The sequence below is a fragment of the Thalassophryne amazonica genome, chromosome 9, assembly GCF_902500255.1.
Source record: "Thalassophryne amazonica chromosome 9, fThaAma1.1, whole genome shotgun sequence".
NCBI lineage: Eukaryota > Metazoa > Chordata > Actinopteri > Batrachoidiformes > Batrachoididae > Thalassophryne > Thalassophryne amazonica.
This window is the reverse complement of record NC_047111.1, coordinates 42,844,384-42,916,472: the sequence shown is the minus strand read 5'-3', so window position 1 is coordinate 42,916,472 and position 72,089 is coordinate 42,844,384. Positions and strand designations below refer to the sequence as shown.

Genomic DNA, 72,089 nt, shown 5'->3' with positions numbered 1-72,089 from the left:
GAGCAAAACCAAAAGTGTTGCATTTATATTTTTGTTGAGTGTATATCATTCCAGTAGTACAACATCGTATTGATCCTAACACACCTGATCTATGTGTTAAATGTGGCACACATAAGGGACTCTATTTCATTGTCTTTGAGAGTGTTCCATTATCCAAGAATTTTGGAAGGAGATAATTATGACTTTGTCTAAGATTACTGATACACATGTTCCACTATGCCCTAAGCTCTGTATACTGGGACTTTTCCCAGAAAATTGTACACTCAGTAAATTTGAGAAAGCAATGGTCATATATTGTATACTTGAAGCAAAACATAAAATTGCTCTGTCATGGAGATCTATATGTATAGGCCAAGTAAGCAAATGTGGGCTGAAGGACTCTCACACTGTATAGCCATGGAGAAATTGACATACTTGATCAAGGGGAAATATAACAAATTTGTTAAGATCTGGAATTCGTTTATGCAGTTTTTGGAGGGAAGGGGTTTGTCTGAAATTTGTTTGTTTTGCTCATGGTATTTTTTATTTTCTTCACTAATGTTAATTTCCAGATTTTATATTTACTTACTGTTGTCCCTGAAGACTATGTTTGTTAACGTGCCTTCTTTTGTTCTTGTTGTTTAGTTTTTGTATGTGCTTGTTAATTAAAAGGAAAAAATCAATAAAGATATTTGTCAAAATTAAAGTAGGATGTTTAGAAATGAACAAGACCCCAAGACACCCAAACTCCTCCACTTGAAGCGACTGGCTCCTTCACGTCGAAAGGAGCCAGCTGAGGTGGCTCGGGCATCTTTTCTGGATGTCCCCTGGACGCCTCGCTGGAGAGGTGTTCCGGGCACATCCCATCGGGAGGAGGCCCCAGGGAAGACCCAGGACACGCTGGAGGGACTACGTCTCTCGGCTGGCTTGGGAACGCCTCAGGGTTCCTCCGGAGGAGCCGGGGGAGGTGTGTGTGGATCGGGAGGTCTCGGTGGCTTTACTTGAGCTGCTGCCCCCGTGACCCGACTCCGGATAAAGCGGAAGAAAATGGATGGATGGATGTTTAGAAATGCTGTGTTGAAAATTCCTTGCTCTATTAAAAAAAAACACTTGGGGATTTTATTTTGTTTGTTTTTTTTTTTAAGAAAATGTTAAATTTCATAGGGGGGCTAACAACCTTCACTTTCAGTTTATGTGGTTATCATAGCAAAAACACAGAAAAAATAGATTACTAAAGCAGTCCATGTAGGAAGACGCTGGAAGCTTGGTCATAAAGTGAAGTGATGGGTAATAACACAGTGTGTTTGAAATACAAGAGATGAACGCAAGAAAGCCAGCATAATACAAGATGATCTGGCATTGGTGTTAAGGAATAGTGACAGATAAATAGTGCTTGAAGCAATTAACGAGGAAGCCATAGTGTGTGTGGTGTGTGTGTGTGTGTGTGTGTGTGTGTGTGTGTGTGTGTGTGTGTGTGTGTTGTGTGTGTGTGTGTGTGTGTGTGTGTGTGTGTGTGTGTGTGTGTGTGTGTGTGTGTGTGTGTGTGTGTGTGTGTGAACCTGGCATCCCAAAGGACAGGATGTAAAGATGCTGAAAATACACACAGAACAGTTAAAGTAAAGGCATGAGGAATAACTAGCACAAAGGAAAAATTTCACTACAGAGTAATAAAACATCACTGGAATTGTAATACTTGGGAGATAACATTCGTGACACAAACTAACAGAAACATGAACCATTTGTAAACAATGCTTCAAGTCTCAGGTTTATTGTTTCAGGTTCTGCTCTGAGCACAGTGAGTGACATCTTTGTGAGGAAGACTTTTTATTCTCAGCTTTACAGACTGATTGATGGATACCCACGAGTTGCCAGTGTACAAATCATAGGTTATTTCAATATGCCCAATGGCATTGATAGGGATTTCCAGGAGGACTGCACCAATCCTAATGGATCTGGTTTTTAAAAAAAATAATAATGTAAAAATGGCTTCATGTGCTTTGACTTTGCAAAATATTGGGGTTACAAGCTGCTTGATTCTGGTTTTCTTGTCTGGGGTGACACCAATATACATCATACTACAGCAACATGGTGAACATGGTGTTGCTGAAGATACTGATCATGTTCTTTTGGAAAAACACTGGTGACATCTGCAGAACTGTAAGCTGTACTGAGGTGTTGAAGTTATGAATTGTGACCACAGACTTGTTGTAGCTTGGATCCTTAAGAATTCATTTGAAATGACACATGCTGCTGTCTTAATTCTTATTATCCAAGCTTATATCTTACCAGACTTGAAGATCAGGCTGTTCTGGGGGAGTTTGTGCACCATCTGGCAGAAGGACTTGCAGGTAAGAAATACAGGAGTTCTTCTGTGACCAGAACCTAAAGGCTTTTGGTGATTGTATTGGGGTATCTGTGGTCTAGTGAACCTTTGGCCTTCTTTTCAAAGGCCAAAAGACATGACTGGCAGATGCACACACAACAAAAGTAACTGTAAATCTGAGGATTATTGTTAATATTTGATTGACAATCATTTGCAGTCAATGACTGGCTGAAATCTTCAACTTGTGGACATCGCCAAATTCTGAGTTTCCTCTCTTGAGATGTTTTGCTTGCCCTTTATTTGCAGCCTTCTTCTGTTGCCACATGTTTGTGGGCATTTTTACCTTCAGTTTTGTCTTCATTGGACTGAGGTCACAAGACTGACTTGGCCATTGCAGAATACCTGATTTCTTTACCTTGAAAACATTTTGGTTGTTTTGACAATATGTTTTGAATCATTATCCATATGAACTTTGCCACATTGTCCTCTAAATTGGTCTGAATTTGAGCAGACAGTACACAATGTACTATAGTATATAGTAGATGGTACTCTGGTATACTACACACTTCAGGTTTGACTTGACAGCTTGAAGGGACAGGTGTACTTATGTTACTTCCAATAGGACTTGCAATACCAGTGACCTGGTTCCACTGACAACCACACATGCCCATGTTTAACAGCCAATATTTCACATCATGAGCCTTTACTTTCCTTCTCCATACTCTTCTCTTCTGATCATTCTGGTACAAGTTAATCTTGGTTTCATCTGCCTTTTATGTTAACTGGCAAAGTCTAATCTGACACTCTTGTTGTTGTTATGAGCAGTTTACACCTCGTCTTAATCTATGACAGACTTTAGGGCCCCTTCACGCATAACACGAAAGTTGCTGAAACTGGAAGAAAATCCGCAAACAAAACATGAAATGGGGAACCACGAACCATCATGCACAAACACAATGTGAGCAGCTGGAACGTGTTGCACCACATCGCACCGCTGATGTGGAGAAAAATGAAATAAAAACCAGCTGTATAATTAGTGAATATCACTGGTTGATATAAATAATAAACAAAAGGGGACCCAATACAGAACCCTGCGGTTAAATAACCTTGGTCAAATAAAGAAATAAATGCCACTCACGGGATTCAACCCTGCAATTTACAAAAGCTCTGATTACCAGACAGAAGCTTTACCACTGCACTACAATCACTGTCTTATAACAGGAGTCCAAAATGGCTAAAATCAACAAGGAGATAAACATATTTTTGAAAAAAGAAAAAAGCACAGTAAATAACTGACAAAATGGCATTTTTTTACAGTGTATTTTTGGTGAAACGTGACTGAAAGTGGCGTATTTGTGGCACTGATGGCTTGTCATATTCTCATACAACATTCAGATCACCTGCTGCATGATCTGACCATCTGTTTCACATGCAGCAGTCTGCCAGCATGCGCAGTGTGCATTCAGACTTGGTTGTCTGGCCCACATATGATCATGTCTGTAAATACAGTACATATTATCAGCATGTCATGCAAGTGTGCTCTCCCTCTGCACGCCTTGTGTGTGTGGGGAGGTGGGGGCAATACATGTGCGATACACATGCACACCAAATGTGTGTTGATTTTTTGCAATGCCACACTTGTGGGGGCACTTTGACAAATTTCACATCCAGCTCGAAAGTGATCGTCTGCTCACCGTTTTTGTGCTGACAGCATGAATGGCCACACATTTTCGAAGTGTCAAGCGAGCAGTGTTGGATGTTCATGTGTGTCACCTGGAATTTGGCCAACACCTGCCATGAGAGGGCTCTCACAGGGCGCTCTCTGTCTTTCAGCCACTGGTGTGCATGAATAGTTGTAGCAACAGGTGTACGGGGTGTTGGAGGCAGCTCCGATTTTTCACGAATGGCATGCAATTGCTCTTTCGTGCCTAGTCGGCTTCAATCGTTATTTGTGAAGGGGCCCTTAACAATGTCACACCTACCTCTTCCAAACTGGTTTTGAATTGGCTAGTTATGGTGAAGGGGTCTTTCCTTCACCAAAGAAAGAATCCTGTAATAACCTGTTGTAGCTGTTTTCTGTGGTCTAACAGGCCTTTTGGTGTTGCTTGGCCTGTCAGTACAATCCTGCTTTTTAAGAATGTACCAGATTGTTGATGTGGCCAATCCTAATGGCTGTACTATCTGTCTAGTAAATTTTTGCTGCTTCTCCCTTTTTCTCTTCAGGTCACCACAGCAAATCCATTATGAATCTGCATGCTGATTTGGCATAATTTTGACACCAGATGCCCTTCCTTGCACAACTCCACATTACATAGAAAATGAATCAGGAGCCTTCTGCTCTGAAAACAAGTGCACTAACTGCTTGGCCACCACACTGCCCTCAGTTCTAGTATGTGTCTTTAACAGGCTTACTTTGTTTTCCATTTGAATTATGGCTGCCTTCACCAGCATCAACACCTCTTTGGACCTCATACTGGTGAACAGCTGCTGAATGCAAATTCAGCGCTTGGAATAAACTCCAGAGCTTTTATCTGCTTAATTGCCATGGAATAATGAGAGAATAGGTAACACCTGGCCATGAAACTGATTGTCAGTCTATTGTCCAATTCCTCGTGGTCTTGAAATTGAGAGATTGTAAAAAAAGATGGCTTTCGCTCTTTATGGTCAATATTCTATTTATTAAACTCCTTGAATTATGGTTGAGAGTCAACACTACAAGCACATTTCGGTTGTATCATTTCAATACATTGTTGTGAAGTACAGAAAAATTGTGCCACTGTTAAATACTTATGTTGACACCTGTAGTATATGGATTTACATCACTCCATTGACCTATACCTATATTACTGGCCAGAGAGGAAGAAAACATAACTCTGATGTGCTGCAACCCCTAATGATGTGTTGTGTAATGTAATGTGTAATGTCATGGCTTTAAACACACTGGAATCAGAGATTTAAATTTTTGTTGATCAACAGATGCCATCCACCAATTTGCGACTGTGGGTTCAAGTGACATTGTATATTGATTGATTTCCTAGGTAAACTTCAACAACCTCAACAAAAATAGGTGCCAGGGAACCAAGCAGTCCAAGTGCCTTATCTGGTATAGTATTACTTTCTATCAGGATGCTCTGCTGTGTGCATGGTTCTATGACCAACCCACATTCACAAGCATTTTTTTGTATGCGTCTATTCACATAGTGGAGTGGCCTGAGCACTCAGTCATTTCAAACTGATGTAAAAGTTTCATATTTGGTATCAATTTGAAGGTAAGGCTCTATAGAACAACTTTGGTTGTTGTGTCAAGCTCTCCTGTCTTTATTTTTATAGTTTGTATTTTATATATTTTTATTTACTTTATAAAATATTCCAATATAATTTTTTTACCTTTCATATATCAGAAAATAAAGAAGAAATACTGGAAATTTACAAATATAATCATGTATAAAAAATTTTTTTAAATAATTGTTCTTATCAAAATGATACGTACAATATTTGTTACAAATTACCATGCATTATTATGAGAGTGTGACCGATCTTACCCCCTACTGTGTAGGTTACTAGTAATCAGGACACTTTGCATCTTGTGACTACAGGGTGGTGTATCTAAAAATAGAGACTGGATGGAAATTCCCAGCACGGGATGGAAGAGGATGTCCATATACTAGTGTAGAAGAATTTTTAGGTCCATATTGAACTGTGATGAACTATCAAGTGTCCTGATCCGAACTGTATGTCCTCTGGTTGAACTAGCAGGTGTTCAACCCAAAAAAGGGCTCTATTAGTCATTTAGTCTGTCAGGGGGCTTTCCAAGGCCTTTTAGGTGCTTTCCCGCAGGCCACGTGCGGGGGGCCTCAGGCCAGCTGCACATGTGGCTGAGGCCACGTGCGAGGGGCCCTCAGGCCAGCTGCACCTGTTGGCTGAAGGTCTTTTAAAAAAATCAGTTGTAAATCCTTCATGTTTTAATGGGAAGCGGTTTGCACTTGAAATAATGGCCTAACACCTGCTTAGGGTTCACTAGAGGAAGCTTCCAATAGAAAACCGGTCTTGGGAATGAAATAAATAAAAAAGTCGAAGGAGGAGCGATGCCCGCGGGTCTCCAATAAATAGACGAGCGCGTTGTCATATTCAGTCTCTCTAGAAGGACTCAGTTTGTCTAAGCTTTGTGTCGAAGGCTTAAATAACTTAAAAACTCTGTGCATTTTATCTTGCTTAAGGCTGAAATTTCTAAAGTGTTGTGTCCTCTTTCTAGCATATCACTCGCAATTAGTTTGTGTTATCTAAAAGACGACATCCTGAGAAGACCAAAAAGACGAGCCGCGACAGAACTTGGCGAGCCAGCCAGGAGGGTCCAGGGGCATTCCGGCAGCCTGGGGCAGTCCAGCTCATCCCTCCAGACCGTAAATAACAGTGATCACGACTAAAAGGTAAGCAGAAACCTTTTATAATTTCTGCACGATCTGGAGGAGTGAGTCGGGATTTCCGCCCAAGTTGACAGGTGATATTTTTTAATTGCCTCTTACCCAAAAGAACCTGGACTAAGAAAATTGATAAGAGACTAAAAAAAGATAAGATTGAAAATTATCAGGCCTTGTAGATAAAATGCTCAGAAGGTGTGTGTGTTCCCGGGAAAAAGAATGTCTATGTGAGTGAAAGTTCAGGAATGTTCATGAACTCTGGTGCGGAAAGAGTGCATGGAGAACTAACCTGGATGCTTGGGGAATAATTGGTGTTGAAATTCGTTACTAACGTGCCGGCTGATAGCATGCGCTGTAGGGGTTAATTTAGGGGAGTATACTGACAAATAGATACAAGGTAATACAAGGTTATTTAAAGAGTTTAACAGAGACTGAAGTGAAATAAGTGAGAAAAAAGAGTTTAACAAGAGAATACGTGCAGAGAAAGCACAAGATAAGCGCCTGAGGGGGCGCAGTAGAAATACCGTACGTGATAAAGAGATTTAAAGAGAAAAGTGCAAAGAAGCACAGCTGACAGTAAGTAAAAGAGCTCAATAAAGGACGTCATTTTTTAAGAAAAGAGAAAAACTATAAAAAAATAATAAAATAAATAGAGTTAGTGCAGAATACATGAGAATTAATGAAGCAGAAAATAGTGCAGTAAGGCACCAAATACACGCTTGTGGGGCGTGGGAGAAGAATAAGTAATTAAGTACACAGTAATATGAGTTTTTTTATAAGAAAAGAAAAAGAGAATATTTTCAGTGCAAAGGCACATTAAGCTCACGAGGAGCTCAGTAAGTGAAAAAAAAAAAAAAAAAAGGCAGAAGAAAGTGCAGAAAGGCACAGGATACGCACGCGAGGCGCGGTAAGGCGTAGAAGTAAATGAAATATTGTACGCTCAAAGAGGGCTTGAAAAAAGTAATATATGAAGTTGCTGACAGCGCCGGAGAAGCTGTCTAACGTGAAGAAGAGATACATGCTTAAACAGAACACATTGGTGTTAAGTGAATAAAAAGGTTGTTTAAAGCCGCGGAGTGAAAAGTGGCAGAAGTCTAGACAGAGATATATAGAAAGTTGTTTTTAATAATTTTTGTGTATAAAGCTTTTGAAGATTGGTGTGTGGGAGAGTGGAGAGTAATCTGTGTAAAGCTGTGAGAACTTGCAGGCTGGCTGACATACAAGATTAATGTGAAAGAGTACGAGGGGGAGGTATTTAGACCCAACAGGAGGACTTGGGAGGTGCATGACAGGCAGAGAGTAAAGTGTGAAACAGAGACAGTGAAGAAAAAGACAGAAGAGTGCTATGTAAATACAGAAAAGGTAGATATTATTTCAAAGAGAGAAAACTAATAAACAAACATAGCAGAAAAAGAAAGAAGAAGCAGAAAGTTAAAAAATTAGAAGGAAAATAGAAGAAAGTCGGGAGCAAAGACATTAGGAAGTGTTAGGGTTGTAAGAGGATTAAATAAATAAAGTTGGTTATAAATCAAAAGAGTTAAAGCTTAGATTATAGTGAAAAAGCTGACAGACTGATCAATGCTTGGGACAGTCATTGATGGGAGACTTAAGTGATGATGAAATAATACTCCCAGAACATTACTTGACTGACGGAGACATCGAAACCCAGGGAATCAGGACACATTTTTGGCTGGAAAGGACCTATTTTGACAGGGTAGGAGCAGAACATTGGCAGGACGAACAAGAGATCAATCAGAAATTATGGCAGATTACTAAGGTAATCAATCTGAAGCAAAAGAAAGAACAATTCCCTCTAATTAATTGGGAGCTGCTGATAAGACGTCTGTGGCATCAGGGTTTAACCCCGTGGCTGGAGCTGCTTTGTGCTGATCCTAATAAAGAAATTAGCATACCATTAAATCATTTAATAACACTGCCAACCGATCCAGGTGAAGAACTGTTTCCTAGGTTGACTTTGACTGTGGTCCCAAGGAAGGTTCGGTGGGAAACAGGTAAATTTTCATATTTAGTTAAAGAAAAAGAAGACGGGCATAACAGTTGGAAATTTAATCCTTTTAAGGGTTTAAAATACAAAACAGGTGTTACAGCCAGCAAGTTATTGGTCTGGATCAGGACAGCCCCTGAGGGACTACCAGAACACCATAGAAACACCTCACATAGCGTTTGTCAGGGTTACATGGGTAACTCTCAAGGTCAAGGTCGGGAAAGTACCCCGCTAGACTTAGTACTAAGAAAATATCCAGGAAAACGCACTAAGGCCAACCAATGTATGAGAAAGTGGCACAAAAGTTCACATGGGGGCAGGCAATGGCCTTTGGAGGGATCATTTGATCCGGTGATGTGTGAAGCAGTTGCGGTAGAAATACAGAAAAAAGAAATTAAAGATCAGCAGAAGAACGTAAATAACAACAAAAAAACGCACTGAAGAAAAAGAAGTTTTGGCCTTGTTCAAGCAGGAAGCACAGAGGCTACAGCAGAAAAGAGAAAAATGACAGAGGAAAGATCCAAAGAGACTAAAGCCAGTGCACCGAGCTGGGAAGCAGAGCCACCCCCTTATAAACGTCATGATATGGGAAAGACAGCTGGACAATTTGTATTAGGAACTCGTGAAGAGGACCAAGGCATGGATATGGAGGGCAAATTCACACTGACACTAAAAGCTCGAGAGCCACAAGGAGACAGGTCCTCAGTCTGTCAAATGGATCATACAAGGTCTCCAAGTCCGAAAGTAAGTGGTCGCTCACCACGACCAGCAGGGGAGGCCACAAATAACAGTGACACGGAGGCAGACGAGGATAAAGAGAGAGACCTGAAGGCTCCGCCTGCACATCAAGGTCCACTGAAAAACCGTCCCCTCCCACCATAAGTCAGCCGACTGGACCTTCACAGGCTATAGAGGCTCCGAAGAGTGGCACAAGAGCTTCTGTGACACACTGGATCTGGCCAGAAGAGATAATGAAGAACTAGCTGAGCAACTTCGGCTAGCGAAGGAAAGAATACAAAGACATATGGACGCCGAGGAAAGAAGAATATTATAACAATCGACGCCCAATCAAGGGAATCACATTATAGAGCCACCCACCCGAAAAATTCTGGTGAGATCATCATTGAGACTGCAAAAGAGGCCCGACTCAGGCAAGACAACATAGTGTAGCCAAAGACATAGCGGCTTTAGAACAGAATATAACCGACTGGATGGACTGCCTGGAACCAGTCAGTCGCACTCGATCTGGAAGACAGTATGGAGTCCGCACAGAAGAAGAGGAGGACGAAGACCTCATATGCCCATTGGTGGTTAGAAATGGTCATCATGTGTATACCCATGGAGCTGGACAGACATGGTGGGGCTGGCCAACAGGCTGCCAGACATCACCCAAGGAGCTGGGAGATGGATAACTGCCTTAGAAGAAGGCACTGCAGGGGTAACCTTGTCTTTAGGTGACATAAAAGCCTTGCTAATGCATGTCATGGGAAAACATGACACTGAAGAATTAGCAGGAAAGGTTGGACTAACACAGATGATGGGCACTAATCAACATGATGAAGTCCCCTTTAATCGCTATAGAAAACTCCATGTGGGAAGGACTGAGAAGAAAGTACCCTGAGGTCTTGGATCCCTCTAAATTGGATGATGAGGAGTGGACACCTGAAGAGTGCCAAAGAAGTTCCTGCACCGATTCCAGAAAAGATGGGCGGAGGAAACAGGAAATGCATGGAACCATTCTCCAGCAACTGAAATCCTGTTTAAAATAACTGTAAAAAGGCTCTACCAGATGAGGTTCAGAAAGCCCTAGATGGAGTCGTGGGACTATCGAAAATTAATTGGGCTTTATACTCTGAGCATATTTGTCACCATCTTGAAATCTACAAGAAAGAAAAACAAAAGAAGAAGATGCAGCAAAATCCCTGACGAAAAAAATTGGTGCAGATGCCGTTGGGAGAGCTAACCAAAGTCAAGAAAGAAAAAACAAAGACCCAGGCACCAATGATGACCCCTGTTCCTTCTGAGTCGGCAAGCCTAGGCCCTACGGCAAACACTGCTGCCACCATACAGGCACCTGTGGTAACAGCCACACAGAGCCCCCAAGGAGCAGCAGGGAGCACTGCTGCAGTAGAAGTCTCAGCACCAGTGGAGCATCACTATCACTACCATAGCACTGGCACACCCGGAAATGGACCCACCTACAGTCATGGGTGGAGAGGAGAGTCACGGAACTTTCAAGGTCAAAGAGGAGGGTGGCGAAGAGGATCTCGCCAACCTTCATTTGGAAACAGATTCCAAAACTCAGCTCCCAGGAACAGTCAAGCGGGACCGCCTATGGGACCAACACCCCCAATAGGGGATCAACCCTCTAATGAGTGTTGGAGCTGTGGACAACCTGGACATCGAATGAGAAATTGTCCGGCCCGACCTTGGGTTGGACCCTCTGCCTATTGGCAATAGGGGGGCCTAGAGAAGACAGAGGGGGAAACGGTGGCATTGGCTATTTCGATGATACCTAAGGAAGAGCCAACCGTCACTGTTAATATACAAAACAGAGATTTCCCTTTCATGGTGGATACAGGGGCAACATACTCTTGCATAGGGAAAATGGGCGCTCATCTCCCCCCTCTCTGGGTCTGTAATTAAGACCATCGGCTTCTCTGGGAAGACTCAAATAATACCGTTTACACGCCCACTTCCTGTAACGATTGCAGGAAAAACAATTGAAGCACCCCTGTTATACTCACAAAATACACCTGTGAATTGCTGGGAAGAGACATTTTATGTAAGCTACAAACCCAGATAGTGTGTACCCATCAAGGACTGCAAATACACTTTCCTGACGAAGCACTTGCCAACATTATGGTGCTTATGGACATGGAAAACAAGGTCCGACCTGTGCAACCCATGGTATACTGGCTGAAGTTACAACCAGAAAATTCAAATCTTCAACTGGAATGGGGAAAAATGGAAGCCCTGGGCAGAACAACACTATGAAGCAGTATGTACACCTAGTTTACCTTTACATGTCACCCTGATGTTCGACGCCAAACAAGAACAAACTGACGTATGCATGCTGCTGGGATGCATTGATGAATCAACGGCTGTTCACATAACCACCACAGAAATTTATTAGGCCCCCAAGGGGCCGCAGCTTCTGTCAAGCTAACTTCAGCTGAACAACAATGGTATCAAGTGCCGAATGCCATGTCTCATGTGACCCTTTTAGTCTCAGAAAAGTACGAATCCCATGACCTAGGTCCAATGGTAAAGACAGCCTCAGAAGTTGAAGAATGGCAAAACATGGAAAGTCCACAAGTACATCTGTCAAAAGACCAGCAGTTTATACGAATTCATTTAAAAGTAAATGATGAGGCTATAGCTCAAAAGTGGAGCTCAATCCTAGACCAGAGGGACAGATGGTGTTATCGGCCCAACAAGAGAAATTGTTAGAGCAAATACCACCAGTGGTGTGGTCCAAAAGCAAAAACGGATGTAGGACTAGTAAAAACAGCCTTACCAGTAAAAATAAAAGTAAAACCGGGAGCAAAACTGCCTCACCAAAGGCAGTATCCATTAAACCTCAGGCTATTGAAGGCATAAAACCAGTAATTAAGGGACTAATGGCAGCTGGAGTTCTAATAAAAACTGCAAGCCCATGCAATACTCCTATCTATCCTATCCCTAAAAACAATACCAAAGAGTATCGGCTGGTACATGATCTGCGTCCTATCAATGCAATTATAGAATGGATGCACCTATAGTACCTGATCCGCATACTATACTATCAAGCATCCCTGCTGGAGCAAAATGGTACACGGTAATCGATCTGTGTTTCAGCCTATTTCAGTGTGCCTGTGCACCCAGACTCACAACATTTGTTTGCATTCACATTTCTGGGACAACAGCTAACGTATACACAGCTACCTCAGGGACTGAACCTGTCCCCAGCCATCTTTAACAAAGTCCTGGCTGAAGATTTACAACACCTTGACATACCCAGTACATTGGTGCAATATATGGATGATCTCCTTATTGCATCAGAGACTCAAGAAACAGTGTGAAAAAGATTCATTAATTGTATTGCATGCATTGGCCGATGGAGGTCATAAAGTAAGTAAGGACAAATGCAGTTCTGCAAACAACAAGTAGAATACTTGGGAAGACAGTTGTGTGGGACCACGCGATGTATAGCCCCAAGCCAAGTGGAGGCTATAATCAAGGCCCCCAAACCCCAAACAGTGGGACAGATGCTTTCATTCCTTGGGATGGCAGGGTACAGTCGGCCGTGGATTTGTGATTATGCTATAAAAACTGCACCTTTGTGTGCCATGATTAGAGCAGTGGGGCAACAAGCAATGCAGCTCTCTCGTCTGGACAGATCAGGCAACGGGAGCTTTTGAGGCCCTAAAAACAGACATGCAATCTGCTCCCGCGTTAGGTAACCCAGATTATGGGAAACCTTTCCATTTGTATGTTACTGAAAAAGCTGGATATGCTTGTGCTGTACTAATGCAGGAAACAAATGAAGGAAAACAACCATTGGCCTATTATAGTACAAAGCTTGACAACATTGAAACAGGATTGCCACCATGCTATCAGGGTCTAGCAGCAGCTGCCTTTGCATTTCAAAAAGCATCATCCATAATCATGGGACATGCAGTAACGTTGTACACGTCACATCAGTTACATGCCCTGCTAACCAGTCAACGTTTTGTCTTAACACAAGCTAGACGCACTGGATATGAAGTTGTGTTGTCCGCTCCAGAAATAACAATACAACGTTGTCACACGGTGAATCCCGCCACCAAATTGACCACACCGTTAGATGGTACTCCACATAACTGTGTGGCAGAGACAGAGAAATTTTTGAGAGCCAGAGAACATTTGTATAATCACGCCATAGATGCAGATCTAACCCTGTTCGTGGATGGCTCATGCTTTCGGGATGCCGCGGGATTGCATGCGGGTATGGGGATAGTTAACTAAACACGGATGGCGAAGACCTTTGAATTATTGGAGTCCCAAGGAATTGATCAGCCTTGTTCAGCCAACTGGCAGAAATTAAAGTCTTAACTATGGCCTTGCCAGATAGCTAAAGATCAACGTGTTAATATCTACACAGACTCAGCCTACGCTTATGGCGTATGTCATGTACATGCCAACATTTGGAAACAAAGGGGATTCCTGAGAGCAGATGGCACCCCTGTCACTCATGGAGAAGCGATTTCCCAACTGTTACAAGCTCTCCAATTACCGTCTGAGGTAGCCATCATTAAATGTGCAGGTCATCAAAAGAATAATAACATCATAGCTCAGGTAACAACCTAGCAGATGACGCAGCTCGCAAAGGAGCACAAGGAGAAAATATGTTTCCCCTGCTAACCATCCAAGATTGTGCCCCCACTGGTTTCACTTGACGCACTGATAGTGGCTCAAAGTAGGGCCAGTGGAGAAGAAAAACGAATGTGGGTTTAAACGAGGCACTATTGAGACACGCAGTCAGGGGCCAGCGGACAAGCTGTGGCGCAGTAGTCATGGACATTTTGTGTTACCCACCAATTTATTACGACATGCAATCATTTGGGCCACGGACCCGATCATTGTTCGCGAGTCCAAATTATGAACAAACTAAAGCTGTCTGGTGGTCACCATATATGGCAGCAACAGTGGGACCGTTTGTTGATATGAGTGTGAGGTATGTGCACAGTACAATGTCCGGAAATCATTCACAGCCCCTTTAGCCCACATTCCGGTCCCTGATGGGCCATTCAGACATCTTATGATGGATTTCATAGACATGGGAGCTGAAAATCGAGTTTAACCGAATGAGATATGTTTTGGTAGTGATATGCAGATTCAGCCGATGGATTGAGGCAGTAGCCTCTGCAAATCAAGGACCATAAAACGGTAGCCAAATTCTTGTGCCGAGATGTCTTTCCAAGATTTAGCATTCCAGATACTATCTCATCTGACAACGGTAGGGCTTTTGTAGCCAAGGTTACACAAGAAACATTCAAACAATTGGGTATCAAACAGAAGTTTGGGTGTGTTTATCACCCTCAATCAAATGGGGCAGTGGAACGGGCTAATGGCATTTTAAAGAACAAACTAGCAAAAATCATAGCAGACAGCAATGGCAAACTAACCTGGCTGGATGCGTTGCCGCTTGCTTTATTGTCAATGCGCTCACAAACTAACCGACTAACCCATTTGACACCATTTGAAGCTCTTACAGGTCGGCCGATGCCTATTCCATACCGAGAGGACCCTACGAAGGACCATCGCTGGAGCAGCTACAAGACGAATGGCATAATTATCTGAGACAGTTAACCCAAATACACAAAACTATCTTTTTGCAGGTCAAAGGTGCTACAGAAGACAGAGAAGCAGAGATTCCACTCGAAAATCAGAGCATCCAGCCTGGGAAGGCCACGCCTCCCTGCAGCCAGGCGAACACTGGCCAAGGCGCTCACAGAGACTGATTGAACAAAGACGACGCACAGCTTCAGAGAGTAGTGGATCCCTGCCAGATAGAGCAGCGACAGACTCAGATGCAGACTCAGAAACAACTGGAGGGCGCAGGCCAACAGACAGACAGAAATACAGACCGACAGATAGACAGGCCACAGGAGACATCAGACTCGGACAGCAACTCAGTAGATTTACCGACAGAAGAACCGCAGGAAGTACAACCCAGACAAAGCACAGATACACCACACATCCCTAGTGACAGCTCATCTAGTGACGGCTCACTTAGTAGCACATCTAGTAGCACATCTCAACAGTCATCAGAGCAATGATTAAGGAATTATTCAAGGGATTGACAATACTACTGGTGGTCAGTATGGGAGAAAATAGACATCCAAACATTATAATCAGCAAAGATACCTGAACTGGACATTGGCAGCAGTAGGAGCCTTAACCGAACAACTGCACGCCACCTCGCTAATGACAATGCAAAATAGCTTAGCTATCGAGGATGATGATGGCTGATGAACAGGAGTTTGTATTATGATCAAAGCCACCGAATGTTGCACAGCTATTCCCATGCGTACAGGGGAAGACGGAATTTGACAGAGCTCTTAATCACACTTGAGGAGATGCCACAGGAAACTGTTCAAGTAACTCCATAGGAGGGAGAATGAAACTGACGATTCTGGATACATTGTAGGGAATGGAATGAATATTGGCCCACTATTTCACTGTTTGGGACTCTAAGGAGAGGGTGGATATCATGAAAGACTGGTTATACCAGATAGGTGTAATCTTGGTACTAACAGGGGTGGCGGTCTTGCTGGTCATATGTTGTGGTATTCCCTTGATAAAATTTCTGGTCAATAAATTGATTTCATCCACAGTAGGACAGCTCCCACTGTTAGCCATCCGAGCCCTAGAAGAAGCACAAACGAAACAGACAGAGAACCAGAATATATGGAAATGGATGAAATACCAATTATCCTCCCCGACAGCCCCCAGCTCCCTAATATTGTGGCGTACACCCCAGATAGGGAGGACTGGGATGGACCGTGCTTGGTGATATTGTAGACGAGGAAGAAGACATGCACGCACATTTACATTTACACACATGCACCCCACAAAAATGAGGGATAGGATAGACAATATCTGAAAGAATGACATGGAGCTGTAATAATGAACGTATATGTATATTACTAGGACACAGGAGTATGGCTGAGAGACCAGACTCCCTGATCAGGGACCTATGCCTGATCTGCCTCTATCAAGTCTGATTGGACTCTCAGAACTGTTGGAGAAGAGGATATACAGGAGGGATGGTCGAGACATGATTGGTCGCCACAGCCGCCTTCCATCCAGCAGCTAAACCAAGTTGGCAACAGTAGGATCTTCATCGTTCCAGCACACCTGCGATGACGGCTTCACAGAATCTGCCTGCAGCAACAGTCGGCCCGAGGACTCCACCATCACCTGAAGGACCCTTTGGACTCAGGAACACACCCTTCCGCAGATGCCATGGAGACAGTCACATGTGCCAGTGGCAACGATACCCTCCAGGGGAGGCAGCCAAGGTCGGCCATTAGCAGCAACTGCCCGAGTGCATCCTAGACCCAATTCACTGCTAGGACCTGTCCCCAGCTTTCCACCCCCAAGGCAGGAGAGATATTCTGATCAGCCCAGTACCTCTGAGGAGGATCAGCAGGGGTGGACCTTAGTTGAACTCACCCACCAGGACAGAAGGGAGCTTTGTACAGGCTACTAAATGCCCAGAGTGTCCCAACCACTTGCCTGTGCGACTCAACAATACTCCCCCCACACACGAAATGCCTTCCCCCTTGTACTTCCTGTCCCCTGGACTGCACAACCTTAATCTGGTCATGGTCACCCCACTGGACATGGCAATCTTGGTTCGAGAGCTTCGTCTTCCACAAGAGTCTGTTCCAAAAACCTTGGAGCAGCTCCTGCCCCTCACAAATCACATTCCCCATGAGCTATTTGAGGAAATCATGCCACAACTAAGTCAGACAGCTGCATACCTGTTCAGGATACACCGTGACAATGCCAACATCTCTTGTGCTCAGGAGGGCCTCCATACTCAACTGTGTGGTCTTCAGTCTAGTATGGACATGCTAGCCTGCATGATGGAGCATATGGAAAGGGAACAGCTAGGGCTGGCCACCACCACCCTGAATGTGGGCAAGAATTCTCTGGGGGCCCTGTACAACCTGGCCAAGCAGCACAAGGAGCTGGAAAGATCCATCAGAGAACTGCACGACTGTCTGAAAGCCAGAATTCCTGATCCTTCTCCCACTACCCCTGAAAGGCCAACCTCCCCATGTTCCCCAACTTCTCCCAAAACTTCAGATGCTGAGTAAATGCTGAGGAGCGCGGACTGACGTAATGGCACTGAACACGGACTATGATCTTGGTTCTTGAGTTTGAATTGCGGACTGGTTTCAGAAATCTGAGTGTAAATAAAAACAAAGAAGGATATATGTTAGTAACAAAGGTTGGGTAAATGTCTGTCCTTACCATCATCTGCGTAACACAGATAAAGCTAAATGCATACACATAGATATCACATTGCAAAGTTATAAAAAGGGGACCCTTACACGGCGTTGTTTGTAGATTTAGTAGTAAAGATGCACCATAGGGACCCCTTTTTTCTTAAATTATGCATGCCTCAAGAGACATGCATTGCCTAAATTTGGTGTCTGGCCAAAACGGGCATTAGAAAACAAGCTGAAAAAGAAGAAAAACAAGTGGAGAATGTTGAGAAATGGCCTATAATGAAAACCATTATATGATTGACTAAGGCAAATGACTTAAGGACGGACATGAAGGGAAACCATTTATTGTGTTTATCATTTAACTAGACATAGCTGCGCTAACCTTAGAATAGTTTCTTGATGGTTGACTAAATAGTGGTAACGTAGGGGTTATTGATGCATTTAAATAATAAATGTGTGACGCTTTAACAAATAATATGTAGAACCAAGTATAATGGGTTGGAGCCTCTGGTTGAGTGAGTCAATAGATGCCAGAAGATGATTGGTTTGCACTGATGTCAATGTGAAGCCTTTACTTTGCCATGATTAAGAGGTTGATGTAACTTGTTTTATGTGGCCATTTTAAGTGCCTTGAATTACACCAAAACTCAATGTTTGAATGTCACCTTGTGTTGATATAATCCAGCTAATTGCTCACCTTGTGCCTTAGTATGTAGGTTCACCTGCACTGCAATATATTTACCGTGTGAAGTATCACTGATATTCATATCCGCACCAGAGTTATCAGTAACTCGAGTGATGTGTTTTTCTTTTTTATTGCAATGCACAAATGAGGATGTCTTGTCAGTAAACAACCCAAGAGTATAGCTGATGTAATGGGACTCTTTCGAGTCCCAGAGGAGGGACTGTAGAAGAATTTTTAGGTCCATATTTGAACTGTGATGAACTATCAAGTGTCCTGATCCGAACTGTATGTCCTCTGGTTGAACTAGCAGGTGTTCAACCCAAAAAAAGGGCTCTATTAGTCATTTAGTCTGTCAGGGGCTTTCCAAGGCCTTTTAGGTGCTTTCCCGCAGGCCACGTGCGGGGGCCTCAGGCCAGCTGCACGTGTGGCTGAGGCCACGTGCGGAGGGGGCCTCAGGCCAGCTGCACCTGTGGCTGAAGGTCTTTTAAAAAAATCAGTTGTAAATCCTTCATGTTTTAATGGGAGCGTTTGTCACATTGAAATAATGGCCTAACACCTGCTTAGGGTTCACTAGAGGACGCTTCCAATAGAAAACCATGTCTTGGGAATGAAATAAATAAAAAAGTCGAAGGAGGAGCGATGCCCGCGGGTCTCCAATAAATAGACGAGCGCGGTTGTCATATTCAGTCTCTCTAGAGGACTCAGTTTGTCTAAGCTTTGTGTCGAAGGCTTAAATAAACTTAAACACTCTGTGCATTTTATCTTGCTTAAGGCTGAATTATTCTAAAGTGTTGTGTCCTCTTTCTAGCATATCACTCGCAATTAGTTTGTGTTATCTAAAAGACGACATCCTGAGAAGACCAAAAAGACGAGCCGCGACACTAGCTACAAATTTAGCACTTTTCACTATCTGGATATTGATATAATTTTGGTTATTGAATAAATATCTGTACATATTTGTTTATTGAATAATTCAGAAATAACAAAACATGAAGTAATTACTTTAATAAGAGAATTCAAATATATCAATATTTAAATTCCAGCTAATTATTCATAAAGTATTACCTAAAAAAAAATCGATGTCAAAAATTGTATTACTCAGAAATTATGTAAGAATAATGACTTAATACATCAAAATCACAAATTTTAAGGGGGCCATTTAAAAAAAAATAATGTGAGAGCTAGACGCTCAAACCAGAATTGTTCTATGCTGTATCTCCTACAAACTGATACCAAAAATAAAACTTTTGCATCAATTTGAACTGAAAAGATAAAATGGTACAGTTTTATCAGCATATCCACAGCTCTTACTAACAGTTCTTCAGTGTAATATAGGAATTTTTCTCATCCTGGCAAGTAAAGGTTTATGACAGGAGCCAATACAGAGTAAACCACTAGATTGGCATGGAGGACGCCTGTGGGGATGTCCCCATAAGAATCATCCAAGGTTGGATTACACACACTAAGACATATCTCCCACACTGCCTACCCATGGAAAACATCCTTTATGATGTTGATGAAATTGTGGCAACAGATCACAGAAGAGATGATGATGCAGAGGAGTTGCAGTTAGATTTACATTATAGAATTACATTAGCTTATCTCAATATATTTTACTTTTGTTCTTTTCTTTTTCAGTTATTTCTCAAAATTACAGCATATGTTTGGCTGTTCATTCCATATGGTTTACTGGAAATAAAGGGGCTGAAAATTATTTTTGCAGGAATTTGTCAGTATGCAATTACAAAGGTGTAGTTTTTCTGTCTCTCTGTTAAATGGTGAATTCTTAAGTTTTTTTTTTCTTTTGGTACTTTGTATGTTTAATTATTTGTTAATGTAGATTTTCTGATTTGAGTTGCAATGTATAATATTAAAATATACAGTATATAAATACAGTTGGTGTTATCTAGTCAAATAAAGTGGAAATGTGACTCTTGTGTCAAAACAAACTGCAACAGTGTTTCAACATATATAACAGTTTAATACAGAAATGATAAAGAATGCTTTCTGTCACCTACATAATATCATGATGATTCAACCTATTCTGTCTATGGCATATGCAGACACATTGATTCATGCCTTTGTTTGATTTAGAATTGATTATTTTAATATCTTTACCATGACCCCTGCCTCTGGTGCAAACACCTGCATGGACTTCTCATCAAATTAATCTTTTTTTTTTTTTTTTTTGGTAAAGTTGTCTTGTTTGATTTCCTATTTTCTGTTTCTTCAGCTTCGTAAAACTTTGTAAAAACCTTGTAACTGTTAGAATGGCCTAAGCAGTGTCAGGCTTTGGGTCCTGTTTGCTGCTTTCCTGGTTTTGGTTTGCTTATTTTGTTTTGTCTCTTGCTGGGGGTTTTTTCCTGTTTGGATCTGTCTGTCGCTTTCTCTGTTGTCTGTCTGTGTTTTCTGGTGGTGGGTGTGTCCTTCTCCCTGGCCACTCCTTCTTTCAGGGGTGTTCAACACACACCTGCTCTCAATCTGTACCTCATCACCTGGGTGTACATAAGCTCCTTTGTTTGCCTCATTTCTTCGCCAGATTGTTGCGCCTTGTGCCTACTCTCCAGCTCTGTATTGTATTGTTGTCCTGCCTGCTTCACATGTGTTACGACTACCTGCCTGTATCCTCGATCGCGCCTACTGCCTGATGTTTCTGTTTGTATTACTCTTGTTGGACTGCCTTTCCGTGTACTGAACCTCGTTTACTGTTTCAGTAAACTGCTGTGTCTTACAGAGCTTGTTGTAAGAGTCCTGCATTTGCGTCCAGCCTATTCCGCCCTTCAGACCTGTCAGAACAATGTGGCCAACTATGGACGCAGCGGACTCTACGACTTTCCAGCTTGTGGTACGTCATCACAGTAAGCAACTTGCCCAGCAAGAGGATCAGCTCACCGCTCTTAGCACCGGTCTTGGTGAGTTAGCTCAGCGAAAGGACGCTTTCATGACGTCCGTGAGCTCCCAGTTGGAACAGCTCCAGTCAAAACTTCATATTCAGGCTAGCCCGGACCCAGCAAGAAGCAACACCTGCTCCCCGGTGCCACTTCCGCCCGCCGCCATTACGACCTTTGCACCGGAAGCAGCCATCTGTACTCAGTTTTCCTGCCCTGAACAATTCTCCGGGGAAACTGGTGACGTCATGCCCTTTATCATGCAATGTGAGTTGCATTTTGAACTGATGCCCTGTATGTTCCCGTCCGATCGGACGAAGATAGCATACTTGATCTCCCATTTGTTGGGCCGGGCTGCGGCGTGGGCTACTGCGGAGTGGAGCCGTCAGTCGCCATCTTGCTCCTCCCTTCAAGCCTTCACCGTGGTGCTCGAGCAGGTATTCCAGCACACACCGCCGGGACGCGAGGCGGCGCGCTCCCTATTGAGGCTCAAGCAGGGCACCCGCCAAGTGGCGGATTACACTGTGGACTTCCGCATCCTGGCCACCAAGAGCGAGTGGAATCCAGCTGCACTTCAGGATGTGTTCTTCCAGGGACTGTCCGCCAAGATTCGTGATAAGCTGATCGCCGCCGAATTACCCGAGGAGTTGGACGAGTTGATCGCACTGGCAATCCGGATCAACCGACGTTTGGCGTAACGATCTCGCTGCGAGCTGCATCGTCTGCCCCGGCGCGCCTTCGCCTCGCACCCGAATCCCACCACGGCTCTTCACTCCGACGTCAAACGGCCTGGGACTAACGAGCCGACGCAGCATGGCCGCACATATCTGTCGCAGGAGGAACGACAGCAGAGACGTGACGAGGGACTTTGTTTTTATTGTGGTAAACCAGGTCATTTGAATGCTTGTTGTCCAGTCAGGGGTGCTTCTGCAAGACCTCAGGCCTCAGTACGGGTGAGTCACAGCTCTATTTCTTCTTCTAATTCGCAGAATTATATTCCTGCTCAATTGCAATCTAATCACAATTCAGAAATGGTGCATGCCTTCGTAGATTCTGGGTCTGATGCCAATTTAATATTACTCTCCCACGCCAAGTCCTTGCACCTTAAATTGTTTTGCATCTCACGACCTCTGGTGGTCAGGGCAGTGGACGGACATGAGCTTGGGAGAATCACTCATCGTACTCAGTCCGTCCGACTAATTATCAATGAGAACCATGTGGAAACAATCAGTTTTTTTAGTGCTGGATAAAATGACTCACTCCGTCATTCTCGGGCATCCCTGGCTGCAACGGCACAGTCCCAATTTCAATTGGGCTAAGGGTACAATAACTGGATGGGGGCCTTCGTGCCCCGGAAAATGTTTAATCAGCCTACACTCGTTCAGACAGACCTGGCCGGGGTCCCGCCTTGTTATCATGACCTTGCAACAGTGTTTAGTAAAGCTAACGCTAAATCACTCCCACCTCATCGTATGTACGATTGCACCATTGACTTGTTGCCTGGGGCCAGTCCTCCCGAGGGAAATTATACTCGCTGTCCACCCCTGAACGTACCGCCATGCAGGCATACATACAGGAATTGTTGGACGCAGGATTAATACGGCCCTCATCGTCCCCTGCAGGGGCAGGATTTTTCTTTGTGGAGGAAAAAGATAAGACGCTTCGGCCTTGCATAGATTATCGAGGGTTAAACGACATAACTGTGAAGAACCGTTATCCCTTACCTTTGATGTCGTCCGCTTTTGAATCACTGGAGGGGGCTAAAGTATTCACCAAATTAGATCTCCGTAATGCTTATCATTTGGTCAGGATTAGAGAGGGGGACAAATGGAAGACGGTGTTTAACACCCCCTCCGGCCACTACGAGTATTTGGTGATGCCATTTGGGCTTACTAACGCGCCGGCTGTCTTCCAGAACCTAGTTAATGATGTACTACGGGAGTTTTTGAATAAGTTCGTGTTCGTATATTTGGATGATATACCGATTTTCTCCCCTAACCTATAAACGCACACCCGGCATGTACGGACCGTGTTACAAACCCTTTTAAGGAACGGATTGTATGTCAAAGAGGAGAAATGTGAATTCCATAAGCCTACTGTATCCTTTCTGGGTTTTGTTATTTCGGAGGGCAAGATTGAGATGGATCCTGAAAAGGTGGCTGCAGTACGTGATTGGGCGGTGCCCAGTTGCCGTAAAGAAGTTCAGAGGTTTTTGGGATTTGCAAATTTCTATCGCAGATTCATCCGAAATTTCAGTTCGGTCGCTGTGCCACTTCATAATGTAACGTCATCACTACGTGTGTTCAAGTGGACACCGGAATGTGACGAGGCCTTTAAGATCCTAAAGCAATGGTTCACTACCGCCCCAGTGCTACTCCTTCCTGACCCCGCACGGCAGTTCGTTGTTGAGGTTGATGCATCTGATGTAGGCCTGGGAGCAATTCTGTCTCAGATGTGTCCCACAGACAAACGATTACATCCGTGTGCCTTTCTTTCCCGTAAGTTGTCTGCCGCAGAATGTAATTATTGCATCGGCGATCGGGAGCTGCTTGCGGTCAAGGTGGCCTTGGAGGAGTGGCGACACTGGCTTGAGGGGGCACCGATACCATTCTTAGTCTATACTGATCATAAGAATTTGGCTTATTTACGTTCCGCAAAGCGACTAAACGCTCGCCAGGCTCGCTGGGCAATATTTTTCAGCCGATTCAACTTCGTGATCACTTACCGGCCCGGGACAAAGAATGTTAAACCAGACGCCTTGTCCAGACAGTTTGATGATCCCGATGCTCCAACAGATCCTGGTAATATTTTGCCATCCACATGCTTTGTTTCTGCGATCACTTGGGACATTGAATCACGCATAACGGCCGCACTTGAGAATGAAACCATACCTACCGATTGTCCTGCTGATTGATTGTTTGTTCCGGTTCCTCTTAGGGGGGCGGTTATCAAGTGGGGCCATAGCAGTCGCTTTTCCTGCCATCCAGGTATTAAAAAGACTATGTTTATTCTCCAACAGCGGTTCTGGTGGCCTTGTATGAGTAGGGATGTTACTGAATTTGTTAATGCCTGTCAGGCTTGTGCCATGCACAAGTCCTCCACTCGTCCTCCTTCTGGGTCATTACTGCCTCTGTCAATCCCTAGACAGCCCTGGACTCATATCTCCCTGGACTTTGTTACTGGACTACCCCCTTCTAAGGGACACACAATAATTCTCACTGTTGTAGATAGGTTTTCCAAAATGTGTCATTTTGTGCCTTTGCCTAAATTACCTTCTGCCAAGGAGTTAGCAGAACTAATGCTCCAACATGTTTTTCGTCTCCATGGGTTTCCACAGGACATAGTCTCCGACCGGGGTCCACAGTTCATCTCTGGATTTTGGAGGGAATTCTGCCGTCTCCTAGGGGCCACCTCTAGTCTCACTTCCGGTTACCATCCGCAGGCAAACGGTCAGTCAGAACGGTGTAATCAGGAATTGGAGAAAGGTTTGCATATTATGTGCTCACAACATCCATCCACCTGGTCCTTACAATTGTCATGGATTGAATTAGCACATAACAGTTTACCGTCAGCTTCTTCTGGGTATTCGCCTTTTCATGTGGTTTTCGGTCATCAACCTTCTTTGTTTACCCCCGCTGATCTGAAATCTCCGGTTCCGTCTGCCCTCAGTTTGATCGTTCAGTGCCAACGAACCTGGGAGCGGGCTCGGCGGGCGCTCGTCCGTGCTTCGGCTCTTTATAAAGCGGCGGCCAATTGCAGGCGGACGGACGCTCCGGCCTATACTGTTGGTCAGAAAGTGTGGTTGTCGACACGTCACCTCCCACTCCGTGGGGTTCCTCGTAAATTAGCGCCCAGGTTCGTTGGTCCCTTCCCCATAGCTAAAGCCATCAATCCTGTTTCGGTTCGTCTTCGGTTACCTGCTTCCATGCGCATCCACCCACGTTTCATGTTAGCCATGTTAAGCCTTATGGGTCCAGTCCGCTGTGCCCTCCGGCCGTTCCCCTCCTTCCACCCGATGTGTGGATGGGGGTCCAGTTTTTATGGTTCGCCAGTTGCTTGCTTCGCGCTCGCGGTGGACTGGGAGGGTTACGGTCCCGAGGAGCGGTCCTGGGTTCCCTCCAGTTTTGTGTTGGATCCCGGTCTTATTCATGCCTTTCATGCGGCTCATCCTGCGGCTCCTGGGCCGTCTGGGGTCGGCCCTTGAGGGGGGGTACTGTCAGGCTTTGGGTCCTGTTTGCTGCTTTCCTGGTTTTGGTTTGCTTATTTTGTTTTGTCTCTTGCTGGGGTTTTTTTCCTGTTTGGATCTGTCTGTCGCTTTCTCTGTTGTCTGTCTGTGTTTTCTGGTGGTGGGTGTGTCCTTCTCCCTGGCCACTCCTTCTTTCTGGGGTGTTCCACACACACCTGCTCTCAATCTGTACCTCATCACCTGGGTGTACATAAGCTCCTTTGTTTGCCTCATTTCTTCGCCAGATTGTTGCGCCTTATGCCTACTCTCCAGCTATGTATTGTATTCTTGTCCTGCCTGCTTCACGTGTGTTACGACTACCTGCCTGTATCCTTGACCGCACCTACTGCCTGATGTTTCTGTTTGTATTACTCTTGTTGGACTGCCTTTCCATGTACCGAACCTCGTTTATTGTTTCAGTAAACTGCTGTCTTACAGAGCTTGTTGTCAGAGTCCTGCATTTGCGTCCAGCCTATTCCGCCCTTCAGACCTGTCAAGCAGTGGGTCATTCCTCTGAGTCTGGTCTGGTTTCTTCCTCATTTTCATCAGAGAGAGCTTTTCCGTACCACTGTCACCTGTGTGTTTGCTCTAGGGGTTGATAAGGTTAAACCTTACTTGTGTGAAGCACCTTGAAGCAGCTTTGTTGTAGTTTCGTGCTATATAAATGAAATAAATTGAATTGAATCTTATTTTCTGCCTTGGCAAAGTCTTCAAACGATTCAAAATGCTGCAGCTACAGTGTCCTTCACTGGCTTCCTGTTATTGCGAGGTCAGATTTTTAAAGTTTTATTATTAAATTATAAAACCCTAAATGGGCTGGTGCCTTCCTGACAGATCTAATTAAACCTTATGTATATTAGTCCTTCCCCTAATTATTATTTTGTTCACATTAGATTATGTATCTTGTGGGAAAAAGTTATTATCTTATGTGCTTAAGATATTTATCTGGTAGAGAGAGCATAAGCCTTGAGGCCTATCAGGTCCGGTGCATGTGAAGCTACGACTCCCCTGATTGGACACCAGTTATTTGCAGGTTACTTCCCAACCGAGGCTGGGACTCATTTGCAGCTGGTTATACTGGGATGATGAAAACGCAGTGTCTTGTCCAAAGACACACAGAAGTGACCTCAAGCCATCACACTGGATCTGGACCCCTGTCCGAGAGTTGGTAGTAGAACTCATGGCACAGAACCAAGTGCAATTACCTTCTAATATTCATCTATGTGCTTCTAAAGTTTCAGTTTTTCTGTGTGTCTGTCAGGCAAACTCTCAAACACAAAGACAAAAACAAGTTTGTTTGTTTTTAATGCATTTGTTGGACAAAATTCAAGCCCACGTCTTCCTCCTATTCACTTGACCAATGGTCACGGTTTTGCAGCAGCTGTCCAGATTAGTTCCAGTCGTTCCTTCATGTCCTGACAAGCATGCATCCAGAAAAACTAAAAACCAGCCTTCATTCTGGTAGACCTGTTCGTGTCATTTCTGGGAATTAAAGTTTTAGTTCTATTTTGAAAATGTCAACAGTGCTTTCTGTTGTTATTTGAGGCCGCCAGCGTGCAACATGTCCAAATGCCGCTTGGACAAGTTGTACAGAGAAGTGACTTTAACCAAACAGTGACATATGACAGGAGACAAACATGCAAGTACAAGCAGTTCCTCCTTCTCCTCCCACTCATCACTGTGTACACTTTGTCAACACAATACTGGATATCTCAGAGGGCTCTAAACTGCTGTGTTGTCTGTCTGTCTGTCAGATTATGGTCCTTCTGTCTCTCTCACGCCATAAATCACAGTGGCCCCTGTATTCTCTACACAGCACACAGAAAAGCGAGTGGCCCCGTGTCATCATCAGCTATCAGACACACAGCCATTAAGCTTTGTTGACCCAAACTTACAAAATAGTGTAAGATAATACAGAAGTCAGAAAATGTAAAACTGCAATGTGGACATAGTCAGGCAGACCAGATTTTAGATGGATTCGGACGTTCTGGACAAAAGTGTCCAATTTCTCCCCACATACTACCTCTTGCCCTCTGTTTCCATTTTTTTGACAGGGAACACTTCCTCTGGATATATTATGATGGCTTTCTTGAATTTCTGACAAGCAAAAACCTCTAACTACCAATGTCTTAGCTTCTAAACTACTGACAGCACATCTGGAAAGTATTCACAATACTTCACTTTTTCCACATTTTATGTTATAGCCTTATTCCAAAATAGATTAAATTAATTTTGTTTCCTCAAACTTCTACACACAATCCCCATAATACAGTTAACAGTGCATGTCAGAGCACAAACCAAGCATGAAGTTAAAGGAACTTCTCTAGTCTGATGAGACACAGACTGAACTCTTTTGATGTGAATGCCATGGTGTCACGTTTGGAGAAAAAGTAGGCACATCCCTATAGTGAAGCATGGGTGGTGGCCAGGCATCATGCTGTGGGGATGTTTTTCAGCTGCAGGAACTGGGGAGACTCGTCAGGATTGAGGGAAAGATGACACAATGTACAGAGGACATCCTGGATGAAAACCTGCTCCAGAGCGCTCTTGACCTCAGACTGGGGTGACGGTTAATCTTTCAGCAGGACAATGACCCTAAGCACACAGCCAAGATATCAAAGGAGTGACTTCAGGAGTGACAACTCTGAATGTCCTTGAGTGGCCCAGCCAGAGCCAATACTGGCCCTGGCTCTGGCTGACCTGAATTAACATCTCTGGAGAGATCTGAAAGTGTTTGTGCACCAATGCTCTCCATTCAACCTGATGGAGCTTGAGAGATGCTGCAAAGAGGAATGGACAAAACTGCCCAAAGCTTGTGGCATCATATTCAAAATTACTTGAGGCTGTAATTGTGATTTGATAGTTTTTTTATTCCTAATAAATGTGCAAAAATAAAAAAAAAAACTTTTTTCATGTTGTCATTATGGGGTGTTGTGAGTAGAATTCTGAGGGGAAAAAATGAATTTGCCCCATTTTGGAATAAGGCTGTAACATAACAAAATGTGGAAAAAGCGAAGCACTGTGAATACTTTCCAGATGCACTGTACTCCTTGTAACGGTGCTTTTTCACCAGGCTTCCCCTCATTCAGACATGTGTATTCCAACCTTGGTCTCACGGCAAGTCGTGATTCAGCAGCACAAAATATACATTAATCTATTGGTTCGTGATATTGTGACGAAAAGCGCCTCATTTTGGTCACGGCAGCACAAATTCATTCTAATTCATTCTGTGATGGCTGCACGAAATTAAAAGTGAAGCGGGGGGGTTGGGTGGTTATGGTTAGGGTTGGGGGAAGGAGTAGGATTAGGTTATGGTTAAGGTTAGGGTTGGGGGTAGGAGTAGGGTTAGTAATAGTGAGTTTAAAAAAAAAACCCTGTCACAAAAATTTGACTCATTATGTGACAGGAGCACAAAAAAAAAAATGTGAGACTGGGCTGTATATTCAGTCTTGCTCTACTTACTTTCATTCCCCTGCTCTCCAGAGCGTATTTCCACATTTCCAGGCTAGACTCAACCTGCTCTCTACTCTCACTGCAGATCACAATGTCATCTGCAAACATCATAGTCCATGGAGACTCCTATCTGATCTCATCCGTCAACTTGTCCATCACTATTGCGAACAAGAAAGGTCTCAGAACTGATCCTTGGCATAATCCCACCTCCACCTTGAATGAATCTATCATTCCTATTGCACATCTCACCTCTGTCGTACTGTCCTTGCACGGGTCCTGCACTACTCTCACATACTTCTCTGCCACTCCAAACATCCTCATACAATACCACAACTCTTCTCCTAGCAGCCTGTCATATGCTTTCTCTAAATCCACAAACACACAGTGTAACTCTTTCTGGCCTTCTCACCTGAAATAATAAGCTACAGCTGTCCAAGAAACAGATCAGCAGGCAAATGTAAAATTATTTTTGCCCAGACAGTACAACACAGATGAAGCTGTTGTCCAGTCTCTTGTCTTAATGGCTGCATATAAAGCCTGGGGGTGCATGTGGCTTGTTTTATTCAGTGCTACAGACAGCCGTGTACTCGTGATCTTTCTCCTTGACCTCTCTGAGTGAGGATGGTGTTATGAGGCCGAACCACACGATCTGATCAGTGCAGCATGTGCTCTGATGAGTTCTGCTCTCAACGCAGTTCTTTTATCTGCACACTCCTGCCGCTCAACATATTGATGCCTGTGTGATAAACACCTGCTGGAACAAGGTTACACAAAACTCAACAATGCTGCAAACACAGCAGAGAGAACACATCGGTTCCTGATATTCATGTAACACCAGCTCACCTTCAACTGTATCACAGTGAGCCCATTACTGTGGTGTAAATGAAGCTGCATGAACTTCACTTTTTGAAGTGCTTTGCAAACAGCAGACTTTGATGTTTCGCAGTCATTCAAATTCAGAATACTTGGAGCATGTTATCAAATTTTTAAATTTAACTAGGATAGTCTCATTGAGAACGAGAGCTCTTTTACAAGGGAGACCTAGACACTGATAAAGTTTCCAATTCACCTAACCTGCATGTCTTTGGATGTGGGAGGAAGCCAAAGTACCCTGAGGGAACCCACATAAATACGGAAAGAACATGCAAACTCCACAAAGAAAGGCCACTTCTGGAAATTGATCCTTTGGACACAAGACTTGAGGCTGCGCCGCTGTCCATGGTGCTGAAAATACCCATTGTGGGTTTATGCTCCGGCACTTGACACCATGGAGGTCACAGGTAATCACATCTCCTCTCCTTCTTACATTAAAACCTATGTGTCAGATTATTTGGTGACGGGGGGCTTGCGGGCCTATTTCCCTTCTCCAATGGTACACACTACACAATTTCTCCAGTATATACCCAGAGTCCAGGAGTCTGGCCGGATAAATAGCAAGTGTGGAGCACTTGTGTAGTATGTCTGACACACGGCCCCAATGACCATTCATCACTCACACATCTTACTATCATCGCATGGCCAGTACTACCTGTGCTCCTGACTTGGGTCTGGCGTACAATGGTAGTACGAGCCCCATACGTACTGTATGCATTCTTGAGCTTTTGCAAGAACCGTAGAATGTGCACGTGCATCCATGATCTCCTTGGGCAGTCTGTGATCTTCTACGGTGCTGAACATATGCACATGACGTGCAGATCTCGTGCCTTGTTTCATCTATAGATGACGCATAGCAGCAGGTACGGTGGGTCAGCCCAATCTCACTTTTTTTTTTTTTTCATGCTCCCGTGACAAAATAAGTCAAATTTTCGTGATGGGGCTTTTTTAACTCACTATTCCTAACCCTACTCCTACCCCGACCCTAACCTTAACCATAACCTAATCTTACTCTTTCCCTCCACCCTAACCATAACAACCCGACCCCCCCCCCCCCCCCCCGCTTCATTTTTAATTTTGTGTAGCCATCACAGAATGAATTAGAATGAATTTGTGCTGCTGTGATGAAAATGAGGCACTTTTCATCACATCACCACAAACCAATAGGTTAATGTATATTTCGTGCTGCTGAATCATGACTTGCCGTGAGACCGGGTTGGGTGAGTTGTGAGGGAGGCTTAAGCAACCTGCAGTCTGTCCCTGATCTGCAGAGAAAACAAGTTTTACAGCCATACAACCAGGGCCTGAAGCAGTCTTTTTTTTTTTTTTGTAAAAACCTTGTAACTGTTAGAATGGCCTAAGCAGTGGGTCACCTCTCTGAGTCTGGTCTGCTTGAGGTTTCTTCCCCAATATCACATACCACTGTCACATGTGTGCTTAACAAGGGGGTTGGTAAGCTTAGACCTTATCTGAGTGAAGCGCCTTGAGAGAGTGTTGTTGTGATTTGGCCCTATATAAATCGAATAAACTACATTGAATTCACCAGTATAAAGCAATGTCCTGAATATGACTGACACAAAACTCTGACCAGTTACTGCCTTTGTTGGGGCCAATTGTTGCAGTTGCAGTGTGCCATGCTTGTATGATTTTTTTTAAAGCCCTATGGATAACCTAGTGCTCATGATGTTTTGATAATATATGTAAGAATCAAGAACCACCCACAGTGTGTGTGTGTCATTTTTACACTTTCTAATTGACAGCATTTTCTCTCTTACTCTGAACTTTTCTCAAGTGTTTGCACGATTTCTAAAATAACATTAAATTGTATTGAACAATCTGACAGCAACATATATATATATACTCAACAAAAATATAAACGCAACACTTTTGGTTTTGCTCCCATTTTGTATGAGATGAACTCAAAGATCTAAAACTTTTTCCACATACACAATATCACCATTTCCCTCAAATATTGTTCACAAACCAGTCTAAATCTGTGATAGTGAGCACTTCTCCTTTGCTGAGATAATCCATCCCACCTCACAGGTGTGCCATATCAAGATGCTGATTAGACACCATGATTAGTGCACAGGTGTGCCTTAGACTGCCCACAATAAAAGGCCACTCTGAAAGGTGCAGTTTTATCACACAGCACAATGCCACAGATGTCGCAAGATTTGAGGGAGCGTGCAACTGGCATGCTGACAGCAGGAATGTCAACCAGAGCTGTTGCTCATGTATTGAATGTTCATTTCTCTACCATAAGCCGTCTCCAAAGGCGTTTCAGAGAATTTGGCAGTACATCCAACCAGCCTCACAACCGCAGACCACGTGTAACCACACCAGCCCAGGACCTCCACATCCAGCATGTTCACCTCCAAGATCGTCTGAGACCAGCTACTCGGACAGCTGCTGAAACAATCGGTTTGCATAACCAAAGAATTTCTGCACAAACTGTCAGAAACCGTCTCAGGGAAGCTCATCTGCATGCTCGTCGTCCTCATCGGGGTCTTGACCTGACTCCAGTTCGTCATCGTAACAGACTTGAGTGGGCAAATGCTCACATTCGCTGGCGTTTGGCATGTTGGAGAGGTGTTCTCTTCACGGATGAATCCCGGTTCACACTGTCCAGGGCAGATGGCAGACAGCGTGTGTGGCGCCGTGTGGGTGAGAGGTTTCTGATGTCAATATTGTGGATCGAGTGGCCCATGGTGGCGGTGGGGTTATGGTATGGGCAGGCGTCTGTTATGGACGAAGAACACAGGTGCATTTTATTGATGGTATTTTGAATGCACAGAGATACTGTGACGAGATCATGAGGCCCATTGTTGTGCCATACATCCAAGAACATCACCTCATGTTGCAGCAGGATAATGCACGGCCCCATGTTGCAAGGATCTGTACACAATTCTTGGAAGCTGAAAATGTCCCAGTTCTTGCATGGCCGGCATACTCACCGGACATGTCACCCATTGAGCATGTTTGGGATGCTCTGGACCGGCGTATACAACAGCGTGTACCAGTTCCTGCCAATATCCAGCAACTTCGCACAGCCATTGAAGAGAAGTGGACCAACATTCCACAGGCCACAATTGACAACCTGATCAACTCTATGCGAAGGAGATGTGTTGCACTGCATGAAACAAATGGTGGTCACACCAGATACTGACTGGTATCCCCCCCCAATAAAACAAAACTGCACCTTTCAGAGTGGCCTTTTATTGTGGACAGTCTAAGGCACACCTGTGCACTAATCATGGTGTCTAATCAGCATCTTGATATGGCACACCTGTGAGGTGGGACGGATTATCTCAGCAAAGGAGAAGTGCTCACTATCACAGATTTAGACTGGTTTGTGAACAATATTTGAGGGAAATGGTGATATTGTGTATGTGGAAAAAGTTTTAGATCTTTGAGTTCATCTCATACAAAATGGGAGCAAAACCAAAAGTGTTGCATTTATATTTTTGTTGAGTGTATATATATATATATATATATATATATATATATATATATATATATATATATATATACACACACACAGTTTTTACATATTCAGCCCCCTGGTTAATGCTGCTGCACATCTGCCGCTCAGTGAGCTTCAATGTAATTAACACGTTTGTGAAACCTCATGATTGTCACTTCTGAATAGTTTCAATTAAAAGCGGGATGAATCCGCTCTTTGGACTCTGACAAAGAGACTGCAGACTGGAAGATAAACATGTCTAATATGAGGTCAGATGTGTTAAGTAATGACTCTGTTAGATAGTTTGAGTCCATTTTCTTTTTCACAAACACAGATGCATGACTTGTTGGAATGTTAGACAGACTGCAGAGGGATCTGTTGTTGACACGTTGCTAAATTTGGTGTCTGTCTGCAGACAGATTATGGCAGTCAGACAAATACGGACAGACTATGTTAAGACGGTTCTCTGTGTCCTGTCACCGCCTTAAAGATGACACATGCTACGATAATCCTTTACACTTTTTTAACTGTCTGAGACACTGATTTTCTCTCTTACTGGAGTTTCTTCTGAGATTCTAGCTAATCACTGCACATCAATTTTTTTGAAAGCAACCCAACTGTAGTTTTGCAGTTTTGCTTGTCACCATCACCACAATGGAGCTGAAATTAAATAATTAAGATGTGATTGTAGAGTAGACTTTGAATTGAAATTATGCAATATCCTACCGTGATATTAAAGGCTATCTATCAATAACTAGGTAGTGTACCACTTCTAGAACCCGCGGTTCCCCGCGGATCAGCGTCTTAGTTGTTTTTTTTTATATATACAATTTTTCTTTTAAATGCTGGAAACATACTGAGAACAGTGACCAGTCAGATCTGATGGACTATCAAAAAAGTCTCCTCAGCTGCGTCTGAACAACGGGCTGGACAATCACTGCATTCATTTGCAGTTTATCATGTGTACATTCATGACAAAATGTCTTGACTGCCAACTTTGACAATGATACTTCTCCCTCCTCCAGAGTGTTCTTGATTTGGCTAGATATTGTGAAGGATTTTTTTTTTTCACCCACCAAGAAATGGTTTTGGTGATCATCCACATTAGTTGTCTTCTGTGGTCTTCCAGGCCTTTTTAAATGGCTTAGCTCAACAATGCAGGCCACTCCTAAAATTTCTGCTGTCTCTCTGATATGTTTATTTTGGTTTTACCAACCTAATTATGGCTGCCTTCACCTGCAACACCTCTTTGTACCTCATATTTAGACTTTAAAGAACATCTACCCATTTGCAAATTCAATGCTTGAAATCAATTCCAGCACAAACATAGCAGTATCAGCGTTATTCTTGTAGATGTGAAGATATTTTTTCCAAATAAACAATGCAGAACACTTTGGCTGTTGGAAATGTGTCATTACATAGTTCGTCCAGCAGAGGGTGCGCCAACTTTTTTTTTTTTTTTGCTACAGTGCTTTCAAATCTCAGCCACATGGGGTGTGCAGTCAGTACACTGTCTGTCCCAAATGAGTAGGATTGCATCAGGAATGGCGTCCAGCGTAAAACAAGCCAACCAGCATCCAGACTAAAAATCACATTTCCAGATCGGTCGAGGCCCGGGTTAACAACTGCCACCGGTGCCATTGCCCAACAGGGTGCCGGCAGAAATTGGGCTACTGCTGGGTGAAGAAGAAGAGGAGGAGGAGAATGTGGTGAGGGAGGACATGCAGGTGGTTTGGATGACAGAGGAAGATACAGAGGACAGGGTGAGATGGAAACAACTGATCTGTTGTGGTGACCCCTAATGGGAGCAGCCAAAAGAACAAAAGGAAGCTTTCAAGCATGGCTGGAACCCCCATCACCCCTTGGTCACCTTAGCTACAAGAGACAGAGGCAAAGCGACTAGATGCCATTTATTTTCAATCAGTTTTACAGAGACAAGTGACTGTGCCACCAGCTAGTTGGTGCCAGAATAGATGGCAAGGCTGTGTTATCCAAATGCTGAGAGATTCAACACGGCCACTGCCAATCCAATTGAAGACAGCGCTGTTGGGTTGTATTTTTCATTGTAATATTAAAGTTCATGTTTAAACTGTAACACATCAAGCCTGAATTATATTGGTTGTAAGGGTTTAATAATGTTAGGAATCAGTGGTCATTTTTTATGTATATATTGACAGATATATCTGTGTTGGAATTTTTTTAACTCCCCAAAATCAGTATTGTCCCCCCCCAAAAAAACCATATGGTCAGGCTCTAGTTTTATTCACTTGTGGAAAATGGTATAAACTGGCCAATAAAGTAAATCTGATAGTCAAAAAAGGGATTTGGACAAGAAATATGAAGTAGTTTGAACTCTGAAAAGGTGGTTATTATTTATTTATTTACTAACATTTGATATATCATAGGATTGTCTTTTTTTAATCTGCATAAACATTATTGAAGTATTTCAGCTCAATTTCCTCTTTATATTCACATTAAGGAAGGGTGGATTAAAAACAACCATATGGAAAAAAAGGACAACTTTAATTTACCCAGGTAACTGTGAAATAAGTTCATTTTGCATAAACTGACAGCATGTGACAACAGTTCAGAACGTAGCGTCCCATTAGTGTGCCTGTACTGCCACCTTGTGGTGGAACGACTTTCCGGCGGCAGCACTTTAAAGCTGTGGCTCTGCAGCTTGTGCCGACGTCATGTTTTAGAAACATAATCCTTCAGTTTAAAAGCTGGACCTCATGTAGAGGATGCGGACGCTCACACAGAACATCAGCAGGTAAATTATTGACACAATCTGGATTTGTTGGTGTAAAATGAACCTGCCAAGTTTCACACACATCTGGCTCCTTTTAGTGCCACCTGACCACTTCAGCCAGGACTATGATTTTTATTTTTCCAACTGTGCATTACAAGCAAAGCATGCTCCAATTTAAGCATTTGTCTGGTTGCTTCTTCCCCTGCTCCTCCCAGGTCCACCAAACTTGGTATGTGGTGGTGGAAGATCGACCCAGGAATTGTCCTTCATGGGTTCATCTTGGCAAAGGGCATGATCAATAGCATCGAAGGCCTCCTTCTTCCCCCCTGATTTGTAAAAACCTGGCCCAGATATGTTTCCAGTAATTGTCCAGGTGAGGTAAACTTGAACAAAGATCAGTCATGGGTCATGTGTGTCAGTTGACTGACTCCTTCAAGGTCCTTTGCCAGTTTCAATCAGTTTTGGTAAGGGGATGAAGGTCTACTACTAAAACAAAGGGCAAGATCACAGAATTTGATTTGGTTTTCACCCAGATTTGAACATGGTACACAACATGCATTCAGTGACTATCAAGGCAAGGTCAGCCAAAGGGCATTTGGTGAAGACCACTGGGGTCAACAGTTATTTTATTTAGTTACAGTCATTCGAAAACTCCATCCTGAAGAAGGCGATCACCTTTGTTTGATGAGGTATTGACTATCATTGACTATGCCTCAATTTTTTAACATCTGTATGTGTGCTGTTCTGCGTGTCAGCCTCACACACACACATGCTCCGTAGCTCCCACAAACATTTTCCCAGTTTCATGATTAATCCGTTTAACATTAGAGTACTGAATAAACTGTCCCTGTGTGTCTCCATGTAATTTCCAGTCATCTATAGTATAATTTCTTTTTTGTATTAATTTTGTCTGATGTGACATCATGGGAATCCCTGCTCAAAGGGCTTATTTACATGACATTGCATATTTAAATGGGGCGGGGCCAGGGAGGAGTTTGGTTCCATGCTCAATTCCACATTCAGTAGGATGTACAAACGGAACGTGCGTGAATTCATGCCTACGCGCACAGCTGAACATTTTTGTGCTTACGCTGATTTCTGGGTTTTGGCGTACGCCATGTTTTAGTAGGAAATCCTTGCAAGTCTGTACACGAGGCCCCTGGAGTTGTATCAGGAAAAGCATACAGTGTGAAACATGCACCAAATCAACATGGACCGTATTGTGTTTGGTGACCATCCCCAATTAAAAAACTAAAAATAATGGTGGAGGGACATGGACATGCTTTATTTTCTGAGTGTTCCATTAAAACCTGTCTAAACTTGAACCTTACAAAATTAACTGACAGCAAAATAAGATAGCACAACCATCTTATCTTGAAATAGTGATGCTTCTTTGTTTTTTCCTTTACAATCAAATCCATGAGAGCTTTATGGCTTCAGATGCTCAGACATCGATCCCAGAAATTACACGGAGCTGAGAAGGCTGCTCAATTTGTGCTTTATTGCCACAGTGATTGCACAGATTCTGTTGATTATATTAAAGCAGCACCTCTGCACAGGACAAGTAGTTCCCTCTACTATAGCTACTACTGACGAGAAATACAGCACAACTCATATTATCCATCTATTGCAGCAGCACAGACCTGGCAGAAGGCTATAGAACCAAAACCGGGCACTTCATGTTTGGGGGTGGGGGGGCAGAAGATAGAAAGCCTGTGGCTGTGATGAACGAATGAGGCAATGTTTTCTTCCCACAACTCAAACAAAACTTATTAGTGAACATGAAGGAACAAAGATGTTTCATTTAGTGACAAGAGTCCAAAAGAGATTGATAGAAACTTCACCAAAGTCAGAAATCAAAGGCAGCCCCATTTTTTCACCTCATGGCATCATCTGGGCAGCAGATAACTTTCTGGTTCGACAACTCTTGTCATAGCCTTGTTAAAATACAGGCTCGATCACAGAATGAATAGAGTGACTAAAATTCACCCTCCTGCAGTTATTCAAACAATCCAACACGCACAAAGCTGCAGCTTGTACAACACTGTACAACAGCAACACCATGAAAACACCAGTTAATGCACATTAACAACGATGGAGCACTCCTTTAATGATCAAAAAATGCTTTAACTCAGGAACAAAAATAAACTCTGCACAAAGGTTTCAAACCACAATTATTTCTACATTAGAAAAACAAAAACATTTTGGCCTCTAACAACCACTGATTAGCATTAAACAAGATAAAATAAAAATTCATAATTTTACACTTAAATTTTTAATGCCTAATTGTTTTCAGTGTGCAGCAATTTACAGATAAGTTTAGTAAGAGGGATAAAGGCGTTTATGAATGAATGTGCATCAGGGTTTTTTTTTTTAAATCATCATTTCATTCCTATCCTTAAATAGTTATATATGGGAATAATTACACCACCACAAGCATGGGTAAATAAGAGGTTGGCTTCAGCTAAAAGGAAAACTCTGTTAACTGCAGGACAAATGATCCTCTAGTGAAGTTTTTTTTTTTTTTTCTGTAACATTTTTACCATTAAAACAAAGTGTGCAAGAGGGAAAAACTGATGGCAAAGGATCCCAAGGCAGAAATATTATCTTTTAAGACACGCAAGACAAATGAAAATAGTTCAAATAAATCATACAAATTTTCACTTAGAAATTGACTGATATAACTAATAACAAAAAATCCCAAAAATAAGTACAGTGGTCCCTAGCTATAACGCGGTTCACCTTTCGCAGCCTTGCAGTTTCGCGTATTTTTTTAGTGCAATTTTGCATGCTTTTTTTTTTTTAACAGCACATTGTGTTCTGCATCCTTATCAGGTGGGCCGGTCGCGGCACCGGTCTGCATCACCGCGACTGCTCTCACTGCCTCCGATGCGCTTACTGAGTCTGCGGGCTCGGTAAACGCAGCAGCGCGCCACTCACACCGCCTTCCTGTCTGCTGTGCGGACCTGCGCCAAATCTGGCAACAGGTCCAGAGACTACGCTCGCTGTTTTGAATGCAGATGTTGACCGCAGCCGCAGAGCTCCGTGGCCACCGAGAGAGGACTTGGATTCTTTGCGGGTCCCGCATCCGTACCTCCGGAGGCAGTGAGCGAACGGAGAGTTCTGCGTGTCTGTTTATAATCTTCTCGCACAGACGAAAAAAGAGAGTGTTTACCACAGGAGAGAAAACTGAGAAAATGTTAATGCCTATTTGAGAAAAGTGTATAAAGTGTGTAGTGAGGGGTTTTACAGCCTTAAAACATCTATAATAATTGCAGAAAATAGCGTTGGCTACTTCGCAGATTTCGCTTATCGCGGGTTATTTTTAGAACGTAACTCCCGCGATAAATGAGGGACCACTGTACAGGAAATGTTACACATTTCTAAAACCATCCCCCATCCAAAAAAAAAAACAAACAAATAAAATCTCAACAAAGCATGCGACATTTGCCACTGGTCTGGCAGGAAGGCAAGTTGGCTCATGTTGATGTAGTCCATGGGCCAAGCAGGTTTTTCGGTACCACTTAAGGGGAAAAAAACGATAGAATCCAGCCTCAGTGTATCATGGCCTACGCAAAATGTATGATAGCCATCCCAAGGTGGTAGCTGTAGCCAGGTAGGGAGCAATGAAGAATTACACAGAGGTCAAACTTTAAAAATGCTCCAATCATGTTTAAAACAATATCACATTACTTGTCTGATCATAACGATTCCAAAAAAGGTATAGTTTGAACTATCTATGACAGAATGTTCTGGAGTTATGGGGTCAAAACAGCAAAAAATGGTGACAAAGGTCAATTTCAGTTTATACAGGGGTCAAATATTAAAGTTGCTCCAATTTCAGTAAAAAAAAAAAAAAATGCAATATATTGTTTGGGTTAATAGGGTTATAAAAAGGAATAGTTTGCACCATCTATCATGCTTAGTTATCATGCGACAGGGTACCATATGTCAGAATTCAATGGATGTTGACCTTGTTTGACCTTTACTTTGGAGACAAAGCATTCAACACAGTCAAACCATTTATTGATCCTTTTATTTCAACCAATAATTTGCATAATTTTTTGCTGAAATTGGAGCAACTTTAACTTTTGACCCCTGTACAAACTAAAACTGACCTTTGTCACAATTTTTGCCGTTTTGACCCCATAACTCCAGAGCATTCCATCATAGATAGTCCAAACTATACCTTTTTGTAATTGTTATGATCAGACAAATAATGTGATACAGTTTTCAACATGATTGGAACATTTTTAAAGTTTGACCTCTGTGTAACTCTTCATTGACCCCTACATGGCTACAGCTACCACCCTGGGATGGCGAGCATACATTTTTGTGTAGGCCATGATACACTGAGGCTGGATTCTAAGTGTCGTTTTTTTCCCCTTAAGTGGTACCGATTAGGTCAAACTTCCTGACTGGCACATGTACTAATGTAGTGTTCTCTTGAATAAGGATCAAAAAACGTAGTCTCGTGTTATTTTCAGGGAAGGCATGGCCTCGTTGACGTTTTGGTCCAGGCGGTGATAATCTACCGTGTTGCGAGAACACAGATTCTCCCTCCAGCGATGGCTTTGAGCCAGTAGAAGAATCTGTAAGGATGCAATGTACAATGAACGGTGTGTTAGCTGAAATGAAAAGACTTCAACTATAGCAGAAAAACAATACCTGAAATCATTAGTCAAATTCAATTGAAACGGGAAATCCTGCCTGGATTTCCTGTTTGCTTCGAAAGATGAGCGTCAGCAGTTTGTGGTGACTGTGCTCGTGCCGCATCTGACATCTCCAATGTGGTGCTAGGACCAAATTTGTCTTGTGTATTCTGTTGCATACATGTACACAACCGGAGGTCCCCGTACATGTAAAAATACCATTTCACAAATATTTTGACTTGTTTGCATGTTAAATAGGGATAAAACTAATGATTATTTTTATAATCACTCAATTATTTTATCATTTAATCAAATAGTTCTTAGTAGGGGTGTACAACAAATTGAAAATTAATGTTGCAGTTATTGTGAGAGATATTGCGACTGCAACATGGCAAATGTGTAGTCTTGTAACGAGTCAGGTCCACAAGTATTTTGGCAGTAATTTTGCCTCTACAAAAATGGCACTTTTGTAAATCCATTATTAGTCCTCATCCGCTTGACTCATTCATTCGATGGGCCGCAAATCAACATGTGATGACATGGCGAGTGGTTATCCTATGAAGCTTATCAGCAGTTGGCAACCAGTGTTTGAGCATTGTTGCCACCGACTCAGTTGATTAAACACACAAAATTTCACAAACCCGCAACCAAATGCCATTCCCCATTCCGTCTGTAACGTCACATGTCACATTAAAATCTCCCTGTTTCAGCTGCTTTTGGCTTTGCAAGGCAAAGGCAGTGCCACATGGCAGGCCTCTCCCCAGAAATTTAGAGCATAGTGGCACTTGGGTGTAGGGAGCATCACTGAAACTTTTTTATTTTTTATTCCAACTGAGGAGAAACTGCAGCATTTTGCCTTATTTAAATACCAACAGAAGCCATTTCCTGTAACTTCATAGGGAGAAGAGACTAGGGAAAAAAAAAAAAAAAAAAAAAAAAAAACACACATTCTGCTTGGTTACCCACAAATTGGAAAAAAAAAAAAAAATGTAATAATTAAAGATTACTTGCATGGAAGTATCGATCTTGAACCCTCGTGCGCATGCATGAGTTTTTCCACGCCTGTCGGTTGCGTCATTCGCCTGTGAGCAGGCTTTGAGTGAGGAGTGGTCCAGCCCCCTCGTCGGATTTTCATTGTCAGGAAATGGTGGAATGATTTGGGCTTTTTTTCCATCAGAATTTTTTCAGAAACTGTTAGACTGGCAGCTGGAAACCATTAGAAAAATTTATCTGGCTTTCGGTGAAAATGTTACGGGCTTGGTAGAGAATAAGGAGTGTTACTGTCACTTTAAGGACGGCCCCCAGCGGCTGTGGGGTGCGCCGCGCTCTGAAGCCGCCATCGACAGGCTGAACGACCATTTCATTTCTAAACGGATGGCTGTATGGATCCGTGACCATCGTGTACCATTTCTCTGGTTATCACAAGAGCTGGACAGCAACCATTTTCCGGCAGATTTCACTTTTAACAAGAGATTTTGTCATGGAAAGCCGAGCGGAGGCTTCGCGCGTCACGAAGGATTCGCTACTGGAGCGAGACAAAACCACCTCCGTTTTGGTCTCACAGGACGGCTTTGAGATGGCGTTCAGACAGCTGTCGGTGGTTTTTCCATCGAGTGATTATCCGAGAAATTGTGGATGTGCCTGGACATGCCAGAACATGTCCCGTGAGGCTTCATCACGGCGTTGCTGTGCGCCATGCGGCACCGCCGTGACGCGCGAAGCCTCCTCTCCTCTTTCCATGACAAAAACTCCTGTAACAGTGGAATGTGCTGTTCATTTCCAAACTGGACGCTGTGTTTTATCCGGGAAGTCGTCTGACTAGCACAGGAATTGTGAAAAGACGTGGACATCAGCACTTTTTTGGCACATTGAGACAGACGTGCGGAGGAATTCCGAAAGCCTGCTCACAGGCGAATGACGCAACCGACAGGCGTGGAAAAACTCACGCATGCGCACGAGGGTTCAAGCTTGTCTGACGCAATCACACGTGATTCAAATCCATATGGTTTTTGAAAAAAATAAGGTCGGATACTTTTCTAATAGACCTCGTACTTGTATAATGAGTACTTATAAAAAATAATAATTTTGAGCCATTTTCTCAATGAAAACATCTATTCACAGCTTTTTTCTTCTGCCTGCTTGGCACCTCCCTGCGGTCGCCGAGTGCAGCATTCGGGAGGTTCCGACAGTTCTCCGTTTCTCCGACGATGGTTACCGCCAGAGATGGCACAAAAAACAAAACAGTCCTCTGATCCGCAGGCTTTGTTTCTCGTTTGCGCTTTCTCACGATTTGTTTCTCGTTTGCGCTTTCTCGCGATTCACGTGAGCAGAGTCAGCTGAAGGTGTTTGTGTACTTTCCTCTTAAACCTTTGCGTGGTGTCAGCTATTCTACCAATTGCAGCACTTTATTTTTTGTGTGATGGTTAACCAGGCCAATGACATGCAAGTCTTGCATGTTAAACCATCGAGAGATGCCTGCTTTATGAGATTCTATCAATAACAGGGCTTTATTTATTGAGTGACAGTTACATGCGAGTCTTGCGCAAGATACCTGCTTTTATGAGCTTACGCAGGAAATCGGAGACAAGAGAAATCACTCCATAGCTGCAAACTGATGAATTTCAATCATTTTAAGCAAAATTATCAGGAAACAGAATGAATGCCCTAAACTTGAACTTGTGATTTCTTTTTTGTTTGTTTGTTTTTCAACAGAAGAAAACACATACTACCAAAAAATAATGTGCATCAGGGGCAAAAAGAAAAAACATGTCAGTTGCACTTTAAAATGGTGCAAGTTTTCCCGAATTTATTCAATTTAAGCAGAATGTATTGATAATTAGATCTTACAAAATTTTTTGAAAACTATGACCTGCTAGTGAAATAATTTTTTTTAAAGTTCAGATCATGAACTTCGTAACGGTCTTTTGTATTAACTTAATATTCGTGTTTGGTTGGAACAGCGCTTTTCAAAACTATATTGGTGGCTGCCTGAGAGGCTTTTTAATTGATTTGGGAGATCAGAGCTGGTTTCCAGCCTGATCTTTGATCCCGACAGAATACTGCATAATTGTTATTTAGGCTCATTCTTTACATCAGTATGTGGGGTCTTCATGTTGGCACTCACCTTCCTCTTGTTGTGGTATGTGATGTAAACTATGGCCACCAGAAAAGCCAGTATAACCAGATGGAAGAAGAAGTGTGAGTCCTCGTCTTCTGAGTTGTAGAGGCCTTTGGCATTATAACCATGCTCCCTGTTTGGCTCCTCGTGTGTCCTGTCTGGCTGCAGCTGGCCATTGTTCCTCTGATCATTTTCGCTCAGAGACTGTTCAATTAAGTCACCAGCATCATCATCTCTATCGGTGGCATCATCATCTCCATAACCATCATCATCACCGTCTTCATCATCATCGGGTGACTGAGGTGGTCCTAGTTCTTCGTCACTGTTCAGCAGTATACTTGCATCATTGTTGTCCACTGTGGACAGGTTCTGTTGGGTGGAGGTTTTGGAGTTAGAAACAGGAGCTTCTGCATTATCTGTTGTAGGTTTGGCTGTTGTGGGTTTTTTCACAGCAGATTCTGGATGAGAAGCCGGAACATCCTGAGAAACAGCAGGTATACCTTGTGCCTTAACATTGCCTCCTGAGTCATCTGTACTTGTTGAATTCCGGTCACTGAGTGGTGTGTTTTGTATCTCAGAAGTACCAATAATGGTGACTTGACTTCTGCCTTTGTTCTCTGTGGATGTTTTTGACACACTAGTCGTCTTGCTGTCTTTTGGTGGCTCTGCATTGGTTATTGTGGAGTTATTGGAGGTTTTTTCAGGACTTGTTGAATCTGATGATACTGTAGGATTCTGTTTAGATGCTACAGGCTCCACTTTATCCTTGCTTGCTGCCGTGTCCAAAGAAGTCACAGAAAAACTTGCAAGTGGCTCCTTAGGTGCACCTGTCAGAAAAGAAAACCACAACAATCATCTTGAATAAATAAAGATTCAAATGTCAAAAGACATTTTTTATTCCAGCTGTCATTTCATTTAAATTAACATATATATATATATATATATATATATATATATATATATATACATATATATATATATATATATGTGTGTGTGTGTGTGTGTGTATGTATGTATATGTGTTTTGTTTTTTTACACACATGCAATTGCCTGCAAGAAGGTAAGGCCTTTCTGTATTTGTTAATATGCTCTTGTGATATACACATGAGAACAAAATTCTAAGATAATGTTAAAAGATGAGGATGTCCACATTGTGTGGTGAGGTGACAAGAATGATTTTATTTCAAATCTGAAAAATACAAGTCATTCCAACGGTTTACAAGTGTTTGCTGATCAGGACTCCGAACCTGAATGTATGTAGGATGAATGTATTTATCTAGAAAGGGTTTTGAAATCAAATTATTTGATCAAATGAAAATCAGAACATTCCAGGCATGTGCATATCCAGTGGAAGGAGCTAAGCGGTGCACACAATAAAATAAAGTCTCTTAAAAGAAAGAGTTCACTGGCTGTTCTTATAAACTCCACATTATCAAACGGCGAGACAGATGCACACTGTTGATCATCTAAAATAGAATTATTGCATATTTAAAGTGAAGCAGTGTGTATCTGTATTTTTAAAACACAATGCACTGTGTGTTGATCCACCGACTGCTCTCTACCTCACAGTAGGATGCACATTTTAAGTGAATCAAGTTTAACTACTCCAAAAATACCTGTATCAGGTTGATCCTTATCGGATTCAATCAGTTTTCATTTATTCGTCAACAGAGTGCACAGTAGATTTATCAATGGGGCTTTTGCGGAAAAGCTACACTCCACAGCCCAGTTTTTCACAGGCTGTGTTCATATGCCCATGTAGCCCGTCCAATGACTGAGGATTTTTTTGGGTGACCGCCAGAGCTTATGGTCTGAGAAAGCTCTGAAAGTCCTAACAATGCAAAATAAATAAATAAATAAATTACCTGGGAAAAGAAAGCGGAAACACCCTAAATTTGAATATCTGCATGATGGCACAACGCATTTATTTATTCACTGCTTAGGGAGAGCCCTGAATGAATATACATATATACACACGTGAAAAGGAAAAACACCTCTGTGTTGATAACCATTTGTAAAAACCAGGTGGCTTTTGATGGCTTTCAGTAGAGTGAGTATCTGAGAAATTGTTTAACAGCTGGACATGTTCCAACTTGTCCTTAAGGCCTCCAATGGTGGTGTTTTTCCTGTGGCGGCACGCCGCGCCGGCTGAAGGTTCCTGGTTCAAACCCCACCCCTGCCACATTTCTCCATGTAATGTGGAGTTGCATCAGGAACGGCATCTGGCGTAAAAATTGTGCAAGAATCAACATGCAGGTCCATGTTGGATCTGATGTGGCGACCCCAACTGCAAACCCTACTAGTCTGTCTCATTTCCCCAGCCTATGTGTCACCCATTTAGAGCTAAATGGACTGGGATGATGCATAACACCCCTGTTCCACAGGGCACCATTCTATTATGATCCCCCATGATCCAGAAAAAGTGCAAAAACAGGATGAAACAGCATACTCCAGCATGCCTCCTACCAGGCTGACTTATAAAGCGCATACCTGGCAACTCACCTGAAAACAAAGGCACAGCTGTGCCTGGCTGCTTTCTCAGCCACAGCAAATGCTGCTTTTGCTTCAAATTTGTACCCCAGTGGAGCCCAATCAAAAAAGTATCAAGCTGTACTCACTAGGACTACCCGGTTTGAAGATGTTTGAACATGATTGAAGCCGTTAAGTCTACAAACACCGAGACATGACCGTGTAATGACAAGCATTTGGTGAATCGGGATAAAGTTTTTGAACAGATTAAAAAAAAAATTCACTCTGCTCAAATCTGGTGCCGATGATGGTCATAACTACTGCATATACCAAGTTTGTTCAAAATTGCTAAAAGATGGATCAACAGCAGTCTCCATTATTCAGTCTTTAACAAAAAATAGGAAATGACATGAACTACCTCTCTGGTACTCTGATCTTGAACAAACTGTTCTGTATGATTTAACATTTGTGTTGTAATTTAATGCTATATGAAGAATTTGAAATTAAAACTGAATGATCAATAAGAGTTCAGCATTGAAGTACTAACAATGAAACTCGACCACAACAAATTCATCCTGATGTAATGAAGCCAGAGACTTCAACATTTCAAGCAAAACATAATCTTATTTTGTAAACAGAATTTACACATTATTTTTGTCAAACCTCTGTCTCATGCAATTACTTAGCAGCAAAACATTCAGAAGACCATTAAATCAACTGAAATAATCAATAGTTGCAGCCCTAAACTGGATCACCTAAACTACGGTCCTTGAAGTGTACATACTAACAGTGCCCTTGGGCAACCATTACAGTTCTGCAACCACTTGCATCAACAGTGTTCAATGCGTCATTATGCATTTTCAAGAATTCCAACAGCTAACTCAGTTCTGGGCTGTAACCTCATAAGGTTTGAACTTTGTGCAATGCTTCCTGAAACACTAACAACATTTATTCAGCAAGGGTCAACATTTCATCATGCGAGCCTGGAAAGCGTTGCTCAGGAATATATGGGAGAAAGAACACTGGGGACTTGAAGCTCTGATTAATAAGTGCCCAAGAGAAGAAAGAGGCCATTCATGTATGTGGGGAAAAAAAAAATTAAACTGGGGATCTTTGTGGCAGCAGCAGTTACAGGTTTTAGTACTGAACCATGTGTAAGAAACTCAGCCATTAAAATTTAGACGCCAGGTCATACACACAAAGAATTTAGATGAAAAACCTAAGTATCTATAATTCATATCTTACCAAACAACTGGGTTTTCTCTTATGCTTTGTTATTCCTTCCACCACAACATGACATGGCCATAACTCAATGTAACACAGGAACATTATTACTGCATTTAAGATCGGAAATGTCAGGTTTTTCTATCATTTTATTTCATTATTACTTCTATTTTGTCATTTGATTTTTTAAATGGACCACAATGGAAATAGGCGTTTTCACTTTCTTATGTCATCCATGTATTTTTAATACAGTGAGGAAAATAAGTATTTGAACACCCTGCGATTTTGCAAGTTCTCCCACTTAGAAATCATGGAGGGGTCTGAAATTTTCATCTTAGGTGCATGTCCACTGTGAGAGACATAATCTAAAAAAAAAAATCCGGAAATCACAATGTATGATTTTTTTAAATAATTTATTTGCATGTTACTGCTGCAAATAAGTATTTGAACACCTACCGACCAGCAGAAATTTTGGGGGATTTTGATGTACATGTCATTGGTGTCACTGCCAAGTCCCCAGGACTACTCAAAACAAAATCATATTTTGTCTGTGCCCCTTCCAGCTAAAGTAATGACCAGAGACATATTTAGATCCATATTTTGGAACATCCACCTGAGTGATCTAGATGAGGGTACAAAAAAATGACAGGAAAATGGGAACACCTGGCCATGACGAACTGTTTCGAGTCAGGCCTCTTTATAATGACATCCTCGGTGCCTGCCAGGGATATTACCACCCAAGGAGGGAGCTGACAGTGGATGGACTGCATTCATATAGCGCTTTTCCATCTGCAACAGACGTTCAAAGCCCCGATGTCAGGGTGCTGCCATACAAGGTGCTCACTACACACCGGGAACAACTAAAGGATTAAGAACCTAAGTGGATGAAAGGATGGTGACAACAAAGGCAAAAACTGGAATGACACAGTACATGAAAGACAGGCCAACTAAATGGGGCATGAAGCTTTTTGTGTTGGCTGAGTACACACTGAGTACACAGTCGATTGTGCATTAATATCATTATTGTTACCAGTTGAAGCCATACCCATGACCCCTGAAGACGTTACGACATATGCAGCCTCTCTTATTCCTGAAGATTGGCAGAAAGGCGTAGCCAGACATAGAGTGAAAAGAGATTGGAAAGGAGTGGGAAATCCAACATATATTGACGCAATAGGAGTCCCCAGGGGAGTGCCTGACGAGTATAAACTGGTTAATCAAATAGCAGCTGGATTCGAATCTTCCATCTGTTGGTGGTGCTCAATTAATAAAAACGTGGACAGAATAAACTACATCCACTACAATGTACAGAAATTAGGAAATTGGACTGAGGAAGGATTTAAGGCTGTCCATTCACAGTTAGAAGCCACGTCCCTTATGGCCTTCCAGAATCGCATTGCTCTGGATATGTTGTTGGCAGAGAAAGGAGGTGTTTGTGCCATGTTCGGAGAACAATGCTGCACATTCATTCCCAACAACACAGCTGCAGACGGCAGTCTCACTCAAGCCATTGACGGGCTGAGGACGTTGAACAGGAAGATGAAAGAGCACAGTGGAGTAAACACCGAAGGCTGGGATTGGTGGCTGGAAGGGATGGGAAAATGGAGGTCTTTGATTTCTTCACTATTAGTGTCTATAGCAGTATTTGCTGCAATTCTAACATTGTGTGGATGTTGTTGTATTCCATGTCTCCGAGGCCTTGTAAATAGAATGATAACCACAGCAATAAGTCCAGGACCAGGAGGGGGTCCAGCATCATATCCACTTCTGGGGACAGATGATGACAAGGAGGACGATGGCTCTCCTGACCTGTACCCAGACCAATGGAAGTATGATGACCCAGACACCGATGATGGTGACAATGATGACATCACCTCTGGGGTGTAAGCCTAGAGAAAACATACCATGATGAACCTCTTAGTGAAAATCTCAAAAAGAAGTGCTAAGCTGAGTGATGCCTACTGTATGTTTTAACAGGCGATAAACAGGAGGGGAATGTTAGAGATTTTGTATATATGTTATCACTGTTAAACGTTTGTACATTTGCCTTCTTTCTCATGAGAACGGTGTTGTGCTGTTTTGCACTTCACCCTGAGAACGTACGTGTTATTCAACCTTGTTTAGCTTTGTCTTCTTTCTCATGAGAACGGAGATGTGCTGTTTTGCACCTGTCTTAATGCAATCCTGAGAATTCAATTTTGTTTTGACGTTTGTGATGTGGTGTTTAGTGTGAAGGAGTGTGGAAGACAGGACACTTCAGGCAGATGCAGAACAGCTGATACCTGCAACAGACGAACGAGATGTGCTGACCTGAAGTGTTCTTCCTTACAGCTGCACTTATTGACGTATGCGTTTATGTTATGGGAAGAAACTTGTCTTGCGTCATTACCCCCACCCTTAGGACAAGTTTCTTGTTTATGTGATGAGGGCGTCTCTTAATAAAAAGAGCGGAAAAGCAGGCCAGACTTTAGTGTAGCCTTGGTGTACAGCCTGGCCGCACTCCGCGCGTAATATTTGACTTTCTGTCTCACTGGTGTTTCTTGACTATGTTTGTCTTGTTAAAGGTTTTAAAAATGTTTGGAGGAGAAAATACCCAACAAACACCTCTCCAAAGTACCAAACAGCAGCGAATGTGAGCATTTGCCCACTCAAATCGGTTACGACGACGAACTGGAGTCAGGTCGAGACCCCGATGAGGACGACGAGCATGCAGATGAGCTTCCCTGAGACAGTTTCTGACAGTTTGTGCAGAAATTCTTTGGTTATGCAAACCGATTGTTCCAGTAGCTGTCCGAGTGGCTGGTCTCAGACGATCTTGGAGGTGAACATGCTGGATGTGGAGGTCCTGGGCTGGTGTGGTTACACGTGGTCTGCGGTTGTGAGGCTGGTTGGATGTACTGCCAAATTCTCTGAAACGCCTTTGGAGACGGCTTATGGTAGAGAAATGAACATTCAATACACGAGCAACAGTTCTGGTTGACATTCCTGCTGTCAGCATGCCAATTGCACGCTCCCTCAAATCTTGCGACATCTGTGGCATTGTGCTGTGTGATAAAACTGCACCTTTCAGAGTGGCCTTTTATTGTGGGCAGTCTAAGGCACACCTGTGCACTAATCATGGTGTCTAATCAGCATCTTGATATGGCACACCTGTGAGGTGGGATGGATTATCTCAGCAAAGGAGAAGTGCTCACTATCACAGATTTAGACTGGTTTGTGCACAGTATTTGAGAGAAATGGTGATATTGTATATGTTGAAAAAGTTTTAGATCTTTGAGTTCATCTCATACAAAATGGGAGCAAAACCAAAAGTGTTGCGTTTACACATACACATACATATATACATACACACATCAACATACATACACATATACATACACATATATACACATATACATATATACACATATATATACACAAACATAAATATACACCTACACATACCTACTTACATACAAAATACTATATATTTACAAGCCGAAGCAAAAAACAAAAACACCCTAACCCTCATTACCCTTCCTCCTCCCTATACCCAGAAAAAAACATATTTTTGTACCGCTGTTTGAACTGGTTCATGCTTGGACATTGCTTGAGCCCCACTCCCAATCTGTTCCACATCCTCACCCCACAGACAGAAATACAGAAACCTTTTAATGTTGTTCGTGCCCACTGATGCTTTAAATTAAATTTCCCCCTCAGACTGTAATCCCCTGATCTGTTAAAAAACATATTTTTAATATTTGCTGGAAGTAAATTGTTTATTGCTTTATACACAATTTGTACTGTTTGAAAATGAACCAAGTCTGTGAATTTTAAGAATTTGGATTGTAAAAATAGTGGATTTGTATGATCTCTATAGCCAGTATTATGAATAATTCTTATAGCTCTTTTCTGCATTACTGATAATGATTGTGTTGTACCTTTATAAGTATTACCCCATACCTCTGCACAGTACTGTAAATATGGTAAAACCAGTGAGCAGTATAGAATGCAAAGTGAGTTGTGGTCCAGAATATGTTTCGCTTTGTTTAGAACTGAAATGCTTCTTGACAGTTGACATGTTTTATATGAGTCTTCCAGTTTATCTTATCATCTATTATCACCCCCAGAAACTTATTTTCATGTACCCTTTCAATATCTACCCCCTCGACTTGTAACTGAACCTGTATGTCTGTATTACAATAGCCAAATAACATGTATTTTGTTTTACTTAAGTTTAATGATAATTTGTTTCTGTCAAACCATATTTTCAATTTTCCCATTTCTATACTGATCCTCCTCAGTAACTCCTGCAAATCCCCCCCTGAACAAAAAATGCTTGTGTCATCTGCAAATAATACTAATTTTAATATTTTGGAAACATTGACAATATCATTTATATAAATTAGAAACAGTTTTGGACCCAATACTGACCCCTGTGGGACGCCACAAGCATTGTCCAAGCATGATGATGTATATTCCCCCAACTTCACAAACTGTTTTCTGTTACTTAAGTAGCTTCTCACCCAGTGCAACACCAACCCCCTAATCCCATACTGTTCAAGTTTATTGATTAATATGTCATGATTAATTGTATCAAAAGCCTTTTTAAGGTCTATAAATATTCCAACTGAATGTAATTTGTGGTCTATGGCGTTTGTAATCTCCTCAACTGATTCTATTAATGCAAGTGATGTTGAACTATGTGCTCTGAATCCATATTGACTATCAGTAAGTAATATATGTTTATTTATGAATGTGTCTAATCTATTATTGAATAACTTTTCTAATAATTTGGAAAATTGTGGAAGCAAAGAAACAGGTCTATAATTTGTGAAGTGGTGTCTATCCCCAGTCTTATACAGCGGCACAACCTTAGCTATTTTCATTTGATTGGGAAATTTACCGGTTTGAAATGATAAGTTACAGATGTATGTTAATGGTTCTGCAATCCATTCAATGACCTGTTTTACCACCACCATATCAATTTCATTTAAATCGGTAGATGTTTTATATTTACAATTATTCACAATGTCTATAATTTCATTTCCATCCACTGCTGTGAGGAACATTGAACAGGGATTTCTTTCTATGAGATTATTATCCCAATCCTCAGGTTGGGAATCGGGAATTTTTTCTGCCAAGCTTGGTCCAATATTTACAAAAAAATTATTAAAACCGTTGACTACCTCATCCTTATTTTCCTTCTTGACATTATTTTCAATGAAATACTGAGGGTAACTCTGTTTTTATTACCATTTTTGATAATGCTATTTAATATATCCCATATTCCTTTAATATTGTTTTTGTTATTATATAATATGTTACTATAATATTCCTTCCTACATACCCGTATAATATTAGTTAATCTATTTTTGTATTTCTTATATCTATTTTCTGCCGCTTTAGTCTTTAGTTTTATGAATTCTCTATACAGTGTATTTTTCTTATTACATGCATTTCGTAACCCTTTCGTCATCCATGGTCGAGCTTGGATTTTTTGTTTTCTGTAGTCTTGTTTAATTGGACAATTTTTATCATATAATGATGTAAATATTTGTAAAAACATTTCATATGCACTATCAACATCACTTTCACTGTATACCTTTTCCCAGTTTTGCTCCTGTAAATCCTTCTTTAGTGTGTTCATGTTTTCCTCTGTCCGCACTCGCCTGTATTTTATTTTCTCCTCTGGCTGATTCCGCCGATGGTTTCTATTATAAACGATGAAAACTGGTAGATGATCACTAATGTCATTGATTAATAATCCACTCACAGTGCTATTCTCAATATCATTGCTGAATATATTATCAATTAAGGTGGCACTATGGGATGTAATTCTGCTTGGCCTGGTGATTTTTGGATATAAACTCATACTGTACATTATACTGATAAATTCATCTGTTATTTTATGCTTATTTGGATTGAGCAGATCAATATTTAAGTCACCACAAATGAACACAGTTTTTTGATTAGTTTTTGAGAACATTTTTCCCATACAGTCAGTGAATGTTTCAATACTAGATCCTGGTGCTCTATATATACAGCTGACTAATACATTTTTGCTTTTTTCTTCACATATTTCAATAGTTATACATTCTAATAAGTTATCAATCACAGTTGTCATATTGTCTACTATTTTATAATCCATGTTCTTATCCACATACACAGCCACTCCTCCTCCACTCTTATTTTTTCTGTTTACACAATTAAATTCATATCCATTCAGTTCAAAATCCAGAAAAATTTAGAAAAAAAGTTTAGAAAAAATTTTGATCAAACAAAGCGCCAGTCTCTCAGCAACTTCTCAGACAAAGGAATTCTGATGAGGGGCTGGACGACTCCTCCCACAAGGAGTGCTCACAGGCAAATGACGTCACCGACAGGCGTGGAAAAACTCACGCATGCGCACGAGGGTTCAAGCATGTCTGACATAAAAATATATTAATGAAATCCATATAGTTTTTGAAAAAATAAAAAGGACCTATACTTTATTGACAGCCCTCGTATGAAACTCTGGTCAGTTTTTTGCAGTTTTCTTGTTTGTTTCATCTCTAAGGAACTTCCCCTACAACTTGGAGTACATGTGTCACAAACCTATTGTAAAAACTCATTGAGAAACTCCTCTTCTCCCACTGTTCATGTGAATTTTGTTTCTCAACAGAGCCGGCAAGCGATTTGTGGCCATGTCAAGAAATTAATAATTCACAGAAATACATAAGAACCGAGAATTTATCTCAATATACTTACAAGTGCAACAACAAGTATGCCAGGTCTGCATGTTTTGTGCACAATTTCATCCTTCAGCTCTCGTCATTTTGATAAAGTTCGACCAAGGTAGACTTGTGTATAACCCCCTCACTGAGTCACACAATGTTTTTTCTTGTCCTGACAGCGCCCCCACCCCTTTCACTTTTTGTCAGTTCTGCCATGATGAACATGTAAGAAATAAAGCCTTTGTTGGCTTGTTCTTATAGCTGCTAGCTAGCTGGTGCCTTGAAAAGAGGGTGTGTGGGCATTGTAGTGTCAAAGCAGTTTGTGTTTCTGGCGAGACTCTCTCAGTGAAAAGAGACCGGTGTAACAGAGATCCTGATCTCGTAATTACGAGAAAAAATTTCATAATTACAACATCAGGATCTCGTAATTATGAGAGAAGATCAGGTGTCTAAATTGTTTTATGTACAACCCCTGGCAATAATTATGGAATCATCGGCCTCTGAGGATGTTCATTCAGTTGTTTAATTTTGTAGAAAAAAAACAGATCACAGACATGACACAAAACTAAAGTCATTTCAAATGGCAACTTTCTGGCTTTAAGAAACACTGTAAGAAATCAGGAAAAATAATTGTGGCAGTCAGTAACAGTTACTTTTTTAGACCAAGCAGAGGGAAAAAAAATATGGAATCACTCAAGTCTGAGGAAAAAATTATGGAATCACCCTGTAAATTTTTATCCCCAAAAACTAACACCTGCATCAAATCAGATCTGCTTGTTAGTCTGCATCTAACGAGTGATCACACCTTGGAGAGCTGTTGCACCAAGTGGACTGACATGAATCATGGCTCCAACACGAGAGATGTCAATTGAAACAAAGAAGATTATCAAACTCTTAAAAGAGGGTAAATCATCACGCAATGTTGCAAAAGATGTTGGTTGTTCACAGTTAGCTGTGTCTAAACTCTGGACCAAATACAAACAACATGGGAAGGTTGTTAAAGGCAAACATACTGGTAGACCAAGGAAGACATCAAAGCATCAAGACAGAAAACTTAAAACAATATGTCTCAAAAATCGAAAATGCACAACAAAACAAATGAGGAACGAATGGGAGGAAACTGGAGTCAACGTCTGTGACCGAACTGTAAGAAACTGCCTCAAGGAAATGGGATTTACATACAGAAAAGCTAAACGAAAGCCATCATTAACACCTAAACAGAAAAAAACAAGGCTATAATGGGCTAAGGAAAAGCAATCGTGGACTGTGGATGACTGGATGAAAGTCATATTCAGTGATGAATCTCGAATCTGCATTGGGCAAGGTGATGATGCTGGAACTTTTGTTTGGTGCCGTTCCAATGAGATTTATAAAGATAACTGCCTGAAGAGAACATGTAAATTTCCACAGTCATTGATGATATGGGGCTGCATGTCAGGTAAAGGCACTGGGGAGATGGCTGTCATTACATCATCAATAAATGCACAAGTTTACATTGATATTTTGGACACTTTTCTTATCCCATCAATTGAAAGGATGTTTGAGGATGATGAAATCATTTTTCAAGATGATAATGCATCTTGCCATAGAGCAAAAACTGTGAAAACATTCCTTGCAAAAAGACACATAGGGTCAATGTCATGGCCTGCAAATAGTCCAGATCTTAATCCAATTGAAAATCTTTGGTAGAAGTTGAAGAAAATGGTCCATGACAAGGCTCCAACCTGCAAAGCTGATGTGGCAACAGCAATCAGAGAAAGTTGGAGCCAGATTGATGAAGAGTACTGTTTGTCACTCATGAAGTCCATGCCTCAGAGACTGCAAGCTGTTATAAAAGCCAGAGGTGGTGCAACAAAATACTAGTGATGTGTTGAAGCGTTCTTTTGTTTTTCATGATTCCATAATTTTTTCCTCAGAATTGAGTGATTCCATATTTTTTTCCCTCTGCTTGGTCTAAAAAAGTAACCGTTACTGACTGCCACAATTTTTTTTTCTTGATTTCTTATAGTGTTTCTTAAAGCCAGAAAGTTGCCATTTGAAATGACTTTAGTTTTGTGTCATGTCTGTGATCTGCTTTTTTTCTACAAAATTAAACAACTGAATGACCATCCTCAGAGGCCGGTGATGCCATAATTTTTGCCAGGGGTTGTAAGAACAGGTGTTAATAAGATGATAACACGGCCGATGATAACATCAGCCGATGATAACACACTATAATCAAACACAAAGTATGAATTTTTCCCCTGAAGTGCTCCCGGATGAATGTCCAGGGAGGAGCACGGGGCGTCTTCCAGCTTTCACTCACATAGACCCACCGACCACTGAGGGACACAACGGGGCTCACTCCCACCCGGGCAAATGCCGGTCTGTGTGCCCGAGCTGTGCCTCGCCTCGCTGGAGGAGTTTCATTCAACCAGCAACAGTTTAGTGGGAAATCCACACTTTGTGTGCGATGTGGTGTGGATCACAGTGCAGTGTTGGAGGTTACAAATTGGCCGATTTTCGATTATGACTCGGACGCTCTCACACTTGTCTTTACCGAGGGACTGGACGTACAGAAGCACATTGTACGGAAGCGAACTCACTCACTCTCACACTCACTCACACAATAAATAAAAAATAGCTTGATCTCATAATTACGACATCTTTTCTCGTAATTATGACATCAGCGGTCATTTTTTTTTATCCAGTGAATGCAATACGCTTCCGTAGCGTATAGCCACTCCGTAATTAAAAAGACTAAACCGTAGCACTTTAATACTTAGACGAGAAAATACTGTAGTCTAATAGTCAGTCTCTAGTTTGTACAACAGTGTAAAATTGTCACGAAGTTTAAAAACAGCCAATAATCACAATCACTGGGAACGTGCCAACTAGTAATTAGCGTTAGCAGTGCCTCAATGTGGGGGAAAACTCAGCACCAACATTCATACAAATTCTACATACCATTCGTTATGTTTACAGGAAGCGACACGTAACCGTTGATTGAAAGATGAATAAAAATGCCCACAAAAATAACACTTCTTCGCCAACTTTGCCTCACCGAACAACCCGACGCCATGTTGACAGCGTAACAAACTGAAGGGGCGGGGCTGATGAAGATACGCGCTCAGCTTCTTCTTCTTCTATTAACTGTTAGATTGTAATACTTCATGTGGTAAATGCCTCCACCTACTGTACAGGAATGTACAAGAAAACTTGGAGCATATTTATCACAAAGACAATTCTTCTCAGTTAAGCCAAATAATTTAAGGAAGAGAAACAGTAATAATATCCTGTGGCCACATCACTGACATTTACATGTGTACGAGCTATTAATGATGATGACTTCATTTAAAGTAGATCACAAGAGTCATACATCAGACATTGACAAGCAAATTCCTCCAAACTTTTGATCCAGAGAGCACTTCCAATACATGGAAGCATTACGTTATTAAGACAGCAAGTGGTGTGAAGAATGTACAGATTGTTGCAACCCATTTTAATGCCTCCCCACTGAGTGTGCACCCAAATCTTGTTTTAAGTAATCAGTGATGTATGCTGTACAATCATTCAACCCTGGCAAAGCAACAGTTCAAAGACTTAATTGAAACTCAAAAATTACAGTGACATTCATGCCCATGATGAGTGCACGTAAACATTTGACCACAACTGAAACAAAACACCGGTTTTGTTTCGTCTGTATTGAGTTTCAGGAAGGCAAGTCCACAGTGATACTTTTCTTTCTTTCTTTTTTAAGCATAAGACTTGACTAAATCAAAGTGAGTTCTTTGCATCCATGATGAAGACAAGAAACTCAAAGGTTGGAGAGATGGACAACCACTTTGCATACCCATCCTCACTGTATAAATCCCTAACTCAGTTTACGTCATTGCTTGATCTCAAACAAATAACTGATGAACCAAAAGAGTGACCAAAAATACTTTACCCTATTAGATTTGATTCTGGTAACTGACCCTGATAAAATTAAAGCACCTGGTGTTATTGATCTCTGTGTAAATGATCATCACTCTGAGTCTACATATTGCACAAGAAAGTGTCATAGAGACCCAATAGTCAAACATAATAATGTCACTCTCAGGTCAACTACAAGGTCTATTAGAAAAGTATCCGACCTTATTATTTTTTTAAAAAACCATATGGATTTGAATCACGTGTGATTGCATCAGAGAAGCTTGAACCCTCGTGCGCATGCGTGAGTTTTTTCATGCCTGTCGGTTGCGTCATTCGCCTGTGAGCAGGCTTTGTGTGAGCACTGGTCCACCTTCTCGGCGGATTTTTATTGCGAATAAATGTCTGAACGATTTGGAGCTTTGCTGCATCACTTTTTTTTCAGAAACTGTGAGAGACCTCCAGGTGGACACCGTTCGAAAAATTAATATGGCTTTCAGGGACGATTTTATGGGGATTAAACAGATTAAGGAGTGTTACTGCCGCTTTAAGGACTGCCCACAACTCCTGAGAGTGCGGCGCGCTCCCAGCCCCCATCGACAGGCTGACACCCCGCTGAAACAACCAGATCATTTCCAACGTGAAGGCTTTGTTGATCCGGGACCTCGTCTGACTTTCACAAAAAGGCAGAAGATGTGGACATCAGCACTTTTTCTGGCACATTCCACCGTTACAGGAGTTTTTTTCATGGAAAGAAAAGCGGGGGACGCGCCACGGAGCCGTTCATTACGCGGGACAAAACCACCTCGGTGTTAGTCTCTCAGGACAGCTTTCAGGTGGATTTCAGACGGATTCCGGTTGTTTTCCAGTCGTGTGAATATCTGATTGTGATTGTGCATGAGCTGGACATGCCAGAACATGTCCTGTGAGGCTTCATCACGGCGTTTCTTTGCACCGAGCGGCTGCATCGCGACGTACGGTGGAGCCGCTTCTCTTTCCATGACAAAAACTCCTGTAACCGTGAAATGTGCCATTCATTTTTAAACTGGATGCTGTCTTGATCTGGTATGTCATCTGACTAGCACAGGAATTGTGAAAAGACGTGGACATCAGCACTTTTTCGGCACATTAAGACAGATGTGCGGAGGAGTTCCGCGCGCCGCGGTGCAGCCGCTCGGTGCAAAGAAACGCCGTGATGAAGCCTCACAGGACATGTTCTGGCATGTCCAGTTCATGCACAATCACAATCGGATATTCACACGACTGGAAAGCAACCAGAATCCATCTGAAATCCACCTGAAAGCTGTCCTGAGAGACCAACACCGAGGTGGTTTTGTCCCGTGTAATGAACGGCTCCGTGGCGCGTACCTCCACTTTTCTTTCCATGAAAAAAACTCCTGTAACAGTGGAATGTGCCGGAAAAAGTGCTGATGTCCACATCTTCTGCCTTTTTGTGAAAGTCAGACGAGGTCCCGGATCAACAAAGCCTTCACGCTGGAAATGATCTGGTTGTTTCAGTGGGGTGTCAGCCTATCGATGGGGGCTGGGAGCGCGCCGCGCTCTCAGGAGTTGTGGGCAGTCCTTAAAGCAGCAGTAACACTCCTTAATCTGTTTAATCCCCATAAAATCGGCCCTGAAAGCCATATTAATTTTTCGAACGGTGTCCACCTGGAGGTCTCTCACAGTTTCTGGAAAAAAAATTGATGCAGCAAAGCTCCAAATCGTTCAGACATTTATTCGCAATAAAAATCCGCCGAGAGGGGTGGATGACACCTCACTCAAATGCGAATGACGCAACCGACAGGCATGAAAAAACTCACGCATGCGCATGAGGGTTCAAGCTTGTCTGACGCAATCACACTTGATTCAAATCCATATGGTTTTTAAAAAAAATAATAAGGTCGGATACTTTTCTAATAGACCTCGTAAACTATTCCAAAGAACGTCTTGAAATTAGATTAGATTAGATAAGCCTTTATTCATCCCTTAAAGGGGAAATTTCAGATTTCCACACTCACATTCCACATACAAACAGCAATTGATCTACAATTATTACTTGTTTACCGTAATAATGGCACACATCAGAATTAGGACAACACATATACATTTGACATTGTTTATGTGTACTAAACTTGAAACAGTCCGTTTTCCAATTGAGGCGATGTGAGTATGTTGGTAGCCGCTGCAACTATCAAGTCGTGCTGCCTGCCAGCTTGGGAAAGAACGAGGCCAGCCACAGGAAGGGAGGGGCAGGAAAGAGGTGAGAGGAGAAAACTGGAGCATGCTTCGGTCCATGTGTAAGTCTGTCAGTTTATTGTCCTTGTGGGTTGAGATAAGAATGGAGCCGAATAATCTCACCAGAGCCTGGATAAATTCCTCTGGAGGTAAACAGTGGGCAATTGACCTTGATGCTAGATAGCCTGTAGTGTTGCAGCCGAGCAGTGAAACACACTATTAACAGTTCCACTCCCACAGCCAAATCCCAATTATGAATTAAGAATATTCCCAATATTGAATTAAGAATATTCACTGGCCTCCGAAACCTTCAGCTTCAACTGCAAGGCACACATCAGCTCCAAGGTGTCATCCAATTTGCGTCTGAGTTCAAGAGTCAATGCAGTCTGAGAATGCACTGCCTTGCCAACCTCGTTAATCATGACGGACAAGCGAGGGCCCATGGTTCTTGATGCCGCCATCTTGCCAATTTCCGATAGATCAGGGCAGCACATAAGCCAAAAAGTACCAGCCCTGCTACCATGAGACCAAAAATGAATAAATCCTCGACATCCTTAACGGAGAAAGGCGCCAAGCATGCCACACGCCAGGAACTCCAGGAGTCAAGGACATAGCCCGCAGGATACGTTCCATCTGGGCAGACAGGATCCCCCGGTCCTGACCTTCTTGTAGAAAAAATGGTGTCAATAGCATTCAGAGACCAGCTGATCAATTCCTTGGTTAATCCAATAGTAGTCCAATAGATCCAGAATCCAATATAGTTTTGAGGAATTCACAGTCTGGTGGAGTAGGGACTTGAAGGTTAAAAGCAGAGAGATAAGGGAGAGTGGAGGAGATGCGACCGCCCTCATCGGAGTCCCAAGCTGAATTCCACTTCATCCAACGTAATTGGATGAAGTGGATTGGAAACCAATGTATGACATGGATGATGTAATGCCTGGATTTAGTTCAAAACTAATCTCTTGGGTGTAATAGATGACATAGCACCTCTTAAAACTGTAAGAGTATTGCAGCATCTCTTCACTGATTGCACCAACTGCATTATGAATTATTTCTTTCTTTGATCACCAGTTACACAACTTCATGGTGGTGTGGAGCAGAGGACTTTCTAAAAACGTGTGAAATTTAAACTAGTTTACCAGAAGGTACACTCTATGGGAGACTCAACATAGATTTGATCATTTTCTTATGTTAAAATCCTAGGTGCCACTGTACCAGTGCAACAGACAAAACATGCATTTTGTGCAGTGTGCCCAATCACAGCAAGAAAAGTTGGAGGGGCTCCACAAAATGTCGTTGAAATGAACAATACGAGGGCTGTCAATAAAGTAAGGCTCCTTTTTATTTTTTTCAAAAACTATATGGATTTCATTCATATGTTTTTACGTCAGACATGCTTGAACCCTTGTGCGCATGCATGAGTTTTTCCACGCCTGTCAGTGACGTCATCCGCCTGTGAGCACTCCTTGTGGGAGGAGTCGTCCAGCCCCTCGTCGGAATTCCTTTGTCTGAGAAGTTGCTGAGAGACTGGCGCGTTGTTTGATCAAAATTTTTCTAAACCTGTGAGACACATCGAAGTGGACACGGTTCGAAAAATTAAGCTGGTTTTCAGTGAAAATTTTAACGGCTGATGAGAGATTTTGAGGTGATTCTGTCGCTTTAAGGACTTCCCACGGTGCGAGACGTCGCTCAGCGCTCTCAGCCGCCGTCGTCAGCCTGTTCAAGCTGAAAACCTCCACATTTCAGGCTCTACTGATCCAGGACGTCGTGAGAGAACAGAGAAGTTTCAGAAGAAGTCGGTTTCAGCATTTTATCCAGATATTCCACTGTTAAAGGAGATTTTTTTAATGAAAGACGTGCGGACGGCGGCACAGGAAAAACACCTCCGTGTTGATAACCATTTGTAAAATCCAGGCGGCTTTTGATGGCTTTCAGTGGAGTGAGTATATGAGAAATTGTTTAACAGGCAGGACATGTTCCAACTTGTCCTTAAGGCTTTCAACAGAGGTGTTTTTCCTGTGGCGGAGCGTCGCAGTGGCTGCGTCCCGACGCGCGGACCCGTCCGCACGTCTTTCATTAAAAAAATCTCCTTTAACAGTGGAATATCCGGATAAAATGCTGAAACCGACTTCTTCTGAAACTTCTCTGTTCTCTCACGACGTCCTGGATCAATAGAGCCTGAAATGTGGAGGTTTTCAGCTTGAACAGGCTGACGACAGCGGCTGAGAGCACTGAGCGACGTCTCGCACCGTGGGAAGTCCTTAAAGCGACAGAATCACCTCAAAATCTCTCATCAGCCGTTAAAATTTTCACTGAAAACCAGCTTAATTTTTCAAACCGTGTCCACTTCGATGTGTCTCACAGGTTTAGAAAAAATTTTGATCAAACAACGCGCCAGTCTCTCAGCAACTTCTCAGACAAAGGAATTCCAACAAGGGGCTGGACGACTCCTCCCACAAGGAGTGCTCACAGGCGAATGACGTCACCGACAGGCGTGGAAAAACTCACGCATGCGCACGAGGGTTCAAGCATGTCTGACGTAAAAACATATGAATGAAATCCATATAGTTTTTGAAAAAAATAAAAAGGACCGTTACTTTATTGACAGCCCTCGTATATAGTAAATTGCTTTAGAAATACGAAGGTATATGTTTTAGTCACCCGTGCTCCTCTAAAATGTGGTATCAATGCACACACACATCACTTAGAATGATTGCAAGATCAGTAAACTTGCACATAGGTATACAAACTGAATTAATTGAAATGGTGCTCAAGACAATGCATGGAATCAACCTTACACAAATCGTCTATGTCAAAGATTTATTGCCAACTATTCGATAAAAGTAAGTAAAAGATATAGCCTGAGAAACTCAGTTGTAAGTGAAGTTTTAAGAGTGGCCGTAATAAATATTTAGGAAACCTAAATTTTTGGAGTATGGAGTTAAATTTGTCTCATTAATACTTGCAAATGCACAGAGGGTGATTTACAAATATCCTTTGATTTGTACACATGCTTTGTGATCCACAAACACAAATTGCTGATTTGTAACTTGTGTGTGGGGTTTTATAAATAAATGTTTATTTGCAAAATTGAAAATTCTGTTTGTGAAGGGTGATTCAGCATTGGTGGATCACCGAACACACACATTCATCACTTTGCTCAGTTACGCAATATTGAGACATTCTCAGCGCAAAACTACAGTTGAGATCCAGAAATATGTCTGTTGCGATTCACATTATTGGCAGAATTATTGGGGGGGCTTGGCTCATTATTGGGGGGACTTAAGCCCCTCCAAGCCCCCCCCCCGGCGCCGCCACTGTAGTCCCAGAATGAATCATGATTTACCAACATATTTACTATATATTTTGCTTCCTAGTTTTTAAAATCACCCTTTACGTGTCACAGTTGTGATGTTCAATCTTATCCACAGAATTCAAATATGTTGAGTGGCTGAAAGTGTAGCCCCAACACTGATGCAGACAGTGGCAGTTCTACACTTAATTACTCCCTGAACAAAAGCTTCCTCCCCACCCCGCCTCAAAAAAAAACAAAAAAAACAACAAAAAATTTTTTTTGCACAAACAGCCTTTTTTTTTTTTTTTTAAACAAAGACTGCAGGCTACATTAGAACTCTTATACAAAACATCCATGAACTGCAAATTTGAATAAATATGCTCTTACATGCTAAAGGTCTCATTAAATGCTTTTTTAATGTCGTTCAGGGAGGAACAATTAACTTTTATTAAGGTGCATATGTCTCAAATTTTAGCTAAATATTCAGCTTGATATTATCAGTTATCAAGTTGTTCACCAATGAATATGGCTTTATACACCCTTCAGAAAACCATACACCCTGAGGCCGAAGGGTGTATGGTTTTCTGAAGGGTGTAAAAACCCATATTCATTGGTAAAACAACTTGATAACGATTTTATCATATACCTATAAATGATAAATGTATGGTTTTCTGAAAGGTGTAAAAAGCCATATTCATTAGTAAAACAACTTGATAACGACTTTATCATATACCTATAAATTATAAATGTTGGATGGTTTTCTGAAGGGTGTAAAAAGCCATATTCATTGGTAAAACAACTTGATAACGATTTTATCATATACCTATAAATGATAAATGTATGGTTTTCTGAAAGGTGTAAAAAGCCATATTCATTAGTAAAACAACTTGATAACGACTTTATCATATACCTATAAATTATAAATGTTGGATGGTTTTCTGAAGGGTGTAAAAACCCATATTCATTGGTAAAACAACTTGATAACGATTTTCTTATATACCTATAAATGATAAATGTATGGTTTTCTGAAGGGTGTAAAAAGCCATATTCATTGGTAAAACAACTTGATAACGATTTTATCATATACCTATAAATGATAAATGTTGGATGGTTTTCTGAAGGGTGTAAAAACCCATATTCATTGGTAAAACAACTTAACGATTTTGTTATATACCTATAAATGATAAATGTATGGTTTTCTGAAGGGTGTAAAAAGCCATATTCATTGGTAAAACAACTTGATAACGATTTTATCATATACCTATAAATGATAAATGTATGGTTTTCTGAAGGGTGTAAAAAGCCATAATCATTGGTAAAACAACTTGATAACAATTTTATCATATACCTATAAATTTTAAATGTTGGATGGTTTTCTGAAGGGTGTAAAAAGCCATTCATTGGTGAACAACTTGATAACGATTTTATCATATACCTATAAATTATAAATGTTGGATGGTTTTCTGAAGGGTGTAAAAAGCCATATTCATTGGTGAACAACTTGATAACGATTTTATCATATACCTATAAATTATAAATGTTGGATGGTTTTCTGAAGGGTGTAAAAAGCCATATTCACTGGTGAACAACTTGATAAAGATTTTATCATATACCTATAAATGATAAATGTATGGTTTTCTGAAGGGTGTAAAAAGCCATAATCATTGGTAAAAACAACTTGATAACAATTTTATCATATACCTATAAATGATAAATGTATGGTTTTCTGAAGGGTGTAAAAAGCCATATTCATCGGTAAAACAACTTGATAACGATTTTATCATATACATATAAATTATAAATGTTGGATGGTTTTCTGAAGGGTGTAAAAAGCCATATTCATTGGTAAAACAACTGATAACAATTTTATCATATACCTATAAATTATAAATGTTGGATGGTTTCTGAAGGGTGTAAAAACCCATATTCATTGGTAAAACAACTTGATAACGATTTTGTTATATACCTATAAATGATAAATGCATGGTTTTCTGAAGGGTGTAAAAAGCCATATTCATTGGTAAAACAACTTGATAACGATTTTATCATATACCTATAAATGATAAATGTATGGTTTTCTGAAGGGTGTAAAAAGCCATAATCATTGGTAAAACAACTTGATAACGATTTTATCATATGCCTATAAATTTTAAATGTTGGATGGTTTTCTGAAGGGTGTAAAAAGCCATTCATTGGTGAACAACTTGATAACGATTTTATCATATACCTATAAATTATAAATGTTGGATGGTTTTCTGAAGGGTGTAAAAAGCCATATGGCAAAACAACTTGATAACGATTTTATCATATACCTATAAATGATAAATGTATGGTTTTCTGAAGGGTGTAAAAAGCCATATTCATTAGTAAAACAACTTGATAACGATTTTATCATATACCTATAAATTATAAATGTTGCATGGTTTTCTGAAGGGTGTAAAAAGCCATATGGCAAAACAACTTGATAACGATTTTATCATATACCTATAAATGATAAATGCATGGTTTTCTGAAGGGTGTAAAAAGCCATATTCATTAGTAAAACAACTTAACGATTTTATCATATACCTATGAATGATAAATGTATGGTTTTCTGAAGTGTGTAAAAAGCCATTCATTGGTGAACAACTTGATAACAATTTTATCATATACCTATAAATGATAAATGTATGGTTTTCTGAAGGGTGTAAAAAGCCATATTCATTAGTAAAACAACTTGATAACGATTTTATCATATACCTATAAATTATAAATGTTGGATGGTTTTCTGAAGGGTGTAAAAAGCCATATTCATTGGTAAAACAACTTAACGATTTTGTTATATACCTATAAATGATAAATGTATGGCTTTCTGAAGGGTGTAAAAAGCCATATTCATTGGTAAAACAACTTGATAACGATTTTATCATATACCTATAAATGATAAATGTATGGTTTTCTGAAGGGTGTAAAAAGCCATAATCATTGGTAAAACAACTTGATAACAATTTTATCATATACCTATAAATTTTAAATGTTGGATGGTTTTCTGAAGGGTGTAAAAAGCCATTCATTGGTGAACAACTTGATAACGATTTTATCATATACCTATAAATTATAAATGTTGGATGGTTTTCTGAAGGGTGTAAAAAGCCATATTCATTGGTGAACAACTTGATAACGATTTTATCATATACCTATAAATTATAAATGTTGGATGGTTTTCTGAAGGGTGTAAAAAGCCATATTCATTGGTGAACAACTTGATAAAGATTTTATCATATACCTATAAATGATAAATGTATGGTTTTCTGAAGGGTGTAAAAAGCCATAATCATTGGTAAAAACAACTTGATAACAATTTTTATCATATACCTATAAATGATAAATGTATGGTTTTCTGAAGGGTGTAAAAAGCCATATTCATTAGTAAAACAACTGATAACAATTTTATCATATACCTATAAATTATAAATGTTGGATGGTTTCTGAAGGGTGTAAAAACCCATATTCATTGGTAAAACAACTTGATAACGATTTTGTTATATACCTATAAATGATAAATGCATGGTTTTCTGAAGGGTGTAAAAAGCCATATTCATTGGTAAAACAACTTGATAACGATTTTATCATATACCTATAAATGATAAATGTATGGTTTTCTGAAGGGTGTAAAAAGCCATAATCATTGGTAAAACAACTTGATAACGATTTTATCATATACCTATAAATTTTAAATGTTGGATGGTTTTCTGAAGGGTGTAAAAAGCCATTCATTGGTGAACAACTTGATAACGATTTTATCATATACCTATAAATTATAAATGTTGGATGGTTTTCTGAAGGGTGTAAAAAGCCATATGGCAAAACAACTTGATAACGATTTTATCATATACCTATAAATGATAAATGTATGGTTTTCTGAAGGGTATAAAAAGCCATATTCATTAGTAAAACAACTTGATAACGATTTTATCATATACCTATAAATTATAAATGTTGGATGGTTTTCTGAAGGGTGTAAAAAGCCATATGGCAAAACAACTTGATAACGATTTTATCATATACCTATAAATGATAAATGTATGGTTTTCTGAAGGGTGTAAAAAGCCATATTCATTAGTAAAACAACTTGATAACGATTTTATCATATACCTATAAATTATAAATGTTGGATGGTTTTCTGAAGGGTGTAAAAAGCCATATTCATTGGTAAAACAACTTGATAACGATTTTATCATATACCTATAAATGATAAATGTTGGATGGTTTTCTGAAGGGTGTAAAAACCCATATTCATTGGTAAAACAACTTAACGATTTTGTTATATACCTATAAATGATAAATGTATGGTTTTCTGAAGGGTGTAAAAAGCCATATTCATTGGTAAAACAACTTGATAACGATTTTATCATATACCTATAAATGATAAATGTATGGTTTTCTGAAGGGTGTAAAAAGCCATAATCATTGGTAAAACAACTTGATAACAATTTTATCATATACCTATAAATTTTAAATGTTGGATGGTTTTCTGAAGGGTGTAAAAAGCCATTCATTAGTGAACAACTTGATAACGATTTTATCATATACCTATAAATTATAAATGTTGGATGGTTTTCTGAAGGGTGTAAAAAGCCATATTCATTGGTGAACAACTTGATAACGATTTTATCATATACCTATATTATTATAAATGTTGGATGGTTTTCTGAAGGGTGTAAAAAGCCATATTCACTGGTGAACAACTTGATAAAGATTTTATCATATACCTATAAATGATAAATGTATGGTTTTCTGAAGGGTGTAAAAAGCCATAATCATTGGTAAAAACAACTTGATAACAATTTTATCATATACCTATAAATGATAAATGTATGGTTTTCTGAAGGGTGTAAAAAGCCATATTCATTAGTAAAACAACTTGATAACGATTTTATCATATACCTATAAATTATAAATGTTGGATGGTTTTCTGAAGGGTGTAAAAACCCATATTCATTGGTAAAACAACTTGATAACGATTTTATCATATACCTATAAATGATAAATGTATGGTTTTCTGAAGGGTGTAAAAAGCCATATTCATTGGTAAAACAACTTGATAACAATTTTATCATATACCTATAAATGATAAATGTTGGATGGTTTTCTGAAGGGTGTAAAAAGCCATATTCATTGGTAAACAACTTGATAACGATTTTATCATATACCTATAAATGATAAATGTTGGATGGTTTTCTGAAGGGTGTAAAAAGCCATATTCATTGGTAAAACAACTTGATAACGATTTTATCATATACCTATAAATGATAAATGTATGGTTTTCTGAAGGGTGTAAAAAGCCATAATCATTGGTAAAACAACTTGATAACAATTTTATCATATACCTATAAATGATAAATGTATGGTTTTCTGAAGGGTGTAAAAAGCCATATCATTGGTAAAACAACTTGATAACGATTTTATCATATACCTATAAATTATAAATGTTGGATGGTTTTCTGAAGGGTGTAAAAAGCCATATTCATCGGTAAAACAACTTGATAACGATTTTATCATATACCTATAAATTATAAATGTTGGATGGTTTTCTGAAGGGTGTAAAAAGCCATATTCATTGGTAAAACAACTTGATAACGATTTTATCATATACCTATAAATGATAAATGTATGGTTTTCTGAAGGGTGTAAAAAGCCATAATCATTGGTAAAACAACTTGATAACGATTTTATCATATACCTATAAATTATAAATGTATGGTTTTCTGAAGGGTGTAAAAAGCCATATTCATTAGTAAAACAACTTGATAACGATTTTATCATATACCTATAAATTATAAATGTTGGATGGTTTTCTGAAGGGTGTAAAAAGCCATATTCATCGGTAAAACAACTTGATAACGATTTTATCATATACCTATAAATTATAAATGTTGGATGGTTTTCTGAAGGGTGTAAAAAGCCATATTCATTGGTAAAACAACTGATAACAATTTTATCATATACCTATAAATTATAAATGTTGGATGGTTTCTGAAGGGTGTAAAAACCCATATTCATTGGTAAAACAACTTGATAACGATTTTGTTATATACCTATAAATGATAAATGCATGGTTTTCTGAAGGGTGTAAAAAGCCATATTCATTGGTAAAACAACTTGATAACGATTTTATCATATACCTATAAATGATAAATGTATGGTTTTCTGAAGGGTGTAAAAAGCCATAATCATTGGTAAAACAACTTGATAACGATTTTATCATATACCTATAAATTATAAATGTTGGATGGTTTTCTGAAGGGTGTAAAAAGCCATTCATTGGTGAACAACTTGATAATGATTTTATCATATAGCTATAAATTATAAATGTTGGATGGTTTTCTGAAGGGTGTAAAAAGCCATATGGCAAAACAACTTGATAACGATTTTATCATATACCTATAAATGATAAATGTATGGTTTTCTGAAGGGTGTAAAAAGCCATATTCATTAGTAAAACAACTTGATAACGATTTTATCATATACCTATAAATTATAAATGTTGGATGGTTTTCTGAAGGGTGTAAAAAGCCATATTCATTGGTAAAACAACTGATAACAATTTTATCATATACCTATAAATTATAAATGTTGGATGGTTTCTGAAGGGTGTAAAAACCCATATTCATTGGTAAAACAACTTGATAACGATTTTGTTATATACCTATAAATGATAAATGCATGGTTTTCTGAAGGGTGTAAAAAGCCATATTCATTGGTAAAACAACTTGATAACGATTTTATCATATACCTATAAATGATAAATGTATGGTTTTCTGAAGGGTGTAAAAAGCCATAATCATTGGTAAAACAACTTGATAACGATTTTATCATATACCTATAAATTATAAATGTTGGATGGTTTTCTGAAGGGTGTAAAAAGCCATATGGCAAAACAACTTGATAACGATTTTATCATATACCTATAAATGATAAATGTATGGTTTTCTGAAGGGTGTAAAAAGCCATATTCATTAGTAAAACAACTTGATAACGATTTTATCATATACCTATAAATTATAAATGTTGGATGGTTTTCTGAAGGGTGTAAAAAGCCATATGGCAAAACAACTTGATAACGATTTTATCATATACCTATAAATGATAAATGTATCGTTTTCTGAAGGGTGTAAAAAGCCATATTCATTAGTAAAACAACTTGATAACGATTTTATCATATACCTATAAATGATAAATGTATGGTTTTCTGAAGGGTGTAAAAAGCCATTCATTGGTGAACAACTTGATAACAATTTTATCATATACCTATAAATGATAAATGTATGGTTTTCTGAAGGGTGTAAAAAGCCATATTCATTAGTAAAACAACTTGATAACGATTTTATCATATACCTATAAATTATAAATGTTGGATGGTTTTCTGAAGGGTGTAAAAAGCCATATTCAATGGTAAAACAACTTGATAACGATTTTATCATATACCTATAAATGATAAATGTTGGATGGTTTTCTGAAGGGTGTAAAAACCCATATTCATTGGTAAAACAACTTAACGATTTTGTTATATACCTATAAATGATAAATGTATGGTTTTCTGAAGGGTGTAAAAAGCCATATTCATTGGTAAAACAACTTGATAACAATTTTATCATATACCTATAAATGATAAATGTATGGTTTTCTGAAGGGTGTAAAAAGCCATAATCATTGGTAAAACAACTTGATAACGATTTTATCATATACCTATAAATTATAAATGTTGGATGGTTTTCTGAAGGGTGTAAAAAGCCATTCATTGGTGAACAACTTGATAACGATTTTATCATATAGCTATGAATTATAAATGTTGGATGGTTTTCTGAAGGGTGTAAAAAGCCATATTCAATGGTAAAACAACTTGATAACGATTTTATCATATACCTATAAATGATAAATGTATGGTTTTCTGAAGGGTGTAAAAAGCCATATTCATTAGTAAAACAACTTGATAACGATTTTATCATATACCTATAAATTATAAATGTTGGATGGTTTTCTGAAGGGTGTAAAAAGCCATATTCATTGGTAAAACAACTTGATAACGATTTTATCATATACCTATAAATGATAAATGTATGGTTTTCTGAAGGGTGTAAAAAGCCATAATCATTGGTAAAACAACTTGATAACGATTTTATCATATACCTATAAATTATAAATGTTGGATGGTTTTCTGAAGGGTGTAAAAAGCCATTCATTGGTGAACAACTTGATAACGATTTTATCATATAGCTATAAATTATAAATGTTGGATGGTTTTCTGAAGGGTGTAAAAAGCCATATGGCAAAACAACTTGATAACGATTTTATCATATACCTATAAATGATAAATGTATGGTTTTCTGAAGGGTGTAAAAAGCCATATTCATTAGTAAAACAACTTGATAACGATTTTATCATATACCTATAAATTATAAATGTGGATGGTTTTC

General features: G+C 40.7%; 1 protein-coding gene across 2 annotated transcripts; it reads right to left on the bottom strand.

The window, feature by feature from the left end:
- Positions 1 to 39,469: 39,469 nt before the first annotated feature.
- Positions 39,470 to 57,309, bottom strand: c9h5orf15 (chromosome 9 C5orf15 homolog). Of its 2 annotated transcripts, XM_034177977.1 has the most exons (4): positions 57,159 to 57,309; positions 43,831 to 44,651; positions 40,489 to 40,646; positions 39,470 to 39,546 (listed from the first exon to the last, which is right to left on the bottom strand). In XM_034177977.1, the coding sequence occupies exons 1-3, from the start codon at positions 57,271 to 57,273 to the stop codon at positions 40,512 to 40,514; spliced, it is 1,071 nt and encodes a 356-aa protein (XP_034033868.1). In that variant the 5' UTR covers positions 57,274 to 57,309; the 3' UTR covers positions 39,470 to 39,546; positions 40,489 to 40,511. The 2 variants fall into 2 exon arrangements, with proteins under 2 accessions (XP_034033868.1, XP_034033869.1); XM_034177978.1 differs by lacking the exon at positions 39,470 to 39,546 and having other exon boundaries at positions 40,488 to 40,646.
- Between the last annotated feature and the right edge of the window lie 14,780 nt (positions 57,310 to 72,089).

What these genes read in the sequence shown, in the direction of transcription:
- c9h5orf15 (XM_034177977.1), bottom strand. Translation starts at nt 57,273, where the DNA reads ATGGCGTCGGGTTGTTCGGTGAGGCAAAGTTGGCGAAGAAGTGTTATT. An exon ending in TCCTGTAAACATAACGAATG is followed by an intron (nt 44,652 to 57,158) that starts GTATGTAGAATT and finishes CTTTTCTGACAG; the next exon opens with GTGCACCTAAGGAGCCACTT. An exon ending in CATACCACAACAAGAGGAAG is followed by an intron (nt 40,647 to 43,830) that starts GTGAGTGCCAAC and finishes GCATCCTTACAG; the next exon opens with ATTCTTCTACTGGCTCAAAG.